This window comes from Phodopus roborovskii, unplaced genomic scaffold (genome assembly GCF_943737965.1).
Source record: "Phodopus roborovskii unplaced genomic scaffold, PHOROB, whole genome shotgun sequence".
Taxonomy (NCBI): domain Eukaryota; kingdom Metazoa; phylum Chordata; class Mammalia; order Rodentia; family Cricetidae; genus Phodopus; species Phodopus roborovskii.
In genome coordinates, this window is record NW_026126416.1 from 7,360,510 (window position 1) to 7,432,598 (window position 72,089).

The following is a 72,089-nucleotide window of genomic DNA, read 5'->3' on the forward strand; positions in this document are numbered from 1 at the left end:
AAAAAAATGCTTGCTCTACAGATAACCTCCAGGGAAGAATCAAACTAAAGGAAGGGTGCCTTATTATAATTGGCTGGCATTACTCAAAAGCATCAAATTTGAGAAGATGAATCATGGGTGGGAGTTAACCAGAGTAAATGACACTGAAGATTCATGACAATTAAAATCCTATGCCCCATCTTTAATTGGATGCTGGACTAGGAAAATGACTCTGTAACATAGAACACTGTTGGAACCTACCAAAAATCCACATGTGGATTGTATGTTTGACAATGTCTGATTTCCTGACTCTCATAATGTAGCCTTGTTCCCTGTTACTTGAGGATGCCAATTAGAGGAGACAGGAATCGAATCTTTAGAACTGCCTTTATTCAAAGGTCCGGACGTCTGAGAAGACAGTGGATTGACATCTTAAGAGTATGGCTTAACTGCTTCTCCAATCAGATTACACATAGAAAGTGGTAAACAACACCAGTCATTCAGGAGCACAGTCCCTTTCATCAGGCAGTCCATCATCTTTCTGAAACTTGTGATATCTGTTCTTTTTTGATCGCCTCTTTCTCTCCTGCCTCATCCTGTGGGGCATCTGGGCTCAGGAATTTCTTGAACCATTGAGTCAAGTTACTTTATCCCAGTAACAATCTTATATTCCTTCAGGGACATCTTGTCTAAAAGGGAGGTTAGTCCAGAACAGATAAACCTTTAACTGTGTACACGCTATGCTAATAATATGCATGTTCTGACTCCTTGTTACAACAGGTAATACAGAATATGGTCATGCCCCATCAATAATGGCCCTATGATAATAAGAGAATGTTGCTGGTTTGTCAGATTTACCCTAAAGGACTCAGAGATAACATGGGTAATGAAGACATGCCATCAACTTATTCTCAAATATTTTAAAAATTATGTTTTTGTACATTTCACATAATTTATTTATATTGAATCATTGTAAAAATAAGACTGAGATGGTTATATTTTCTCCATCCCCATTCACCTTCTCTCAGCTACTAAAATATGCCTACCCTTAACCAACTCCATTGAGTACAGCCCTTTAATTGATTTTCCAACAGTTCATGAATTGCCCCCAGTTACTTCCTGTTTCCCACTGCAATTTCCCTCCTCAAGTCAGCACTGCCTATAGGACCAGTTTTAACCCAGTGCAGATTGCTGTGCTGATGTCATCTACTCTATCTCTTGCTCTTGAGTATGTTATGATTCATTTCCAGTAACCAGCATACATGTAATTACTTCAACAGGAGAACATGTTAGGAAGCAAGATCCATCCAAGAATCTACAAACACACACACACACACACACACACACACCATCATCATCATCATCATCATCATCATCATCACTCAAGTCCTGGCTCATCTCACTTTTGGAGAAATGAAACAAAAAGCAACAGAGCTGCAATAGTTTACCTGTGTTTTCCTGGACACTTATCAGGATAACCAAGTAGATCACCCTAATCCCTGCCCTCAGTGAAACACTCCACTCAGTTTGCTTTGCTTTTTTACACAAGGGCAATACATAAGATACGAGGTCAGGTGTTGTGAAGTCACAGAACAACAGAGTGCAAATTTTCATGACCAAAAAATCTGAAATATTGTAAAATATTACATACATAAAAATAAGTACATACAGTATTCACATAAAATTTTAAACAAAACAATTCACATTTATTGTGTATTAATGATATTCACATTAATACAGTTGTGCAGATGCTAAGATTTCTCAGTTAGAAATAGTGCTGAGGGCCATAGTAAGTAGGTCATTCATTGAGTCTCCACAGTTCTTCCATACAGGTATGCTAGGCAAGCCCCTGTGTAGTCCCAGAAGTAACAAAGTGTGGCTCACACTGTGAACCAATTCAAAATGGTCAGTTATTGCAGATTTTACTCATCTGATTCCTTCAGCTGCTCTGTAGTGGAGAGGAAGTGGTCTTCCAAAACAACCTGCTTTGCATAAGAAATGGCAGACACCACTCCCTACCCTAACCCACACATCATCTGAGCTGTATTCTCCTATTTCTGGCTTGAGGTATTTAGAAGCCTGGGGCTTTTCAGACCCTGTATGTTGGAAAGCCAGATGAAGGCATTGCCTGCTAATCTTTACACAAAAGTTTTCTTGATCCTTTTGAACTTTGCAGTGAGCCTTGTACCTCACTTGAAGTCAGCCCATGTTGGAGGCAAAATACTGTGTGCTGTCATGAGCAGGATAATTCCTACTCCATGATGGCTGTGCCTTGGCCACTTGCCCCCAGTATCAGTTTGCTATGTGGTAAGTGACAAAGTACCCCCATTTCCTTGGAGGCAGACTAGGCAAAGATAATAGGGAAATGACAGGCTGCCATGTAGGGTTGATGGTTTTCATTCACAGACTGGGAAAGGATGATGCTCTCACATGGCACTCTTTACCATTGCCTACTGCTCCCTAAGTTACAGTTACAATAAACAAACATTTATTGTTTCTTACATGATCCCACTGTGACTCTTGATCTTGGTGTTGCCTGTCTGATTCCTCTGCTTTTGATAATGACTAAGTGCAGGCATGGATATATATCCTTGAAGTTACATCTAGTGAGAGCCATCTTGCTGCATATCAAGGCAAAGAGAATAAGCACAGCAGACAGAATTTCTTTTATAGCAAAGCCATACTGATGTTAACCATTATTCTAGCAGCCCGCAGGCTAACCCATTCATGAGGGCAGACCTTCCATGACCAATCATCTCCCAAACATCCAACCTTTCAACTCTGCTTCACTGAAGACTCAGTTTCCAACACAAGAACTATGAAGATGCACCCCAAACACAGCAATGGATGACTTGCTTGGATCAGACAGGCTGTTGAGTGGAAGAACCTCAACAAGTGTGATTCAGCCCTATGCTTGAAAGTTTCTCATGCTTTTTTTTTTTTTAACCATGAAGTATTTCCCACCCTGAAGGCTGCACATGTGTGTATACATAATACACTGCACCCACACCTATTCTGCTTGTTAGCTTCAAGCTTGGCTTACCACTTGCTCCACTAAAACTAACATTACATTACTTTCAATCTTATAGAATGTATATCATAGAATTCTTAGCAACCTCTCTTTCAGTGATCTGGTAAGCAGTTTTGTGGCTATCCCAGGCTACATTTGATTTAAACAAGTGAAAATTCATCATGGTGATCACACCTTAGAGATAAAATGCACCTCATATATGCTGAACACAATTCATTTTTCTTTTCTGCCAAAAGATGTCGAGAAAGTTGAGGAACTTATCTAATACTGAACAACTAAGAATAGCTCAGCATTGCTCAGGGAGTGGGGGGTAACATTGCTTTTTTTTCTGCTCACATTCCACTATAGAACATTTTGGCAGCTATGAAGAAGAGTCAAGAAAGATGGAAGAATAGACAGTAGCTTTATCTAGGCCTTGATTTCCAAGTGAGCTAGCAAGATACAGTGTTCTTTCAAGTCCATTGGCATGGGATTAATTAGAAGAATTAACAATAACTGCAAATGCCCTAAAGGCCATGGATGAGTTAGAGAAAGGACACAGGAGCCTGAAATCAAAGCAGTCCTGACAAGATAAAGGCCAAACATGCACAGGCATGATCGTAGAGTATGACACTGGCCTAAGGCAGAAGACAGGAACAGATTTGAACAGCAGCAATAAATTATTAGAAGTTGCCAGTAAGAAATGGAGAAGTGGGTCAGTAGTTAAGAATGCTTACTGTTCTTGCCAAGGACCTGAGTTCAGTTCCCAACACCAATCACCTGCAATTCTAGTTCCAGGGGACCCTAAGCCCTCTTCTGACCTCCTACAGTACCAGGTATGCATATGGTTCACATGCATGCATGCAAATACTCATACATGTAAAATAAAAATAAATAAATGCATTAAAAAAGAAATTGAAAACAGATCAGTAGTAAATAGAGGTTAGAAATGATGAGGGCGATAGATAAGGGGATGTCAGATTTTATCAACTCACATTGTATGAATGTGTTGAAGTACCCCATGAATGTGCACAATTAAATATGTTCATCAAAAATAAAATTATTTCAAGTAAAGAATCCTCCACCTCACAATTCCTTTGATTTGGAGATCTTCCCTTCAACAGGCAGCCATGACTGCACCTAAACAGAGAGGCCATATTCTCTGAACTTATCCAATGTCCTAGGCACCCTTTCTAGGCCTCTCCTCTTTTGTGCTGGCATCACATGACTGTCCTGTTTCACATTTCACGGGAATGCCTGACACTGAGCCCCAGACTCAGTCTTCTTGAGTTCCTCTCACTGTGCTTGCCTCACCTGACCATCCTGGAGGTCACGAAAACACTCATGTTAAGTGCTGCTGTTCTGTCCTGCATTGAGCTGTCTCTAGGACTCTCCTGAACTTTTTACTTGATTTTCCTCTTTGTCAATTTTCCCCATTTCCATCCCTGATTGCAACTATCACCCAAAGACTGATGATCCTCATTTTGCTTTTGACCTAGAATCATATTCCATGCTTATCACTGAGCCCCTCTAACCGGAGATCCTGCTCTCAAATCATCTCACCCTTCACAGTGACTTCCACTCCTTATTCTCCACTCTAGTCTGTAGCCTGATGCACATCCCTGCCTCTGGTCTAGTCAACAAAGAGGAAGTGTAGGTCATTTTCCTACATACCTCCATCTCTTCACTTGATCATACTGATCCCATATCCTATCAGCTTACTACTGTAAAATTTCCTGTGCCTTCTCCCAGCTCAACTGTGACTGGTAAATCAACCTCCTATACTATCCTATGTCTCTTCCAGCTCTGCACCAATGAATCTTCCATTCACTTGCAGGCTCTGTCAAAAATGAGATGCCAACATCAGTCCCTTTCCACCAGAAAACAAAACAAACAAAACCCAGTAGCTTTGGCTTTCCAAAGACCTGAGAATTAGTTCAAATTCACATCTCTCATCTGTTTCCCAATGGTTTAATGGGCACTTTCACATACCTCATTTTACCCTTTCCTATTTGTTTTCTTTTCTGCTTTGCATTTATCTCTTTAACACCTCCCACCCCCCCTTAGGGGGGCAGATGAAGTCCTGAGTGAATGTGTGTTGTTGACATGCCAAGGACCTCAAGGTCTTTCCCCTGATCAAGCTCAGGGAAACAGCAAAGCCTTTCCTTGGTGCCCATGTTGACAGGGTGCAGAAAGCATCAGCCACAGCTTTATCCTGCTGGATGTTTATGGCCTGAGACTAGTCCCTTACAGAAACTTCTCACTGAAGCTAACTAACCCCTCCTCCTTGTGCACCCTTGAAAAATGTGCTGGGTTTCTGCGCTGGTTAGATGAACCCTCCAACAGAATAGGTAGTATACCTCATCTGATCCAAGCTCCTTTCTATGTGTGTCTGCTATTTCTTCAGTGTCTGTTGTATCTTCATTCCCACAGCACCAGTCAGGTTTCCAGAACCAAGCCATGCAGGATGCAGTAAGCTCCCCCCTTTCTCTTCCTCTCCATGTGTTCTCTCTTCCTCCCTCCCCTCCTTTCTGCCATCTGTTGTTATCTTTTCCTGCAATTTCATCTTTGTCTCTGTACCTCTTTTTTCTCTTTATCTCCTTCTGTCTTTCTTTCACTCCCTCCCTATCACCCCACCCCTTTGCACATTATTGTATTTGATGTTCACGTATAGTGGGTCTTCTCCTTGCCAACTTCAAGGCTGATATCTCTGTTAGGGCCTCGATAACAGAGCTTTAGCCTCCTAGACTAAATTGAATGCTGCTTTTTCGTGGTCCTGTGGACTCCTCTGCACTCCTACACTGGAATTATCTTCTCCCGGAGTCTCACCAAGGACAGATACCTTTTATTCTTACCTTTCTTCTCCTATCCTCTAGCCCAGCACTCAGCACACAGCTACATCTCCCAACTTGTTTGATGAAAAGCAAGCAAATAAGTGAATGACACGGGATAATCCTAGGCATGGTAGCCTGCAGTGGGCCAGTGCTCAGCACCAAGGACTGCCCCTTTCTTCCTTCTGCATGGTTTTGCTATGACTTGCTGAAGGCAGCCAAGGTCATGGCTGACCCAAACCTCTGCAGCATCTCAGCATCAGTGAGAACAGAGAGAAATGTTGACTTTGCTTTGACTATGGGAGACTTTACAAGTTCCAGAAAATTGATTTTTCCAGGCCTCCGTGGCTTGGCATGAAAGCCAGACAGGTCTTTATTGAATCTGGCCCTAGGTGGTTAGAATTTTGACCTTGACCATGTGGCCAATGGATCCAACCATGAATGTCTTTTGTTTTCTTACTTGCACTGCAGGGGCTCACTTTCCCAGATGGGTTAGTAGACTTGAACACCACTGCTATCCCTTGGGCTCTCTTTGCCCTTTTCCTGTGCTTCTACAATTGTGGATAAGCTGGGGAGCACTTCCTATGAGCAGTGCAATGACCAAGGCATGGGAGTCATTGTGTGCTCACTAGACTTTGGTTGCTGTTTATGTTTGCCAATGGTCCTTGTAACTAGGAGACTGTATTGCCTTAAAATTATGCAAAGGGTAATAAAAAGAAAATTAGGAAGAACATAGGAGTAGAACATCAGATCTAAACTACTAATATTTTGTAATTTCATACAAACACAATACAGATTTTCCCCTAAAAGGATCAACTCAACTGTAGTGAATACTATACAGAGAGAGTTTGGAAGTTCTATTTTAAAAACCAGGCACAAATAGCAAATCCTTTTGTCTTTGAACATGATATAGTCCACCATAAGCACCGATTCAATTAGGCACAGAGTCAAAACTGTTGTTTTTCTCCTGATGAAAAGCAATAATTGAGAATGCACCAGGAGCTGAAAATGAATATTTTCTAGGGAGGTCTGGATCCTGCCATATCTTTCTAGAATTTTCTTTCCATAGACAACCGTCAATCCAGAGCCTGCTAATTCAGACAGAACTCCTGTACCTACTCGAGAGATGAGGGAGGAGAAAAGTAGAGAGATAAGAGGGGGAAGGAGAAGAAGATGGGATGATGGAAGAGGAGGAGGGAGGGAGAGGGAAAAGGTGGAAGGAGAGAGGAAACTAAGGGAGGGTAAGAGAAGAAAAAAAGGATAGGAAGGGGGAAGAGGAGAGAGAGAAGAGAAAAAAGGAGAGTAGGTAAGAGAGGAGGGGAGAGGAAAAGAGAAAGGGGAGAAAGAAAGAGGAAAAGAGAGGCAGTGACATGGAAAGAAAAGGGATGGGAGGAAATGAAAGAAGTAGAGAGTAGCAGAAAGAAGGAACCAGGAGGAGATCCAAGAGGAGGTAGAGATGTGAGGGCAGAGACACATTCTCCAAGAACACGTACAAGATATAACTTTTTGGAATGAGAAATACACTAAATATTCACTTTAAAATGGAAGCTAAAAATTAAAGTTCTTATTAACAATCTAGTTTCTTCTATGCTCAACAAAATAATATTTAAAGGACTGCCCCCCCCTTTGAAAGGAAACAACTGCATATTATCCAGAATATATTCACGACATTAGCAGCATGTCAAAAGTATTGCACAGCAGCACTCCCATGACAGCTTATGTTATGAAATGTCTTGAGATACCCAGACATAGCAATAGGTACATTCCTAATGCAGACTTTTTGACAGAATCCTACTACTCTGTGCCTATACCCTTTTTACACATCCACATCCACACACCTGTGTCATGTTACAGGATGAATAGCACAACTATCAAACTATGGCATTCAAATGAAAACTAAGTATTGCTCTGCTTTGCCCATGACATTGGTCAAGCCTTTAGCCTGGAAAACATCCATTGTGCTAATAAGCTCCAGAAATATGTCTGCTGTTATTTGTATATTTGCTTTTATAGAAAATCCCTTGTTTATTATAATAGCAAACACTATGTTGATGTTTTGTATCTTTGGCTTTTTTTCTTCATAGTTCAATCTTTGATAGCAGTATCTAGAGCTCCCAGTAATTGCTGTGGTCCAGGCCTATCAGCTGCTTCCCCTGGCTCACTCTTCCATCTCCACCTAAGTGCAGTTGTGAGCCAGAAGAATAGAAAAGGGTTGCCCTCCCAGGACCCTAAGCTTTGCTTGTAATGTCCCTAAGTAAGTGTGTTGCCTGCTCATGGAACCAACTAGAGAACCCTGAGCTTCCTTAAGGAAATGGGCTGATTGAGGTACGCCCCTGACATGTTTTTGGCTTCTTTGGACTTAACGTGCTTAGCATCTGGAGAGGCTCAATATTCCCTCAGCAATGCTTTGGATACTTTAATGGATAGGAAGTGCCTTCTCGTTTTCTCTCCTTTGGGGAACCAATGCTTATGTACAGTGTTTCCTCTCCATTTGGAGTGAGAGGTCTGGAGTGTGAGCCAGTTTTTTTTTTTCTTTCTTTCTTTCTTTTATTCCTTCTCTGAAACATACCACTTGCCTGATGTCCAGGAACGTGCCTCTGGTTAAAATGGAGAATGACCTCAAGATCTTGGAGAATGACCTTAAGATCTGATGGAGGCAGAGCATCCTTAAGAGCATTCACCTTCTGCTCACAAAGCTCATTTACAGGTGACAGGGAAGATTCGTCATGCAACTCAACTTCCTGCTTAGTTGTAATTATTTTTAAATTTATAAATCTTCCCCTCCTGGTTTTGAAGGGGTGTTCTTAAAAGTATTTTTCTTGGCTACCAGCTAAGGTTTGTTGAAAGCTAAAGCCAGAGTTAGAGGAAAATTTAGAGGCTTGGGAAGCAAGGGCCTCCTGGGGCCAGTAACACTCATTTCCCGTTCTTGCATAGGCTGTGAAGGCATTTCACAGTTTTCTGTCTTCAGCCAGCAGGCAGGATCCCCAGTGCTGGCAGACATGCTGAAAGATCTCCCAGTGAATTCAACTGCTATCAAATGCCAAGGAGACATTCTTATGGGGAAACAACTGTCAGATAAAAATTAAGGTGAGTAGAGATAAAAATCAATATAAAGTCAAGTCTGTCACAACCACAGAATATTCTGAGGACGCCAGGACCCTCACAAGCCAGTGCCTACACTGTAGGCCCATAGCTATGACCCTGTTCCAGAAGAGCATCTGCCTTCATTTTTTCCTCTTTTTCTTTTGCAGAGCTGGGGATGGAAGGCAGGACCTTGCACATATGAGGTAAGTACTGTGTTACTGAGCAACACCCCAACCCATAGCTTCAACACACATTGTTTTGCAAATGCTCTGCCTCCAGTAGATGGAGCTTAGAAACTCATAGCAATTTACTGGGAACAGTGAGTTTAGCTTTCCCTCTTTTTTTTTTTTCCTAAGCATCAGTATTAGACATAAGAACCTGGGTTCTTCCAAACAGTGCCAGAGAAGCCACTCCCCCGTACAGCCCTCTCTACCAGCTGGCATGTGTAAAGTAAGGGAAATCCTCCCTCTGTAGAGTACTTAAAATACCAACTGGCTGGAGAGATGGCTCAGTGGATAAAGTGCCTGTTGAACAAGCATTAAGTTTTCATTTGAACTAAAACAGAGAAAAGAATGTAGAACAAAGAAACCCTGTCCAGGGACTGGGAAGAGGATCTAGGGTTTCCCAGTTACAAAGATACACTAAACTCAACCCTGTCTTGTACCCAGCTCATAGGTAAATGTAGATGTCTGATCTTAAAGCAATTTTTTAAACATCACAGGAACACATAGTTTTAGTGATGCCTTAGTACTAAAACAAAGGCATAAATATGCCAACTTCCAAAACAAAATAACAACAAATATCATGTTTGCAAAAATTCTAAAGAAAGCCTTTAATAACAAAATTTTCCTTTTTGAAGATGAAATACTTTCTTAGGTTAAGATACTGCTAGATTTTTAGTGTCTTCTTTAAATGGGACATTGCATGGTGCCGATACATAAAGAGTCATTATAAAGCCTCTATGTCTACACAGCATGTTAGTCAACTTTCTGTCACTATGACACAATACCTAACACATACACAGCTATTAAAAAGAAAGTGTCAAGTTTGATCCCCCAGAAGCTCAATTAAAAACAAGCAAACAAAAAATGAATCTGATCACAGGAGATGGCAAGTTCAGGCTATATATCCATTACTGTTAGTAGTCTTAGCTGGTGTCACCCTTGGAATCAGATTGGTGACTACCCCAATTATTGTCAGAGAGCCTTCAAACAGTAACTAATGGAAACAGATACAGAGAAAAACAACCAAACATTAAGCTAAACTCAGAATCCTGCTGGAGAGAAGGAGGAAGGATTATAGGAGCCAAAGGAGTTAAGGAAAGGACAGCTAATACTAATACTCCTCAAAGTGTTCCATACAATAGAAGCAGAAGAGTTATTACCAAACCCTTTTTACAAGACTACAATTACCCTGGTACCTAAGCCACACAAAGACACAATTAAGAAAGAAGATTACAGATCAATATCCCTTGTTGTGAACATTAATGCAAAAGTACTCAATAAAACACTAGCAAATAGAATCCAAGAAAACATCAGAGAAATCATCCACCATGGCCAACTAGGCTTCAGCACAGGGATGCAGGGATGGTTCAGCACACAAAAATCCATCAATGTAATCCACCATTTAAACAAACTGAAAAATAAACATCACATGATCATCTCACTAGATGATGAAAATAATAATCCGATTAAAAAGTGGGGTACAGAACTAAATAGAGAATTCTCAATGGAGGACTTTAAAATGGCTGAGATACTTAAGAAAGTGCTCAACATCCTTAGCCATCAGGGAAATGCAAATCAAAACAACTCTGAAATACCACCTTACTCCAACAGAGTAGCTAAAATTAAAAAAAAAAAAAAACAGAAAACAAAAAAAACAAAGACAAACAAACAAACAAATTCACCAATGACAGTTTATGCTGGAGAGGATGTGGAAAAAGGGGTACACTCCTCTACTGCTTGTGGGAGTACAAACTCATACAGCCACTTTGGAAATCAGTATGGCTGTTCCTCAGGAAAATGGGAATTACTCTACCTCAAGATCTAGTAATTAAACTCTTAGGCATATACCCAAAAGATGTACATTCATACAACAAGGACATCTGTTCAACTATGTTCATAGCAGAATTATTTGTAATAGCCAGAACCTGGAAGCAACCTAGATGCCCCTCAGCTGAAGAATAGATGGAAAAAGTGTGGTACATTTACACAATGGAGTACTGCTCAGCAGAAAAACACAATGGAAACCTACATTTGCAGGGAAATGGATGAAGGAAACCCAGTTACAAAAAGACAAACACAGTATTACTTACTCATATATGGATTTTATACAGACCGAAGGATTACCAGCCTACAATTCATACCACCAGAAAAGCTAGGAAAACAGGAGGACCCTCTGAGAAACATACATGGTCCCCTGGAGAAGGGGAAAGGGACAAGATCTCCAGAGCAAATTGTGATCATGGGGGAAAGGGAGAGAGAGGGAGTTAGGAGAAAGAGAAGGGGAGAAGAGGAGGGGAGAGGTGTGCATGTGGGAACAGGAAGATTGAGACAGGGAAAGAATAGAGGAGAACAAGAAAAGAGATACCATAATAGAGGGAGCCATTATAGGTTTAAGAAGAATTCGGGCACTAGGGAAATGTTCAGAGATCTACAAGGATGATCCCAACTAACAATCTAAGCAGTAGTGAAGAGGCTACCTTTAATGTCCTTCCAGGATAATGAGATTGATGACTACCTTATATGCCATCCTAGAGCCTTCATCCAGTAGCTGATGGAAGCAGAAACAGACACCCACAGCTAAAACAAAACCAAAACAAAACAAACAAAAAAACAAAAAATGAATCAAAGACATGAAGATAGATCATTAAGATCATACACTCTAAGTAACAGAAGGCTACCCCCTGAGGTAGCCTCACCCAGTAGAGGACAAGCACTAGGGTATGTAGAGTTCACTGAAATGCTCCAACCAGTCACTAAATGTAAATACAAGCTCAGGGCTGTAAGGACTAACACTCACAGTGGTTATACTACATAATTGAAATTGTCCAGCTTCCAGGGAAAAATACAAGGCAGATTAAGAAATCACATGCTTCACAGTAGATGAAGTGCCTATGAGAATACCCATAGGTCAAGTTTAAGAGCAAAGACTTCCAGTGGAGTCAAGAAAACACACAGAACCAACTAACCTAGGCTCATAGAGGCTCATAGAGACTGAACCTACAATCAGGGAGCCTGTGTGGAACCGACCTAGGCCCTCTGCATATATCTTTCAATTGTGTAACTTGGTGTTGTTGTGAGACTCCTAACAGTGAGAGCAGGGGTTGTCTCTGACTCCATTACCTGTTTTGAGGACCCTTTTCTCCTATCGGATTACCTTATCCAGTCTTTCCCAACCCCCTTTTTAATTTAAATTTGAAACTAGGTTGTTTTATATGTCAATCCCAGTTCCTTCACACTGCCATCCTCCTCTATCACCCCCACCAAACCCCATCCCATCCCCTTTCTGCTCCCCAGGGAGGGTGAGGCCTTCCATGGGGAGTCGTCAAAGTTTGTCATATCATTTGGGGCAGGACTGAGGCCCTTCCCAATGTGTCTAGGCTGAGAAAGTATCCCTCTAAGTGGGATGGGCTCCCAAAGTCCATTCGTATACTAGGGATAAATACTGATCCATTACTAGAGGCCCCATAGACTGCCCAGATCTCCCAACTAACACCACATTCAAGGGGTCTGGGTCAGTCCTATGCTGGTTTCCCAGATATCAGACTGGAGTCCATGAGCTCCCACTTGTTCTGGTCAGCTAATTCTGTGCGTTTCCCCAGGCTCATCCAGTCTTAATAGAAAAGAAGGTGTCTAGTTTCAGTGCAACTTGATATAACCATGGCTGGGTGATATCCACGGGAGGCCAGTGTCTGAAGAGAAACAGAGGAGGAAGAGAGGTTGGGGGCAAGAGGGAAGGTGTGGGGAACTTGGAGGAGAGAAGGGAGGGGGAATTTTGGTTGGAATGTAAAATGAAAAATAAATAAATAAATATGGAACAGAGCTAAGGCTTCAAAGTATCTATGGTAACTATGTTCAAAGAAAAATAACAAAGCATAATACAAGAAGGTAAGTGTACTATAGCATTAGATCAAACAAACACCCAATAAAAAGAATAAAGGGCTAATGAAAAGCATTGGGAATTCTAGAGTTAAAAATCCACTGAGGATATTCCAGGCAATTTGAGCTGACAGAGGGTACAGTAAGCATATTTAAAGATAAATTATCAATTAGATGAACTGAAGAGCAGAGGAAAAGAGGCGTAGAGAAAAATGATGACACCCTTCAAGGATCGTGGGGGTAATGTCAAATACAGAAACTATGTAGGAGAGAAATAGCAGGGTTTTCCCCATCTGACTTTTACCTGTAATTCTGATATTGATATGTTTCATGTCCATATAGTTCCTAGGCATAATGAATCAGACATCTAAGTCCATGAATATGTGAATACATGGATATCTGCATGCAGACAGAGTAAGAATATATAATGCAGGTATATTTTATACATGTGTGTTTTTAAATGACAAATTATTCCATATTGTAAATGTTACTCAACAAATATGAAAATATTAGAATTTATGTGAAATTCTAAACTATTTCTGGAAGCACGTATACAAAAGGAATAAATGAGAACAGACGGGGAAAAAGAAAATAGATGGTTGGCCCCAGAGGGAAATGGTGTTTTGTTATTTTAGAATTTGTAGTCATCATCTTCCTGTCTCAATCTGATGAATGCTTGGACTGCAGATGTAAGCCACCAAATCCAGTTCTTTAATATTCTTCATTCATGGTTAGATGAATCTTTGGATAAAGAAATGATAAATATGGAGAGATAAATGCAATAAAAGTCATTCAAGGGATTAACATAATACTACTAAACATGCAGAAAAAGGTAGTAGGGAGAAATATGAGATGACATGGGACACAGGAAATAGGAACTAAAATTGGGCTAGGCAGTAGTGGTGCATACCTTTAATCCCTGCACTCGGGAGGCAGAGGCTGGCAGATTTCCATAAGTTTGAGGCCAGCCTGATCTACAGAGCAAGTTCCAGGACAGTCTCTAAAGCTACACAGAAAAACCCTGTCTTGAAAAATCAAAACAAGTAAATAAATAAATAAACTAAATTGGACCAAAAGACACACACACACACACACACACACACACACACACACACACACACACACACATGAATAATTTTTAAAACTATAATGCCAAATGTAGGTCAACCAATATGGAGTTAAATTATTGAGTTGTTTGAACTAGATTTTTATCAAGCAAGATGAAATAATCTACCTATATGTTGTCAACAGGAAAATTATTTAAAATAAAGGGATGGAGAAATAAATGAAAAATATGTGGAAAAAGAAAAAAAATAACAACAAAAGAGAACCAAAAGCCAGTGTCTCTACTTGGGCAAGGATGACAGATGCATTACATGGCCGCAGACATCACAAAGTACCCACAAATGAACAAGTATGAGGGCACTGTCTGTTACAAGCCACTCTGAGCTCCATGTAGAAGCTGCATCAGATCAAGCCTACCAAATGCCTTTCTGTCTTTCTCTCCTGTCCCCAAGCACAGAGGACCTCAGGGAGAACCTCAGAGACCTGTGGGTTGTGGTGACATCAGCAATCCATACAGAAAGAGAGGGCTACCAAGCACAGAGTGTTTTCAAATACCTGGTGCAATCAGGAGAATATTGAAGTGAATTAAACAAATTAGTGTTCTCAGAATGCATGGTGAACCCAAATACTCAGATTGCAAAGCTCCATTGTCCAGTGGTGTAACACATGTATGGGGGTGTCTTTTGATTAATTTTTTTTTTCTTTGTGCTTCTAGAAACACAAATTTTCACATCATTTCAAAGTGTTCTAACTTTTATTGAGGAATATGTACAACACACACACACACACACCCACATACACACGTAAATACATACATTGGTTTTTTTTTTGAGACAGGGTTTCTCTGTATTGTTTTGGAGCCTGTCCTGGAACTTTCTCTGTAGACAAGACTGGCCTTCAACTCACAGAGATCCTCCTGCTTCTGTCTCCTGAGTGCTGGGATTAAAGGCGTGTGCTATCAACACCTGGCTAATATGTACAATATTAAGCAATGTATAACACTTTTTAGCATATATATATATATATATATATATATATATATATATATATATGCTGTCTATATTAGATATATTTACAAAGTAGAAGCACACAACACACATGTACATCTGTACATGGATTTATATGTCTGATTTTTTCCATTTAGAAACTAGACAGGTATCTAATGCAACACTGAAAGTTCCAGATAAAATTCACACTTGATGGGAAAGGTATACAATGTTTTTGTCTGTGGTTTACTTATTATGCCAATTATACTCTATAACATCTAAATAAATCCTTAGTTTAAACATTTATATTTTCATTTTTTTTCTCCGATTTTAGGGTTCAGATAGCATTATAACTGAAATTTTAAACACTTGGAGAATAACCTTTTGTACATTTCTCTTTATATTACATAAATCCAACTTTTAACATGGGTTACATAACAGCAATTAGTTCTTTCAGTTTATTAAATGCTTGACTAATTTTGTACTAATTATAACATCTTACATATCATTCTATTGTATTTTTCAGAAAAATAATCACATTTAATTCATCCTAGAAAAAAATAATATGACTACCCAGCAATCAAATTATATTATGGAATAAGCCTACATCATTAGTAGCTTCTAAAATGACCGCTCTTGGTAAACTTTCAACATTTTAAAAGAGATGTCCCATATACTTAAACAAAATCTCAACACATGAGCTGCATGTGCCTGCATTTATAGATGTTATTTTATTTACAGATTGATTTTGGAATTATTATTACAATACACATGTTTCATGATGACATTTGAGCGTGTAATCATACCGTACCACAAGAATATGCCACAGCTTGGAGAATCCTTCCCATTGGTGGCCTCCATTGTTCAAAGAGAAATTTCATGCCTTGAGTAAATATTTATTTACAAAAGGAAACCAACAGCAACAAAACTTCCTTCTTACTATTCCTTTTAAAAGTCAAGTTTACTTTAAGTGAAAACACAATAACTCTTTGGTAATAAGGAACAGAAGTGAAGTTGCTGAATAAAAACTGCTTAATACCAGATAACAAAACAGAGTCGTTCAAAGGGAAGATCATCTTGAACTATTTATAGCATAACCGTCCTCCTTTGTATGGAGGCTTTTATGTGCGATTTGGTTCTCCGGGTGATTCCTACCAACATATGTGTAAACCTTTTGTGCTATTTTGAAGGAACTATTCAACAAATGCATGTATATTTATGTTTATACATATATACAACAACAGTCAGATTCAGACACTAAATTTGAAATCTCACTTACTTACACAACTCTACCTGTATCAAAGTGGCTATAGGAAGCTTTAGCTGATATTTTGCAACCATTTCTTTCATAAGAAAGCATTAAGGCATGCCATGTAACACCTTACTGAACAAGATTAATGAGGACATGCCAGGCATTTTAAGCTGAAGTACGCACAAAGATAAGCTGCTTTAAATACAATTTTTATAAAACTTTGCCAATACCCAGACTGTGTTAGAAATCTAGCACTAGTCACTCCGACTTAGGCACAGAAATGGTACATAGAGGACAGGATGGAAAAGTTATGGGCTGGCGTATAATTCAGTGGTAGGGGACTTGTCTAGCATGCTCAGAACCCTGGTTTTAATCACTAGGAGAGGAAAATGAATAGAGGAAGGGAAGGAGGAGGAAGGGGGAGGAAAGGAAAGAATAAGGAGAAAGGGAAGGAGGAAAGAAGGAAGAACAAAAGGAATAAGTGGTTGCATTCCCCTGTAACCACATCGTTTCCTCTATGACAACTCTTGTCCCCAAATCCCCCTGGTCCTCTGCCATTCACTGAGAAAGCCTCTGGTTGAATGAAACTCTGGAAGGCCATCAAAAGAATTCTTCAATTTGTTAAACCAAATTTCAGCTTTTTGTCTCTCTTGCACTACTTTAAAAAATGCTCATGATTAATGTAGTTGGCTTTGCCTGAGGCCACAAATAAAAGTCTGAGTGGCAATGTCCTATGCGGAACCCCCTGACTAGAGCCCAAGAATCCATCTACCACAGGCATACCTGGGGGCGATGCTAAAGTGGAATGAATGTGGGGTTGTGAAAGGGTGGGGGCCTCCATTTTCTTAAAGACAATTGTCTATGAATACCCAGTTTCTATAATAGTCAGACTTTCTCTGAATCCTGAGAGAGTTCTCTGCTGAAAGATCCTGGTTTTCAAAACCAATATAAGAACATTGCTTCCCATGAATACCCTGAAATGCCCAATACCCTTCTAGACTAGCTTTGCCACACTCTGAGCTGCCCATACAGTCTGGACCATCTTAGGAGGAATTTGGATTGTTATTCCTTCTCTCTCTCTCTCTCTCTCTCTCTCTCTCTCTCTCTCTCTCTCTCTCTCTCTCTCTCAAAAATAAATTTTAGGCTACAATGGAATCAGAAAAGCAGACTGACCCTACAAATGCCTTGCCCATGCTCTGGGCAGCTGTATAGAAAAACAGCTACTTCAGTGAAATGGTTTGTGGAATAGCATCTTGAAAGTCTACATGGGTTGTTCCTGTTAAGCAGTGCTGTACATAAGACCTCTTAAAAGCAGATGACCACAGCTAAGCACTGAGCCATACTCCTGAAATCCAGTTGTAGAGAGGGAGGAGGGATGAGCAAAGGGTTTCTGGAGAAACCCACAGAAATAGCTGACCTGACCAAGTGAGAGCACAAGGACCCCAGTCATTGTGACAGGAACCAGCATTGGACCGAACAAAGCCCTCACATGGGTGCCAGTTAGAAGGCCTAGGCAGTCTATGGATCTACTGACAGTGGGACCAGTATTTTTACCTAGTGAATAAATAGACTTTGGGTACCCATTCCCCATGGAAGGATACTCTCTCAGCCCAGATACACATAGGAGGGCCTAGGCCCTCCCCCCAAATGATGTGACAGACTTTGATGATCCTCCATGGAAGGCCTTACCCTCCCTGGGGAGTGGATGGAGGGATGGGATGGGGGGTGGCCAATGGGGGCCATGGGAGGATGGGAGGGAGAAGGAACTGGGATTGATGTGTAAAATAAGATTGTTTGTAAATTAAATAAATATTTTTAAAGTGGGACACTAATAGAAAAAAGTAATTTATCAGCAAGTATAACTATCTTTTGATTAATTACAGTTTGTTGCATTGGTAGAAAAGTAGTCCTGCCACAGGGGACTGTAATCCTAGGTCTTGGAAAGCTGGGCCAGGAATACCAGTATGGTTTTGTGGTCAAATTGAGCTATGCTACAAGTTCCAGGCCAACCTGAGATACAGTGTAAGACTCTGACACAGAGGAAAGAATGGGAGAGAAGAATAACGGAGGGGTGGTGAAGGAGAAAGAGGAGGAAGAAGGGAAGAAGGGGAATGTGAGGGGGGAAAGAAGAGGAGGGAAAGAGGAAGAAGGGGAGAACAGGATGAAGGGAGAGAGAAGGTGTCTTATAAACACATCTCTGGACATCCCTAATCTAGTTTTTACTCCTTTGGACTTAACAGTAATTTCATAATTCCTCATCTAAATTCGCACAATGTTTTAGTTCAACTTGCATTTATGTGCATCGTTTGTTTGCAGGTGCCAAAAAGAGCACTGGATCCCTTAGAATTGTAGTTACAGGCAGCTGTGAGCCATCATGTAGGTGCTGAGGACTACCAAGTCCTCTTAACCACTGAGCCATCTCTCTAGCTCCAGGTTTTAATTTTCAAAAGATCTATCTATTTTGCATTTTTAACTTGTTGTAAACATAAATCATCTGAAGCATCAACATTTTGTCTAGTAGAAAGCAAGAGTTTTAGTTCTCAGACACACAGTCTCTTCTAGTACTAATAAGAAGGAGACAGGTTAAGTTTACATTGCTGTTGATTTCTTTTGACATAAATATGATGTCCAGACCATTAGTTCACTTGGTCACAGATGGTAACTCAATCCTCAGCGAAGGCACACTGAAATTCTTAGTCATGGAAACTGTGGAAATAACAAATGATGCTTTAAATTGCCAACTTCAGGTGACATTTTAGGAAGTCATATGCAGTAGCACATTAATAAGGGTATGATAGCTGAGTGGTGGTGGTGGACACCTTTAATCCCAGAACTCAGGAGGCAATGGCAAGCAGGTCTCTGTGAGTTCAAGGCCAGCCTCATTTACAAAATGAGTTCCAGCACAGCCAGGGCTGTTACACAGAGAAGCCCTATCATGAAACACCCCAATAATAATAATCATAATAATAATATTAAGAAGAAGACAAAGAAGAAGAAGTAAGGGTACAACATGAGTTGCATTCTCCTCTCTGACATAATGTTGGACAGGACATTTAAATTTTTTAAATATATGTAACTAAATGCCTAATTATAAACCTTATGGGAAACTGAGTCCTCATCAACTATAAACACAACGAGGCAATTAAAAGTAAAATGGAAAAGAATAATCACTCTTTAAACAATAAAAACAATGTAGGACACAGGCAGAACACTGGGGCTCACTGACTATCCAAGGTAACCAACTTGGTGACTTCCAGGCCAGGGAGAAACCCTGACTCAAAAAGCTAGGTGGACAGCTCCTGTGAGATGAGACACTGAAATTGTTCTCTGGCTTCTACACACACACACACACACACACACACACACACACACACACACACACGCACGCACGCACGCATGCACACACATGCACATGCACACACAAATACACATATACACAAAAAAAAATAGAAGATCATCAATGCCGACATTCAAAGGGGGAAACACATATAAAAGCCACAGTGAAATACTATTGCCCAAAACACTTAAAATAAGGGCAAAAATACAGAAAACTGACCATTTCAGGAATTGGCAAGGCTGTGAAACAAGGGCTGTTGTGCATGGTCAGCAGTGGTGTGAATGGCGTGTCATTTGGAAAACAGCCTGACAGCCCCTTAAAAAATTAAACATGTGTTTTTCATTAGCTGTCGTAAAAATGAATCCATATATTCGAATGAAACTTTGTGAGTGAATATTCTAACCACTTTATTTAGAGTTTCTAAAAACTAGAAACAAACAACTGGCCATCAACAGTACAGAATACAGTTCAGAAAATTACTTGGCAATGAAATGAAATGAAATAGTGATAACAAACAATGGTACAGGTAAATGGCAGAATAATTAGTGGGTTAAAAAATGACTACATCTGGAATGATTGTGTGTGTGTGTGTGTGTGTGTGTGTGTGTGTGTGTGTGTGTTCCCGTATCTATAGTGCCAAAAACAGTATCCGTAGCTGCATCTTGTTGAGTAACAGGAAACTTATAGTAAAGGACGAAGGAGAGGAGTATGGAGAATTTGGGGGACACTGATAGATGTGTTTGTTGTTTGATTTACGACTAGAGTTTCAAGTGTCAGACCTCATCAGTTGCATCTTAAAGGGGCTTAGTGTATGTCAATCATTCCCCAATGAAGTCCATAAAAAACCCTATCAGAAAGCAAAATGTCTGGTCTTACTTTTCAGATTTACTCCATTCCCACATTACTCTTGAGGTGAAACATATGCAGCACTTTTTATTTTAATTCCTCATTTTTATAATTTTGTGACTTTACTAATTGGTTCAGGTTGGGTAACAAACTCTACAGACTGGGTGGATTAATTTCTCCGGGGCTGTGGAGGGGAGAAACCCAAGACTAAGGTGGTACCAGGATTGAATTGCCAGCGGTGGCTTCTCACCATGTCTCAGGGCCTCTCTTCTCTGCACTCACAGAGTGGGTGGTCTCTGGTGTATTTTAATCTTAGTAGAATACAAGTTGTATTAGGGACCCACCCATGTGACATCATTTAATTTTAAGTCCTTAAAGGCACTATTTTGGAATTCAGTCATACTAAGGGTTAGGGCTTCAACATGTGAATTTGAGAGGGGCACAATTCAGCAAAAACAGTGATATTTGTTTTGATTTATAAGCTTTGATCCCAACATAACATCCAGCAACAATTAAGCATATGCAGGCCTCCTCTGAGGTGATCAGAACCAGGTCTAGTTGTTGTCAAGGCCAATATTCTTTGTAAATTAAAATATGTAAGGTTCAAAGCACTGCTAAAAAGCCTATTCCTAGGTCCCAGCCCAGAATGCTACATCAGACCAAGAGTAGTATTTAAAAATAAGTATCAGGGGCTGAGAGGACTGGATACATATGAGGACTTGAGTTCTAATCCCTAGCACCCACATGCCAGGCATGGCCATACATTAAGGCATGGCCACACATTGTTTGGAGAGAAATGATAGGCGGACTCCAGTTCTTTGGCCAGTCAACCTACATGAAATTGTAAGCTTTAGGTTCATTGAGAGTTCCTGTCTCAAAATAGTAAGGTAGAGAATGACATAGGAAGAAATTTGATGCCCTCCAATGGCCTCTACAAGTGTGTGTAGACCCCCCCCCAAACACACACACAGCATCACAGATTCTTGACAACATTAAACTTTCAGCATTTTTTTTTAACTGTGACTTCCTTCCCTACTTTGACTAAATATTAATACTCAGACCATATGATTAACAACACTTTTCTATCAAGGACTAGATTATGCTTTTGGCCTTGTGGCCATGCAGTCTCCCATAAGTTCTCTACTCCACCACAATAGTGGGAAGGAGATACATAAATACAAAAACAAATGGGGTAGTTGTATTTTAGTAAGTTATTATTAAAGCAAGCAGATAGGCTGAGGGTCATTTAGCCACAAGTGCAGTTTGTGGATTCCTGATCTCCTCAGTGGATTAATGTCACATACAAGAGCAGCAACGCTGAGCTTGGAAATGTTTTCTACAATAAGAGCTAAAACTCAATCTTCTGAAAGTTGGAATCAGAAAAGATAGTCAGGCAGCAAGCTCTCCTCTCAATTATGGAGTGCAGTTTTCAAGGGGCCTAGACTACAGGCCCCCCGAGACCCAGATACACAGAGTGTGAGGAGGAGGAGGACTAGGCATGGCTGATCTTGAAGTGGTGACTTTGTCTGCTCTTGTAGGTGAATCAGTACTGCCCCAGATCTGCAGCTGCTCCTCTGCCAAGCTGAGGCCACACCCATCACACCGTAGCAAAGGGAATTCTCGTGTCAACTTTGTGTCAGTCAAATACAAGGAAATAGGTTGGTCCATCAGAAGCTCAGACCCCAGCCTATGGGAAGTCAGAGGCAAACAGAGCCTCTTTAGTGAACCTCCATGACACCAGGAGCTAGATGTGTCATTCTGAATTCTTCACACCTACCTGCTCCTTCCATATTCACCTGACTTTTCCCAACTTGTGCACATCTCTGAAACCCAGATTTGGAGAACCGAGTGAGGAAGGGAAAGGAACTTGTGCTTTGGAGTCAGAGAAGCCAGAAATTCAGTTACCACTTTTAAGCCAGAGGATCTCAGTGAACACAGAAGAAACCATTCCAGCTGACATCCTTTCTCTATTTACTGTAAATAAGTACCTCTCAGAACTATTCTGAGCATTTGATAAAATGATGACAATGAAACCATACTCAGTTTATAGGGCTCTCATAATTATATGTCAACAGGTATGATTTTAAATATCCCTTAAATTTTAGACTTTTAGAAATATGGCAGAGACTAGTCCACCCACACTGGAGCCAGTGTCCTCCATTTAAAGCATCTAACACATAATGAATCTTTTGTTACCATTTAGAACTGATGTGGATACATCATTCTAAACTGATGTCAACACTTTTGAGTTGCCTGTGCTCCCCTCTAGTATCTTTTGTCTACTTCAAGATCTGATTGAAGAACTCACTTTGCATGTTGGCCACCTTGTATATCAAGTCTCTAGACTGACCATACCTCAGACTCTCTTCTGTTCTTATGACCAGCTTTAGGAATGAGAGCTAAGAATTTTGTCACCTAAGTGTCTGTCAGTTTGAGAGTTGGTTTTATGTATATCTCAAGGTCAGATTGGGATTTTGAGCAAGACCTTTGTCTAGCTTCTATAGTTGTCACCAATGGAGGTTATGTTTAAGACAATGAACTCCTGTTGATTTGCATAGTGACTCATACAAATTACTCAGAACAACAAAGCTAGATGGGCCAAAGTGGCCTATATTCACAAACTTAGAGCAGCAATAGGAAGGTGACTATGTGCTATCATTGCACATAGGATTCTCAAACAAAACATAGTACTTACTAAATACGTGTGCTTGCACCAAAAATTAATTTGGGAATTTTGTTCAATGGATGTCTGTGATCTACAGACCTTGCTAATACAGGCAATAAATATTAATAAAGAGTTCTAATTCATTGTCACCATTATGTTGCATAATTTGCAAGCAGTTTGCTTGTGTGTGTCATAAAAGTTAAGCAACAAGCTACTCCTTCAAGGTCAGTTAGAACAAATGTGAAAGATCTGACTCAGACCATCAATAAAATGGGACAAAATGAGATCCAGGTGGACAATCTGTACTGTTCAAAAGTCTGAAATGAAATATGATCACCAAATGATACAGAAAATTTCATCAACTAAAATCCAGCTAGATTCCTTAGAAAAAACTGCCTGCCCTGGGTACCATCTGCTGCAGACACCAGGGATGCCTTTGCTATTAAACTACACAAAAGCACTCTGTAAGTAAAAACACCACACTCTTTTCCCCCAGCTATTGTCAGAACCAAGGCATCTGCATATTCCTGGAGAGCGTGTGCTGCCCAGAAGTGTGTGCATGGCAGACTTTGATGAAGCTAAAGCCAACATCAAGAATAACTCAATAAGAAGATTCTGTTCTTGGCTCACCTCACTTACACACAGAGCTCCCATACGTGGGAGCTGGTGATTTCATGCGTGTATCAAAGGCTGAGTAGTTACTTGAGTTCCTGAAAGTAAAAAATAAGAGTTTCCTCATCTGTAAAATGAGCAAGCGGCACTAAATGATCTCCAGGGTCCCTTCCAGATTGAAAGTCCTAATGTCCTGTAATTCTATTATCCCAGCCTTTGATATGGAATACTCAATGAGAAATGAGCTCAAATCAGGCCTGACAGCCCAAATCAAATGTGCGGAATCAGCACTCCCCCTCCTAATGCACTAACTGAGTTAATGGGTCAGCAGTAAGACATGCCTTGCCCTGACAAATTCCATTGTGTATCTGGTATCAATACCCAGCCAGGGAGGGGAGCCCATCCTCAGTGAGAAGCTTGCAGAGTGCTAGAGAGGGGAGAGGCTTGCAGTCTGCCTAGACTCTTAAAGAAAAGTACATGTCAGGAGATTTTCCAGGAGATTAGCTGGATTTTTCCACATTTGAACTTCGGCAACTTGGAAGTCAGCCCAAGTGTTCATAACTTGCCAGCAAAGGGCTGGGATGGGATCTGGGGATCTGGGTGAGAGAAGAGTTGGGTTTACCTTTCTTCTCCTGTTGTAACATTTCCTCCATAATTAGAAGCTCCTCTTCCTTTAACAAATTACTAGCTCAAAAAATCAGTAAATACTGAAAACCTCCCAACATCTTGCAGTTGCCTCTGCCTTGCTTTATTCCCTAGAGTAAAATAATGCCACTCACTGGTCCCCCAACCCTTCATATTTAATGCATAGATGTCTAATCTTGCACAGCTATCAACTCCCTAGAGCTTTAGGCTCTGGGAGTCAGAGTGGACCGAGATATCTCATCCGTGACTCTGAGATTGACTAAGAGGGCCCCCTAGCATTCCTGCCCTTGCTACTGAACTCACAAGTACATAAGACCGTGTCAGTGCCACATGAGAAGCCTGAGGAACACAGATTCTAGGGCCTGGCCCAGGCAGAGCAACCGAATCAGAAGCTAATCACAAATGAGGACACAGGTGCTTTGGGTGTACATTGACTTTTGGAAAACATCACTTACCTTTCCTTTAATTTTTGAGATTAAAAAAAAATAGTATTCTTCTGCCACTTTAGTTAGTCCAGAAGTTGTGGAGGCTGGGGGACCTTAGCATGATGAAGAGTAACCTCCTAAGAAGACCTGAACCTTTCTCTGGATTCTCTCTGTGTAGGAGGGTTAATTTGCTATAGCTCCTGTCACTTCCTTCTTACTCATGGATTCAGTCATGAACATGTTGTATCACTGTTAAGAGATACCAAGACAATGCCATTTTGGTCTCCGGTATAACTGGTCTTCCATCCTGGACCTCATACACCAAGTACCACATTGCCATGAGAACAAATATGGGTCATTGGAAATCATCAAGGAGCTAGAATCTCAGGCTCACTTCATCACTACCATCATGACACCTAGCTGATCCTTGGCTTTGCATGGTGTGCTGGCTAGTTTTATATCAACTTAACACAAGCTAGGGTCATTTTGGAAGAAAGTGCCTCAATTAAGAAACTGTTCCCATAAGATTGGCCTGAGAGGAAGCCTGGAAGGGAAATTTCTTCATTGGTGATTGATGTGGGAGAGCCCATCCCCCTGTAGACTATGGTCCTAGGGGCTATGAGAAAGCAGGTTGAATAAGCCATAGGGTGAAAGCCAGTAAGAAGGCCTCCTCTGTGGCTTCTGCTTCAGTTCTTGCCTCCAGGGTTCTATACTGGAGTTCTTGCCCAGACTTCTCTGGGTGACAGAATACAAGCTGTAAGATGAAATAAACTGTAGCCTCCCAAAGTTTATTTTGGTCATAATGTTTTATCACAGCAATAGGAACCCTAAGATACACTGACAGAAGCATCTAGCCAACCCGACAGTCAGGTTCCACATTGAAGGTGGAAGCAAAAGCCTTCTTTGTTCTTGGAGGAGCTGTTCTATCATCCTCATCTAACTATCCTAACATGAGGCCACCAAATCTCCTGTTTCTTAGACAAAGGGGCCCTTGCTTCTACACTGTCCCTTCCGTATGGCCACCATATTCCAACCCTTGCTCTGCAGACTTCTCTTGAATAAAACAAGATTTTGCCACTTATGCAGAAACTCGAGCCCTTCCTAGATCTAAAGAAGCTGAAGAATTTCAAAAATTCACATCCAACTCATATGCACTGAAGCTCAGGAAGCATTGATATATACATATATATCTGCCACATGCCTTAGAGAGAAGAGGGAAGAGCCTTCATGCACCCTGAAATGCTCTATAGTTCAGAATGGTCCGGAAGATGCTCAGCACAGCTTGTGCCTGACTTTTGATTAGCTATTTCTCAAATTGCCTTTCCTCTGAAATTATTTTAAAGAATTAATTTTTTTTTGGGGGGGGAGGCTTTTTGAGTACAGGTTCACAAGTTAAGCAAATGTCCATCCTGGAGCCCACATTCAACTTAATTCCAGAAGAGTTTTCAGAGCATATTAGCCTAAGAAACCTACTAAACTTTCTTGTAACTTGATAAGTCTCTAGTTATATATCAAATTTGGCCCAAATCTGATTGTCCCTCTGAGAACTCTGAGGCTGAGAGCAAAATGTTCAAGAGATTTCAAACAGAAATCTCCCAGCTCTAGTTAGTGACACTACAATGCCTGATGGTCTCTGAAATCTGAAGACATATGCATGGATGTGCCTTAGCCTTACCAGCAGTTATAAGGTGGACAAAGCTCACTCAGAGCTGCCTTTCATCATTATAGATCTCTGTATGTGGGTGTCAGTCAGCCTTCCCAAAATGTGGCTTGAGTGGTCAATTGTTTGTCTTCCCAGGGCCCTGCAATGTCCAGTGTATAGCAAAGTAATGACTCCATTGTGAAGGACCCAGGACATGAGAAAAGTGGCAGAGGCCTTGCCTCTACAAGACCAGTTTAATTCTTCTAGAATGTAGTTTCCTTGGTAGCTGTTCTGTTTTCCAGAAAGGGTTAAGTTTAGAGGCAACTAAAAGGTTATATAGTTTACCATAAAGGCTCTTGGCTCCTACAGGAGTGGATGGATTCACTGCTGCCCAGTGTCTGCCCCGATGATAGGAGAGAGTCAGAGCCTGGCATTTTAATTAACAGTTCATCCATTATTGTTTAATAAGAGAAGCCAGATACTTCTAATACAGAAAAAAGAAGTTCTTCCACCTGTAGAAAAATCCTGATTTCCTCTTCCTCTTTTCCTTTAAATACCAACAATTGTCATATTTATTGGGTAGATTTTGAAAATTAACTTATAGCCAGTGCAAGGAAGTTAACGTCAAAGCAAAAACAAAAAGAGAAGGGCTTGAGGATGGAGATCAAGGACCATGCCTATGAAGCAAAGCATGGTCAAAGAATGTGACACAGAGAAAAGAGAAAAATTGGAGCCAGGATTAAAAAAGAGGAAGGGCTGCACTTAACAATTACCTAGATCAAAGCCCTCAAAGTATGGGTGGGTGAAAAGAAACCCACAGTGGTGAACTGCTTAAAAGCCAGAACTTCAGTGGCTCTCTAATTTCATATCCATAACCACCACCGTGTTCACAGTCTGATCCAAATACCAACAGCAGGTTAAATAGCAAGTATTACAAGAGGTTCATTAGAAATGCAGAGTCCCCACCCCATCAAATCTACTGGCTAAGAATTACTAACTAGCAGCCCTGGTAAGCTGTGTTTTTAGGACTCCACGTTTGCAGAGATAGTTTGAGTTTGAACCCTTCTGCATATACACCACATACTGTCCAAGAGCTGCTCAAAGAGAACAGACAAAGCTTGCTGCCCGAGGCTGTGTTGGTCAGAATATCAGGTGGAAAGAAACATTAAATTGTCAAGGGAAGTATGAGCCAATAAATAATAATGATGTAAAATAAGAGGAAACGAGAAAAGAATTCAATCTTTGATGGGATGGCCACTGGAACTGTGGCTGGGGTCTTGCTTGGATCCTGGCCATGAAATCAAGACTTTTCCCCAGGGACCAAAAAGGAGAAGACAGAGCAATGTAGGACACCTTCCTCCCACTTAATTTGTATCTTCAGATAGTTGGCCCCTTATGGGGATTTTACTCAGGTGTAACTCTCCAATGGGTATTCCAGTTTGCACAGTATATTTCTTAACTCTTCTACCTCTCCTTCTAGGCATGGGCCTCAATATTTCCTTCCATCACATGGTGGATAGTGTGGTAGAGTGTCACTCACCAGGCATACATCCTCACTGCTTATAGACATTATTAAGAGATATACCTATGTAAGATATTCATAGGATATGAGAGATGCTTGTCTATGAGCGATTAAAGCATAGAGTAGAATAGCCTTTCCACAACCTGACCATGTTCTGTGGACAAACAGAAGAGATGTTGTAATTGACCAGCTCTGCATCTCAAGGCTCTAAGCTAGGCTATTGAAATTAGAAATCCCTATCAGTGACTTGTGATTGATGACTGTCATGTTCCCTTTCATGGAATTGGTTCTATGGAGCCTTTCAGTCATTGGAAGGCCATGATCATGCATAGATAAAGAACTGGTTTTTGTTAAAGGGCATTCCACCATCTAAGAGCCTAGATGAGATGCAGAGAGCAGGGCAGGGAGTGGAGACTGTATTCCTTCACTTAGTTGTAATATAAAACAATGGTACCATAAACTCCAAAGACAGACATGGCTCATAAGTGGAAATCTCTAGCCAACTGTATTTGTATAACATCCTATTGTTGGGAGCTGTGACACAGCCATCAAATCTCAGGGTCATTCCTATTTTAACAAGGAGGAGGCTGACAACAGACAGCTTTACTGATACATAACATATAAGACAGGTAGAACCTAATACCATCCTCCCACACACTAGGTTTACTTCCTTTCACCCACATGGTCAGACTACTGAGTTGAGGCCACCCTAAATGTGCACAAGCACCTTGGTGGCCATAGGAAGAAGCAGAAGAAGACAGAACATAATAATGCATGTAATGAGAGACAAGACACAGATATTCCATACCTTAAATTTTCTTCATCCAAGAGAACAGCCTAGTTAAAGTTCAAGCATGATTTAGTTGGAAGTTGAGGGTCTAAAATATGGAACTCCTTTGGGTCTACTACTGTGTCTTATTTTATGTCAAATTCTTGACCGTGTTTTATGATTTTAGATCTGATTTATGATGACTTAGGAAATTGCATAGACTATCACTGCTAAGATATGTGACTATCTGAAAATGAAGGTGAGGAAAGAGTGGAATCTATTACAGACCTTCATTTAAAATCTAAGCAGGGTGGACAGGAAAAAAAAAAAAAAACATGGAGAGGACCAGCACCAAAGTCAAGCTCAGCAACCCAGGACCTGATTGGAAAACTAGGGAAGTGGAGAAGCTGCAAGCTGTGCACAGTTGGAGAATTCAGTGAGCACTCATTTCGGTGGCCAGTTTTTGAACATGTCAGTTTAATTATGATGTATCACAGTTGACAGCGATGCATGTGGAACCAATTACAATGCATGTTAAAATCAATTATTGCATATTTCAGCTCTCCTAAACACTGCAGCAAATGCTCTGTGCATTTATGCCGATTTCAACTACACTAATCATTTTTACTATCATGGATCAGTATGAAAAGAAATTCTCTCTCCCTCCCTCCCTCCCTCTTTCCTCTTTCTCTTTCTCTCGTGTACACACACACACACACACACACACACACACACACACACACACACACACACACTGAGAAGCACACATTAAACATACCAACTTCAAATGCAAAGGACAAAAACAGCAGCAATAGGTAAAAAAGTTTCAAATATTCTCTCAATAAAAAACCTGTCTATCACACCTATGTGAAAAGAAATAACAACTGAAATTCCTTAATAGTCCAAAACCCAGTTTTGCTCCATTTAATCCACTTTAGCCTCTTTACCAGCAGTGAGGTTGGATTCCAGATGCAAGATTATGGTTATTTTGGTCTAAAATGTTTGCTTAACTGTTTTTTTCTGATTCTGCGCCCTTTGTGTCCCACCCTTTCAGTTTTTGAGCTTAAAATTGTCCCTCCAAATTCTGCAGCTTATTCATTTTCTGTTTACTTTTGTATGCACCAGCAAATCACTGGTTTATTGAAAATTAAAAGGCAGAGAAAAAGGGTAGGGTAGGTAGAAGATGGTGAGGGAGAGGTGAGGGAACATGAGTGCAGATGACATTTGCTATCCTTGCGATGTATGTCCTTAGCAGTATTAACTCGGCTCCCTGCTTCTGTGCTTAGCTCACATTAAGTTTACTAGGGAGAAGGGTTGTGTTCTGCACACTTGGCTTTCTGCATCATGTCCACTGTGCGCTTCTTAAACTAGTTGCAGAAAAACCACTGTCTCTGGGCCATGTTGAAAGGTTGGAGACTCCCACTGGCCCCTCAAGGTGGGTATTTATCTACGTAAATCCTTCTGCCTTGGGATGAAGAGCCAGAGCTCTGAGGTACCTGGGAATTTCAGAAAAAGCCACATGTCTTAAGAAAGTTGGCCCTGGGGAACAAGTGGGTGTGTATCCTAGGAAAGAAATCAGTGGTGTCTGAGTCAAGAAGAGCCAAGTGGTCCAGGCAGGGGTAGAGGTAAACAGCTCATGTGGTTTGGTCAAGAGAGCAGTGGGTGGGTTGTCGGGAACCCCATCTTCTCTATTCAGCTGCTTGCTCAGCTGGGGTAAAATGTTCAATGCTTCCTTGTCTTCCAGGCTGTACCATGACACAGAGGAAGCATGTACAGGTAGGATCCTGCCCTCTGAATTTCTGGTAGCCCCAAAAGGTAGAAGCCTGTCTTTTAAAGTTCTGAGCATTAGGATGGAAAACATTTTCCACTTGCTTGTTCTGTAGCTGTACAATGACCCTCAACTCTCGCCAATTTTCTTTCATTTGTGTGTGTGTGTGTGTGTGTGTGTGTGTGTGTGTGTGTGTGTTCATTTATTCACTCATTTACCCACGAAGCATCTGTTTTGGTTTAGTCCTGGAGAGTCCATGCTTCCTATTAGGAACCAAATAGATTCCCAGTGAAGCAAGTCCATCAATAATCACATGATGTGAAGATAAGGAAAATAACCTTGTGCTCCCATGTGGTGCCCTCTGTGACCCAGTGTTGTGATGCACGAGCACCTGCTACTTGCCACCTTCCACAGAAATGGTGTAGTGAAGAAAAAAAATGGAGAATCCATTGAGCCTTCCTGAGAATTTGACTATTTCTATAGGAGCTGCCTTGTGAGTACCAGGTTCTCTGAGAAAGGCTGCCAGTGGCCACTTGTATATGGGAGACATGATTTTAGAGGACGGTTTTTCATTGGTCAAGGTCCCCCCAAAATTAAGAATTAACCTATGTGATTCCAATATTGACAAGGGAGCAAGGATGGATGGCTCCAAAGACATGGAAACCAGTACAGGCTGGAGAAGCCTAAGAGTTGTTGGTAGCTATTGTGATACCAGAGTCAAGCCCCTGCTCAGGACAGAAGGCAGCCACTGGTGAAGCTATGGCAACAAGTCCAAGGGGGAGGAAACAGGAGACTGTTACTCTCTCCTGCTTGCTGGCCTCATTCATGCAAGCCCGATTGTGTTATAATTCACACAGTAGGCCAGCTCCTTGGCAAATAGAAAGTAAGGTGTGTATGAAAGGAAGTGACCAGAATAAATGTTCTGCTGCCCCAATCTCATTTGGTTATTATGAGGGTTCAGGAATCATGGCCCCAGTCGATCGGTGCATCTGTAACCAGAACTTGACCCTCACATTGAGAATTTATGAAGTATATAATTCAGCAGAATTAAAGATGCAGAAATAAACACAGGAAGGGAAAGCAGAATCTACACCTCAGCCCGTGGTAGCTATTGAAGAACTGCAGGAGACAATCTTTCTGGACTCGGTGTAGGTGAGGGAGTGTTTGCAGGGGTTTGGTCTGGTGCAGTCTGCACTCCGGGGACACCGCTGCTCGTGGAAGCTACTGCCCAGAATAAAAGATTTTTGGTTTTCACAAGCCAATGATACCAAAGTATAGAGGGATGCTGTATCTGCAGAGCGAAGTCCTCCAGCTCTTGGTTCATGGACAGTAAATATTATGAAAAGGACTTCCAGAGCTGTTTAGGGTTGCACGAGACTCACTCAGGAGACATCTGCAATGCCTGTGTGATGCTTGTGAAAAGATGGAAGAAGTTGCCAGCAGGATCAAAAAAGAAACAAAACAAAAAACTGGAATCATGTGGTAGATGTGATGTAAGGGCAGGACCTAATCTACCTGGTCCTGGTAGATAAAACTCTGCCTGGAAACAGGATGAAAAGCAACCAGATCAGTAAACGCAGAAGGAATTTAAATGCCACAACTCTAATGCTCACAGCACCACCTCAAGTACCTCTCCAGCCCAGTCTCCCGCTACAGTAATCAGTCAGATGATGGCTCAGATACAGAGATGGCTTCCAGCTCTAATAGAACTACAGTTTCTTCCTTCTTAGATCTTACCTACTGGAAAAGACAGAAAATATGATGTGGGATCATCTACAAGGGCCGTTTTGGGGAAGTCCTCACATCTCTTTAAGCCTTGCTGCAGGAGTAAGAAAGCAGCTGCTGAGAAGCCTGAGGAGCAGGAACGGACGCCTCTGCCCATCTCTATTCAGGAGTGGTGACTGAGGTTTATGTAGGAGGGAACAAAAAGCGATTTAAACTTTGAAAAAACCACAAAGCAACAGACTGACTCTCCTATTTTTAACTTGAATACCCACTATTCTGCCAGAAGACATTTTTTAGAATAGTTTTTAATGGGTTACCATCCCCCCATCCAACAAACTCTGAAGCCATTTCTAGCATACTGCAAGAAAAGAGTGTACATACTATTTAATATGCTGGGTATTTCATAGGAAGTTTGAATGCTGCTGTAAACTTCTCCTTAAGTCTTTTTTTTTTTTTTAATTCCCTCTAATGAATGAGATTTGGCGGTTTTCAGGAGACAGAGATGGTATTTGTTGTGTGATAAACCATATGTAGTTTAGTCTTTCTGTGGAGAGACAGTGGCATTTAAAAATGACTGGCTACACTTGTTTTCCCTCATGATAATTTGTCATAACTCAGTAGCATGACCTGCCCCTAGAGGTAGTTAAAAATTTTTAAATGCTAAGATGTTGTCAAGGTTCTGATGATTCAGACCTGTACTGCTGATTATTAAGCAAGACAAACTGTGATTTCTGCAAATAGCTTGAAGAAGGAAACAATTTCTGAACACACAGAGAGCGCTGTGTTGCTTCCCTTTGTGGTAATATTTGATAAACATCATTATGTGAATCTTATAAAACAGGACTGGGGTTCCTTCTGGAGAAGACAAGCCTGTAGGATGGGCAAGGTCCTATAGATATAACACCAAAGCATCACCATACGGCAGAGAACGCATGGTTATAAACTACTTAACAGAATGTGTAAGTTCTGGGGATGCATGGGCCACAGTTGACGCTGCTTGGGGCACATTTGTTAGAGGTCTTGCAGTGTGCAAATAATTGACATTGGTGTTACACAACTGTCTTGGATTCACTGAAATCCACATGATTCAGTTCTAGCTCTGGATTACCTCGTTGACCTTTGTGGAGGTTTTATCTATAGAGTAGCTCTTTGCCTTGCCATAACTTTATTAGGGTTTTGTTGTTTTATTGTTTTTCTCCCACTATTTAAAGTTGATTAGAAGAAAAGAATTGTGTGTTGAGGCTGAGTTGGTTGGGTTGGTTTCTTGGAGTTGGGCTTCTGAACATCAAGATGGCTGAATGGAACACCTCACATTGAGATCTCAGTGAGGGCTTCTCAGTAGAGCCCCATGGAAGTTGTCTGATGGGCTCTTCTCAAATTTCAGGAAAAAAAATAGTGTCATTTCAGACCTCTCATAGAGGGAGGGGTAAATGGCTGCCTTAGTATCCTTCATTCATGATTATTTTAAAAACTGGATATTTAAAGTCTGTTAGTGTTTCACAACAGGGAGGGCCAAGTTTGTGGCACCCTATAGTTGTGTAGTTTTACATTTTGTGTCTCTTCCTTTTGGGGAAAACCTACCTAGTACAAGCCACCACATTCAACATTCACAGACTGACCAATGAGTGGGTTTGTTCTCCACAGCCTTGGTGTAGTACCGAGTCCAGCCATTACCATTCTTCTGCATTGCTTTGACATGTTTGTGTGTGTGTGTGTGTGTGTGTGTGTGTGTGTGTGTGTGTGTGTGTGTGTGCGCGCGCGCGCGTGTACCCACACATTTTGGCTACAGTATTGGTGGTAAAATATACTTTTTGATGGATCATCTCTACTTCTTTCTTTCTTTCTTTTTTTCTTTATTACTAGACCTCAACCATAGTCTTCTCCCCTTCTACTCTCTGCCCGTAGGATGAACTGTATATAGCCATGCACTTTGTATTAATATATTAGAAATCTGTAGATCTGTTTTGGGCTTTTATACTATTGGATACTTATAACCAAAACTTTTACTCTAGTGTATTGACTAAATTTAGCCTTATTAAAAAATAAAAAAAGTAATAAACACAGGAAAGAGGGCCATTCTAGGACAAAGAAAGCTTTGAGGAGGGGGTAGAATATATACAGGCTCTGTGGGGTTTGGAATATCCTAGAAAAATTCTATATCTAGGAACTGGGAAGAGAGGCCTGAGAACCTAGAAGATACTGACAAAAATCTTGGATAGTTATGAGTATTCAGAGTTTATAATTGATTCTGAAACAATGGCAAGAAAACAATGGCAGGCTTTAAATGGAAGGGGGTTTTCATCTCTCTGGTCAGAAACCCACAAGAGTCTTTAGCTTAATAGACTGAGTAGCAAATGAAAGCTAGTAGCTTTTACCAGTCGCCTCTCACCAGGAAGGAAGCAGCATGCTCATGAGGTAGTCAGCATAGGTCTCATGTGTGAGTGCCTGTGCTCTTGATCTAGTGTGACCTTGAGCACATAGCAGGTCATGTCTTAGTTTTCGTCTCTATAACACTGTGAGAAAAATGGCACTTGCTGAACCTGGCATTTGGACTCATGTCCCTAAACCCATAACTCAGAGGTTAAAGCACAAAGGTCTTGTGCTTGAGGCACAGTCTCCAAAATAAAAGCAATAGAAACTCACTATGTTTACTAGATTGATTTGAAGGAAAAAATAAACCAGTGAGATGATGTTTGATCTTATCTCCACTTATAATAATTGCAAGGAATGTTACTGCAACACCTGCCACTGCCTTTAAACACTAAGAAGAGCACCCTAAAGATTAGCCACGTAAACGCTTTCAGCTATTATAAAGGACTCAAGGCACCATTTCTGACCCTTGGCTACAGGCTCATCAAAGTTGTCCCAGCTTTAGAAATGGGGATACAGTTCAGTGACTAAAGTGATTGACAAGCAAGACTAAGGCCCTGAGTTCAGACCCTTAACATCCATGTAAATGGCAGGTGGGCATGATGGCCTGATAGTAATGCCAACACTCCAGAATGCAGACACAGGAGGTCCACAGAACAAGCTAGCTAGCCAAACTAGCCTTATGTTCAAACTCCTGGTTCAACTGAGAGATCCTGTCTCAATGAATAAGATGGCAAGCTACAAAAAACAAACAAACAAAACAACAACAGCAACAAGACAACTCTTGATGTGAAAGCTACAGCCTTTCACAGTTAGAGTATGTATACATGCACATTTGCACACACCTGCAAACATGAATACATACATCATAAATGCAAATGCAAACAGAGCCCCATATGGTATCCTAGGGCAAAACAAAAACCTGAGGGATTTTCATGGGCACTCTTATATAAGAGGTCACATTGATCTGACAGAGAAAATGCACAGACTGGAAGTATTTGCAGCCCTTCACAGACCCTGGTGGCATGTGGCAGCACTGGAGAGGCACGTTTTCAATGTCATATCAGTGTAAGACAGCTCAGACCCAGGAGGGGCCAATGCTGAGATCTGCTCCTGGGTTATCTGCTGTAACTCCCACTGCCATGAGACACCAGCAGTTTCTGTCACAGTGTCACTGACATACATCCACAGCAACAGGTACAATTACCATCCGGTCTGACTCACTTCGCTTAAACAGCAAGCACAACTGCAACACATGGTCCATGCCAGTGTTTTCATGATCCTCTGTAAGAGGTTGAATTTACGTTCATTTCTCCTTCTCTTCCATTCTCCTAGTGCTATCCACAGCATCACAACACCATAGCATCCCAGGAGACTTGTGGCCTTCTCTGAAACAACTAGAGGGCAGGGTGCCAAAGAGAGCACCAGTGTGAGATAGGGCATTCTGCAGCTTGTCTAACTGAGTACCGATTACATGTTAATTTTTAGTACTTCCTCAGCCAACTATAAAGACCACATATTTCTCTGTTAAGCCTTGCCACTCTCCACAGGTGGTAAAGTTGAGGAGGGCACTTTGAGGTTTCTGAACAGAGAATATATACCAAGTTTGTAGAATACACATTGAGCTCCTTGGTCAATGTATCTGAAGGATTTTCACTTAATGGCTCTGCTGCCAACTTGCTCTGAGAAGAGGAAACTGTGGTCATATCATATTTACTGAGCCACCCAAGCCAACTATGGATTTGGTCCTTGCTTTTTCTCTCTACTCTTGGAATAGTACCTTTCCTCCATATAATACACAAAATCCAATGGTGCAAAGAGTTGGTACTACAAGGTACCACGGCTTACCAGAAAAGTCTCCATGGCACCAACACCACAAAAAAGGATGAAGACTGTGTTAGAGCAAGAGTGTTCTTGAAGAACATGTGAACTTGCTTTCAGAAATCTGCTTGATATTTGGATTCTCAGTCCCACCTCTGACATGTTGACATCAGAACTCCTGGGGTAAGGACCAGCTGTTTGTACATTGCCAAGCCCACCTATTGATGCTGATGCCCACTCCCTGTGGAATCATCATTCTAGGATACAGAAGCTGAAAGCTCATCACAAGAGACAAGTGCAAAGCTACACAAATCAAACTGTAGTGTAGAACCCTTCAGAACATAAGTCACAGATACTGCTCAAGTTACTAGAGACAGAACTGGGAGACACAATGGCGGCAGAAGGGTAATATCATGGCAGAACATAGACTCAAGTCCTGTCATCACATGGACAGAGAGAAAAGAAGACAATAACTACTTCAGAGTCTCCTAAATCCAAAATGTATGTCCTAGCCTATGACTCAACACAGTCATTTAATGATCACAAAGTGGTTCCTTTGGGATCCCAGAATGAATGATGAGATAGAAAGATATATTCATCTTAAAGAGAGAAAAGAGCCAGTGTGACAGGTTGTATGAAGACAGATTGAGAATAGTTTTGGGGTTCCTGAACAGCAGGTCTGGGATCCCCCATCTCTGAAATGTTGGTACTCTCTTAGCAGCCACATAACAAATAGGGAGGATAGTGACAGATATAACTGGCTAATTATTGAAGTTCCATCTTTGAGCAGGAGGTAGTATTGAGCCAACATCTTATTGTAAAAATTGTCCCAAGTCAGAGTAGTATGATGTTTAGCATTTTGCCTGCGGAAGTATCTATTGTGTAAGCAATAACCTAGCCTGTCTTCCTGTTTTTACAGCATGTAGACAAGGCTAAGACCATCCACAGTTTGGGAGTTGTATGTAAATGAATGATTGCATAACCTACTGTTTCATTGAAATTCTGAAGATGAATATGTCAGAGAATAAAAGGGTTTGATTTTACTGAAAAGAGTTATAATAACATCAGCACAGAAACACAGTCTTCCATCCCAGTACAGAAGCAACTGTACCTGAGCCGCAGAGGCAGTTCAAGGCTAGCTTGCATAACCTAGTGGCACTTTGTCTCATTTCTTTTTCTTAAATAGAGACAGGTTTTAGTACAGTGGTCCCCAGTCTTCCTAAAGCTGTGACTCTTCATTATAGTTCCTCGTGTCGTGGTGACCCCCAACAATAAAATTATTTTTGGTGCTACTTTAAAACTGTAATTTTGCTACTGTTATGAATCGTAACATAAATATCTGAATGAGCAAGATGGTCTCAGGCAATCCCTGTCCTTTGACTCCCCCAGAGGGGTTGTGACCCACAAGTAGAGAATTCCTGTTCTAAAGCTACAGTTCAGTGACAGAATCCATAACTAGCATGTATATGAGCCCACGCTCAACCTTCAGTGCCACTAAATGAGTAAGTAAGTAGATACATTAATAAATACATTTATAAATAAGCTACAGATACTGTGAATTGAAAAATGTCAGTGTGGTATCTTTTGTCTATCTTTGGAGGTCCAGCACCCTCCTTCAATTTATCCCCACATGAATTCTCTGCTCAGCCAGCTGAGCCACCCTTGTTGCCATGTTCCCCAAAGATTGGCATGTTTCCTGTCTCTAAGCCATGGGGAGTGGTGGGTCCAGGCACAGTGCCTCTTCTTAGTCCCTCCCCCTTGACCCCAGCTTTCCTCCATCTTCACAGCTCTGTCTACCTGCTGTATACTTTTCCTGTTTTGTGGATGTTCATTGTCACCTTGTGTTCTCCACTTGGACCTGTAAAGGCAATAAAACTCTCACAGTCTCTAAGTACTCAATGCTTCATTTTCTGAATTTTATCAAACTAAATAGCTGGAATAAAGGAAATACCTTCTTATGATGATGCTAGGAAATTTTGTTCCTTCATATATCTGCTAGATAAGAAACTCACATCAGAGTTTCAGGACAACTGAGGGAGAGCAGGTATGCTAAGACCCCAGCAGTTTGGGTCACTAATGGAGACTGAAAAAATGAGACGGCAGCACCTTGCAAGATGGGGGGTGGGGAAGTCCTGTGCAGAATGAGGAACAGAAGGGCTGCAGTGTGCTGTGCCTGTCTTTCCATCTATTTAACTACATATTACAAAGTTATGCTATTACAGTACATTATGAAATTGTACTGAGATCATGCAGATTGTTCTGAACTTGTATGGTTCAACTTAACAATAGTAAAAAAAAAAAAAGCCATATACATTTAGTAGACATTTAGTAGAAATCCTATTTCAAATATTGAATTTTTTCCCTAATTATCAACATGTGGTTCTTACTCTCTGATACTGGACAGTTACAAAGTGCAGGCACTCTATAGGTGTCACATTGCTAGACTTGGATGTGTGGTAAATATATTCAATGCATTTGAGGCTTGTACTCCTTTCAACACACAATAAGCTTATGAGAACATAGTTCTTTTGTAGGACAGGGAGCATCTATGTACTATTAACTAGGATACTGGTTAGCCATAACAACACCCAACCTTTACAACTGGTGACTTACAAGGGATGAAAGACAATCTTCTATTGTCTCCTGGCTAGGGCACAGGTAATCCTGGGTGGGTCCTGGGAGCCAAACAGCATTCTTAAGTTGGGAGCCAGGTTATCTTTCTCCACCATTTGTAGAGTACAAGGAACAGAGTGAAAGATGGTGATGAACAACAGGAGAAGAAGCCATCTGTAGAGCTACAATCCCTATTCTCATATTTTGACATGTAGAAATCCTAAAGTTTGAAAGAACTTTGACCATATTCACAAAATTCCCCTTTCTAACAGCTGTTTATCATATATTGACTTTTGTTGTTTGGGATTTGTTTGAGCGTTTTTGTTTTCCACTTTGCATTCTTTGCCATGCCAAACTTGATATTCCCTATCTGTCACTTTACATATGGATATAAGCCATACAAAACAAACTAAAATTCATGTTTTTAAGCTACTTTATTTGGTGGCTTTGTTAAAAATCTGGTGCAAGATCCCAGTAAATAAATTTAAATATTCTAATAAGCTAAGAGAAAGGGAAGATAGTAAGAAGGAAGAACAAAAATTTGGGGACTTCACCCCACAGCAGTGGTGACTCATATATTTAATAATATAATTTTATTCATGTCCACTTTTTAAAAAAGAACAAAAATCACACTCAAAAAATTGCTTTCTAAGTCAGCCATCCCTTCCATACAGAATAGAAAAAAAAATAGATTTGGTTTAGTTGAAACATAATATTTGTGCAGCAACTTTGCTAATATTTATTCAAATATATCACTTTAGTGGGCTTTTAAAAGTGGATCCATTGTTGGAGATACGAATTTTGCTATGGAAAACAATCAGTCTTGTCTCTATCCCTGACCACTTATGCACATAATGGAGTGCTGGGATAGAAACAGAGACCTAAAGAAATGCAGGAAACAGGTTGTCGGTCTTTGCTTGGATTTGGGGCATGGTGATTTTGATTATCTTGGCAGCCAGTGTGGTAACATGGGCCTAGCAGCCTGGACTCCCATCACTAATCGACTTGGTCATGTTTGCAAACTTGGTTTTATGGGGGCTGGAAAAACAGAGGGTTCATTCCTTTCCAGGAGAAGGATTCTAGAATGTATTCTATTTCCAGCATTCACCCTATGTGAAGATGATCAAAAATATGTGAATTGAAAAAAGAAGAGAGAAAAAGAGATTGCACTGATGTCCCGAACAAGACTGCCTGCCCCACCGAGGCCGATGTTTTCCCTTCTCCTATAATCAAGCTTCAAAGGCTCTAACAGACAATGGCTAAGTCATCCCAGATGGTGGCCCAGACGCAGGAGAAAGGAAGAGCTACACATGACCCAGCTACAGTGAGGAGGATGAGTTTCCCGTGTCCACCAGGACGGTGAAGTCGGCTGGCCAGACAGGAAATGCAGACTCCCAGAAGGTGCTGGAAGCTGCACAGTGAGCCAATTGAAAGGGCTTATTTGGGTGCCAGTTGTGAACAGGGCACTGCCAAGGCTTTGCTCCTCCGCAGCTGCAACTCGTATTCATTAGCCTGCCGGGCCCGGTGTTACCAAGGCACAATGTGAAATGCATTAGACCAACGCGGCCCCCGCTTTCCAAGAATTTATGTTTTCTTTTTAATTTTTTTTCTTCGTGCCACGTTGGGCCCCCAGAAGGTTTGCACCAGACTCCCCTTTCCCTGCTCTAGCCTCAGGCTGCATCTTAACCAGGTAACCCTCAATCAGAGGGAAGGTCTCATCCTCTTGGATCGGCTAAGGAGCCACTAGGAATATGTTTTGCTTAAAAGCAAATCTTGCGATGTAAGATGTAAGCAAAGGGTGATTTTTTTTGTTTTGTTTTGTTTTTATTCTCTAAAAAGTCTAACCGCTATAGAAGAATTTCTCAGAGAATTGGGTCTTTCTAAGCAAAAGGCGATTTACACAACGCCTATTCATACTCTTTTTTTTTTCTGAGAATTCATCTATTGTGTAAAAATTAAGTATAACCACATTGTCAACATAATTATATCAGTTATTTCATATAATAAAAACCACAAGTTTCATTGTGTCTTTTGGTTGACAAAGCACTTTCCTAAATGATTCTGCAAGTCTCCACTCAAGTAGTTAAATGTTCTCCATCCAACATACACTAAAGAAGAAAGTTAAAGCTTAGAGAAATTAAATAAGTAGCTTATTAAGGATGCATAGCTGCCAGGTGACAAAAGTGGGGCCCAAATCCTTTTCTCTGACTTTCCTCCCCTGACCATGTGTCCCAGTTTGCCTAGGAATGTCCCTAAGCAACCCTTTTCCTCAGAATAAATCTGTTAAGGGCATTTTCTTTTATTCCCCAAACTGACCCTGCTTGGCTGCTAAAAGGCATCCCAAGTGTTTGATGCCCTGCATCTCTCAGACTCTTAAGATCTATCTGGTGCCACAGGAGGGCTAGAAAGGCAAAGGGTAAAAGGGACCAAACAGGCACAGGAGCACTTATTTAATTGCTCTTTTGCCCAGTCTGAGCTGCTATCTGCATCCAGATCTCTGTTCTGTTTTGAAACAAAATGGAAAATGGATGTGACTATTCTAAAAGGTTGGAAAACCTTTTATCTATAAATATAGCAGGAGCTACTGTAGGGGTGAGGCAGACCAACTACTCAACCTACTGCTGAGTATGGAGAATAATGGATTCTAATGCCAACATTAAGAGACATAAGCACTCCACAAAGCCTAACAAAGCTCAGCTGTCCCACCATTCTGAACTCTTGCTGTTGCTGTGAGGTAAAAATCCCACTCAAATTGGTGTAAAGGAAAATCCAGTGAATGGGGCAGGGTAAAAGATAACAAACATTGCCCTGACTGACTGGAAGTGGGGCAGGCCCTGGTGCCCCCAGCTGTTGTGAGTGTAAGGTTCTCCCTCCACCAGATTACTGCCTGGCTACTCTTGGGGATGTTGGGCGGCTCTCCCCATCTGTATCAGCACCTCACAGTGCAAAGATTGGATTGGACCAGCAGTTGCCATAAGAGATATATAGATGACCCTGGTTTTGGTTTGTCGTTGACTCCATTCTAAACATGCTCAGATTGGCCACCTGAGCTGTGCAGGAAGATGGAAAGGGATGATCTTCCCAGAGGAAGTCTGTGTCTCAGGGCAGAAAGCAGAGATGAAATCTTTTAGTCAATGCAGCATCATCCCATTCTACTACTTGAAGGGTCAGAGCTATTTCCAGAGTCTGAAGTCCTCAGCCTAGAACTTTCTCTCTGTTCATCTCCAGGGTGAAATCTGTGTATTTTTGATTTTTGTTTTGGTGGTTTTTCTAGAAGTCCATCAATTTACTAGAATTTTTAGAAGAACCAACTTTTGTTTTCATTAATTTTCTCCATTGATTTTTTCCCCTCAATTTCACTAAATTCTGGTCTTAAACTCTCTTTTCCCCCCTGCCTTTTGGTTTGAGAGAATTGTTTTTTTCTTCTTTGAGAATGCTATAAGTTTCACTCTAAAAACTGATTGCCCTTTTCCTCCAAAATGTGCTAAGCTTTATTCTAGTTTTGTTCAATTCAAGGTTATATTTATGTTTCTTCTGAAACTTCATCTTTCACACATTGATAACCAATATGTTGTTTGATTTCCAAGGCGCAGATTACTTCCTCCTATGTTCATGTTTACTTCCATTTATGGTCACAGAACATTACTTTGTACAATTAAATATGTCTGGATTTACTGAGACATGTTTTCTGATTCAAGATGTGATCTAGCTTGGTGACCAGCCACTGCACATTTGAGCAGTGTATGTATTCTGCTAATTTCCATTGGTGCTGTCTACACATGTCACCTTGATTGAGTTGTTTAATAGTGTTGTTCCAGTCTATATTATTCTTAGCATACACTAATTGTGCAAAATGAAGGATATCATTGAGATAGTTTTTATATGTGTATATAATGTATTATCATTGTATTACTCCAATTCCCCCTTTTAAATTCCATGCATACCCTCTTCTTTTCAATAGCCTTCTAATAGTCCCCCTTCTTTCTTTCATGCCACACATATGCACATGTGTGTGTGTGTGTGTGTGTTTGTGTGTATGTGCATATCATATAGCTATCTAGATTCTACTTGAGAGAGAGAATAGGATAGGTGATAAGTTTCAACTTTCTGAGTGTAAACATAAGACTTTCTGAGTCTGGCTTATTTCACTTGACATGATGATGCCTAGTTATGTCTGTTTTCCTGCAACAGTATGATCAGTGTGATTTTTGTCCTTTATTAGTGAATAAAACACCATTGGAAATATAGATATAGATATTACATTTTCATTATGAATTCATCCATTCTATAGCTTGGCTAATAAGATAAGTATTGATTTTTTTCTGTGTTATATAAGTTATTGAGAACAGGAAAGGAAATCTCTGACAAGGATTTGTCTAGTTCTTCAATTTTATTAGTTATATTGGTTTTTCTTCACATCTTCTGAAGCTTTGCATTGTGAAGTTACTGCTTTATTTTTATATAATGTTCTATCATTGGCAATTCAGTGTTAAACACACATTTTCAGATATTATAGCCATTTCATATTCCTTTAGTTAGCATTTGATGGATTGTCTACTTTAATCCACACTTGACTTCTTACTGTTCTTTCATTCCTGGAGGACAGTTTTACTAGGTGTAGAATTTTTTTCTAGCATCTTTCTGATTTTCAAGGCTTGATTCATTGCTCCTTGCTCCTACAGTTTCTCAATTAATACAGATTCCAGAGTTAAAAATAGTTACAGTAAAGACACTGGTGGTGGCCAAGGGTTGGAAATTCAGAAAGGGATAAAACTGGAGCACATGGGATTGGTAGGGAGCGGTTGGGGTGGAATTGTTCTCTATGGTGGGTACAACTCGTTAGACATCTGTCAAAATTCATAGAATGTACAGCACAAGAATCTAATGTGAGCTACAGACCTCAGTTAATAACTGCACCATCACAGCCTTATCAGGTTTATCCTAATTATCACATTAAAGAAGAATGTTAATGATAGGTAAACAGGGAGAAGTGTTATGTGCTACCCCTCTGTGTTCTGATGAAGTTTCCAAAGGCATCTGTAAGATGCCTTCTATTATCTTTCTAGAATGTAAAGAAATAACCTCAGTTAGCAGTTCCCTTTGGCTATCTCCCAGATCTGTTCCTAGCAGCTGACCCAGGCCTGGGCAGACACCTGTCTGCTACTCCACTCTCAGTGTCTTCTGAGCATTTTGTATTAGCCCATATCTGCCATCCACCACTTTCTGGGGAAGAGCTCTACTCTAGGATTCTCCTAGATGTTCTGGATTTCTGGAGTTCCCTGTATATCTTCTCATGTCACAGCAAGGACCTTGGTTTTCAGTCTGACATGTGTTTCTGCAGCTGGACCTATAGACCCAGCAAAAGAGTAGACATCAGGAAGAAACAACATAGGTAGATTCTCTACAAGCTTGGGAGCAATGTAAATTGTGGGCTGCCCTCTGATTTCTTGGAGGCCACAGAGCTTCTCTGGGCTGCACATGCAGGCCTCATAGCCAGAGAAGTGGAGGGAGGTGAGAGAAGCAACCTCTATCATACATCTTCTATCAACCTGGCCAGAACTTCTACAAACTCTACAGAACTCCTCACAACTCACAAACTCTACAGAATTTCTCAAAATTTGATGATCACATGACTAGAGACAAGGGAGTGAATCTCCCTGAAGTGAAGGGGCATACACACCTCAGAAATGCCAAGGACAAGTCAGACCAAAAGCATCAAGGAAGGACAAAATCGAAGCACATAACAATAAAGGATATTACTTGGGAAACTGACAAATTTTAAAGAAGGCCTATGGGTTGACTATAATATTGTTTATCTATGGTAAATTTGCTGGGTTTGTAACTATATTGTGCTTACGTGAAGGAATATTCTTGAAGAGCTTGAGCTAGATAACATTGAATTCAACTTACACTTTCTGGTCAAGTTACTTCATCCCCAGTTTCCCTTTCCCTGGGATGAACCTATCCCATAGAGTTGATTACTAAGAAGACATGATGGTGTATGGAAATTCCCTGCACTCAGGCCCCTGTAAACACTGAATCTAAGGATACAATCATAATGGCACCATGTTTGGATTTGACACCACACAAGTCTCACTCATCATATGGAGAAATGCAAAGTAAACATGGTCCATAGAGGAAACCTTCAGCATTGACCCAGAGAGAACTTTTAAGTAAAAAATACCATGTGGTGGGGACAGGACCACTGACTCCTCAAGCTTTTCTACAGTGTTCTGGTTCTGCAACAGCATCTTTTAACAGAGATACAACTTAGGCCATGGAGGCTACATCAGTATTCCAGTGGCCACATTAGAAATAAAAGAAAGCAGGTGAAATTAATTCATAGTAAATGATATATAGCCTAGCATACCCAATCTCTTATCCTTTCCATATGTGATCAACTTTCAGAATTATCAATGACACATGTTAAAAATCTCGCATGCTTTTTTTTCACACCAAGTCTCTAAAACCTACTGACTTCCACAGCTACAGCATTTCTCAATTAAGATAACAACATATTATCAGAAATCAACTTTACATGGATTTCATAAAACTTATATTTGCCCAGGTCCCTCCCACATCTAACCTGTTCAAAGTGCCCTCATAAGTCTTCACTGACTGAATTCAGTGCTTAGATTAAAATTTAAGAATGAGTAAAGTCAAATCACTATGGAGTAAGTGCCTCAGTTGCAAGTTGTTCTCCCGGTGCTCAGCATCACGTGGCCAAGAATCTGGTGAATAAATGCTGCTAACATAGATACTTTCAGGTGCCTCAAGACCTTGTATGTGAATTCCATGAACCTTCACAGGAGTCTGTGAGAGTCCAAATGTGATAAATGGAAAGTACAATTTCACCTTAATTTCCCAGTGATGGGAGTAGAACCATGAAAAACAAACAAAAAAGCAAAGCAAAACAAAACAAAACAACAACAAAAACCCCACTCCTTACCTAAAACAAAGTCATTTTACCATTCACTTACATGGTCCATTATACCAATGACTCCATGATTTATTACTCATTCATGTAATGATTTCTGCAAGCTACCCTATGCACAACATGGTATAGATAGGCCATCTGGAATGTCTTACTAACTTACCAACCCTGCTCTGGAGAACAGTAGGACTGAAACAGGAACTGTAATAGTAAGTGTCTGCAGCATCCACAGCATCATCCTTTAGAACAGTGGTTCTCAACCTGTGGGTCATGAACACTTTTGCAAATCCCATTACAATTCATAACAGTAGCAAAATTATAGTTAAGAAGTAGCAACAAGAATAATTTTATGGTTGGGGACCACAACATGAGGAACTGATACAGGGTCACAGCATTAGGAGGGTTGAAATCCACTGTTTTAGGAGGTCCTTCCAACTAAGAACATCTCAGAGAGGAAGCCCCTAACTGCAGACACTTTCAGATCCTCACCGAGTCCTGTCCTGAACCTTCAGTGGATGGCCAATAGGAAAGTAAGATAGGCGGGACTAGGAGACAAGGAGGATTCTAGGAAGTAGGAGGAGTCAAGATGGAGAGACCAGGAAGAGCAGATGCCGGCCCCACTCCCAGATAAGATGAGACCACGTGGAAATACTTAGATTAATAGAAATGGGTTAATACTTAACACAGAGCTAGCCAATAAGAAACAAGTACCTGGCCAACAATATTATATCAAATATAGAGTCTCTGTGTGTTATTTGGGGCTGGTGTGGCAGTGGGACAAGACTGGCTACAGGAGAAAACCTACTTGTTACATTCAGCCAATGGCACCCAGTCAGCATTCAATTTCCCACCAGAGGCAAGAAACAACAGTGGCCATAGGACTAGGACTCAGGGTACGGGGAAGGCTGGCCAGCTGCCTGGGTTCTTTTTTTTTTTTTTTTTTTTTTTTTCGTGGAACTTCACAACTCCCTCCCTCCCTCTCTCTCCCTCTCTCTCCCTGACCCCCCTCTCTCACACACACACAAACACATACACACTACTCTGTTTTTACAAAGGAGCTTCAATCTGTGTAACAAGGTAGAAGACAGTAGGGAAGCCTGAGGGTGAACTCAGCAAAATTGGGCAGTTATCCCATAAGGGTTGTATATCAGATATTTACATTATGATTCATACCAGTAACAAAATTACAGTCATGAAGTATCAACAAAAATAATATTATGGCTGGGGGTCACCACAACATGAAGAACTGTAGTAAAGGGTCATGGCATTAGGAAGGCTGAGAATCATTGCACTAGAGGATGAGTGTTTATTTTCTACCCGGCTAGCTAGAAAACAGAAATATCAGAGAATCAGTGTCTCTATAAACCAAGTTCAAAATCTCCTCCATAATATAATTACTAGGAAATACCCCCCAGTGGATATTCCTTGTATCCAAACTACTCACAGTACAACATTTGTCCAAAGTATATAATACAGTCCACTCTGCAGATAAGGGTATCTGAGGCCCAGAGGGACTGGGTTCCTTGCTTAAGTTTACACAGGTAGTGTAGAACCAGGACTAGAAACTAAGGCTAATTGTCCCTCAAATTTGGTGTGTGTGTGTGTGTGTGTGTGTATCTGCGTCCATGTGTGACTATGTCTATGGATAGAACCTAGGAAGTTAAGGATTTCAGATAAGTAATCTATTGTAAGTTACATCCCTAGTCTTTCACACCTGTCTTCTTAACCACAGCCAGTATCATAACCTGCTGACTTATTTGAACCTTGCACACAAACTTGTCCATCTGGCTGGAGGAATGGAGGCAGAGAATAAAATCACAGCCCAAAGTTTAAGACTTGTTCCTTTTGACTTCACTGGAGTCAACTCAGAATGCTAAACACAGTGGGGAGTGATTTAACATTATATTGAAGACTGAATTTTTCTAAACCACCATAAAAGCTTGTATTAGCAATCCTAAAGAAGTTAACTGTTCAAAAGGACCTAACTGAGATGGCAGAGTAGTGTATAAACATTTCAAAAATATGTCCATTAGCATACTGAAGTGATTCAATCTTTACTCCTCCCTGATGATACACTGTAAATGAAGCCCTTTTGTAGGCAATTGAGAACAAGATTGAACTGACTTTAAATTCTAACTCTGTTGTTCACATGTTTCACAAATTTGAGGAAGTTGCCTCACATCACTGAACCTCAGTTGTCATTTCCAGAGTGGCCTTCATCACGTAGCTTCAGAGTCTTGTTGTGTCACTGGAAGATAAACTATGTTTAGAGTACACAGTTCCAGCAAGGTCTTTGCCACATAGCAAGATGAAAAATGAAACTTAAGAGACAAAACCAAAAAAGGATGACTTGGTCTGGAGAAGATGCTCCAACATGGAAATATGTGAGCATGTATACCACACAAACAAATAACCTTATGCTTGTGGGTTGGAAAGAAGGATAAAGTGTTTGGTGCATATGTAGAGACCCTAATTCAGATTCCCCATAACATACATAAGATGTGAGTGCAGCTGTACATACCTGCATCCCCACAGATGGGAGGGATGAGCACTGAGATGGGCATATCACAGGGCTTCCTGGGAAGAAGACAGTCTAGTCAAAATGTAAACTTCATGTTCAGTTAAGAGATCCTATCTCTAAAATATTACATGAAGAAGAGACCAAGGAAAGGCATCTTAACATCAACCTCCTGCACAGACTAGTATATGCACACACAAAACAACACACTACACACATGCACACACACACACACACACACACATACACTCTTTAGGCAAGATATATATCTTGGTATTGGAACACAGATTACACAATTGTACACAATGCTTGCTTCACAATAGATTCATCAGGAAGTTGAATTTGAAGGCTAAGGCAGAATACCATTTAGAGAAACAGAAGAGAAACCATGCTCAGAACCAACTACCAAAGCTGGATAATGGAAAACAAAATAACTCAGAAAGGAGCAGAAAACAGGTGTGAACTTACCCTAGGAACCACCATGGTGTACAGACAGACATAAGAGCCAGTGGGCTATACAGAACCACTCAGCAAACATTTCCACAAAGGATCAAAAAGGCAAATACTTTTAGGTCTGTGGGAGCCATTCTTGTGAATGCAGAAAGGGGACCATAGTTATCACTGGTGCTGAGTCAACACCATAAAAACAAGTATGGTAATATCTAAAAGGAGATGAGATGTGAAGATGTCAATTTGGAGTTGAAGAAGTGGTATTAAGAGAAGATTTGATTTGGACACCATCCATCCACAGGCAGAAATTAAGAGCTCCCAGCATGATACTTCTAAGACAAGATAATCTCAAAGAGCCTGAGTTCCCTAAATTGAAGGGATTGGGGAGGGTGAGAGTTGGTGGGAATAGGACAAAGGTGGCCTACACTCATAGCAGTATTCTTCAAGAAGAACAAAGACCCCACAGGGCTTCTTGCCTTTGCTGCATGAAGGATTCATTAGTTGGTGCCTTTAAACACATCATATTGTACCATCCATCTTAGAAATAAATTTTCAGCCTGGGTACTCTTACAAATCGGAACCTGTACACTTCCATAAGAAATACGGCAGGCATCCACAGATCTCAATAGGAACCCTGTGTTTGTGGCTACAGGATCCAATGGAGGATCAAATCCACATTTTCTGAAACATACTTGGGGAGCTGATCATGAAGAGGCCTAAAATGACATTCCCAATTTTAATAAGGTAATCACATCTAAATAAAACAAAGATATATTACCTTCAATCAATTCTTCAGAAGCAGATGTACACATACAGAGATTCAGAAATTATTCTGATTGTAATGACCACCAGAGCATGTTCCAAAAATATAAACGTATGATCATACACTCATTCCTTTATAATGTTAAATAAGAAGCTGGCCATATGTTTATGATTAAGTTTGAATTTGGAATTAAGGCATTTTTGAGACTGAATTAAGTAGCAAATCATTAACACAGAATTACTTCTGAAAACCATCATATAATGTCATGAAACATGATATTAGCCCAACCACATGCTTCCCCAAATGGTGTATTGATGAAGGTGAGATGTAATCCACATTTATTGAGTACCTGCAAAGCTCCAGGCTAAAGGCTTCTTCTCTTCACAGATACTCCCAAGGCTAACTTTGTTTCTTCATTTCCCAAAGTGTATATTGGTATGATCACTTCCAATTATAATTATTGCTTATAAAAGAAAATCAAAGTCACATGGAAAGAGAGGGAATTGCAATTCCAAACTCTTGTACACTTTAACATAGCAGAGGCAGTGCCTGGAAACATGGCTTAGTATTAAGAGCACTTCTGCTTTTGTAGAGGACCAGGTTCAGTTGCCACCACCACATGGCACCTCCAGCTGTCTGTAACTCCACTTCCTGGGGATCTAACACCTCTCCTAGCTTGCAAGGGTATTGAACACATGTGGTACATATAAATGAATGCATATAAAATACTCATGAACATTTTTTTAAAGCAAGCAAGTAAGCAGGACCAAGTAAGGATGCAAAGATATTTTTGTGCATAAATTCACTCTAAAACTTTAAGATCAGGTTTTCTTCACATATATTTATGTGGTAATTGCCACAGATCTTCATTGGATATACTCTTTCAAATTCACAATGTATATTAATATGCTAAAACTCTCATCTTCACAAATTTCCAGAGATCATTAAATCTTACTGTCATTAGATATGTAAGTGACTCTTCCCATGTTCTACTCAGAAGAGCATTAGGGGTTAATGGACAAAGGCTCAGACTGTGATTTCTGGGTTGTTGTTAGTTTTTATGAGTAGACAGCTAGTTCTCCAGGCAACCCAGTGTGTGTATGTTCAAGGTCTGATCCTCTACCCAATGTCAGCTTTCCTCAACTAGACAACTAGGCTTGTCCTAGAATCTAATATCAAAAATGTTTACTGTTTACATGGCCATCCGTATCGACTTGAGAGTTTGCCTGTACACAAGTCTAGTACAAAACCAATGGTGTACATCTTTAAAAGAATGTTCTTCAGACCATTAACTCAGGGGAATAAGCTAGCACTTGTAAGAATTCGAATTTCATTCATGGCTGCTGAAGAAAGCTGTTCATAAATGATGGTCATTTTACAAATCTCAACTGGCATTATGTGACCTGTGATAGGAACCTGGTTGTTACATAAGGAATCAGACAAAACTGTGATCTTGATTTCTTTCGCAAAAGTCTACAACTTAGTTCCTGATACATGTTTTTAAAAACAGGGCTAGGCCCTAGGAATAACACACTACCACTAGTCTGCAAAAGGGACATAGTATTAAAGCAATTATTAATGACTTATCCTTATATACATACATTAGTGTATCTATCTCTAAAATTTCATATGAGGAAAGAGACTTTTTGCAGAAGATATAAGTTTACACAGAGACCCACTAATGGTCAGAGAGCAGAGAATCAATGACTGAAGTACTCAGCCCTAAATGGAACATCTATACCACGCCCTGACCCCCCCCCAAGTCTCAGGATCTTTATAGAAGAGGGGGTGGAAAGATCATGAGATCCAGGGGTGGTAGATAACACCAACAAAAAATGTTTTATAGACACAACAGGCCTGGTACACATACTAACTCACAGTAGTTGTGAAAGTATGCCTAAGACCCATGCAAGCTCAAGCCAAACAAAATCCAAGTATAGAAGGTGGACATGGGTATGAAGTTCCACTGGTAACTGAGAACCTATTAGTAACTGATACTTACTTGGAAAGGTAGAGTCAATTTTCTTTAAGGATGTGGCCCCTGGTAGATTCTCCATGTTCCAATGGACACCCACATGTGGAAGAGTATATGAACCACATAAATTCGACTTGATAGAGGAAATAAACAAAAAACAAGGACTCAAAGTTTAGTGACTATGGAAGCAGGTATGTGGTTTTGGGTGGGATTGGGGAGGGGTAGTATGGTCAAAATACAATGTATGGGATTCCTAAATAATCCAAAGGAAAAAAATCAAAAGATAAGGTCTTACTATATAACATCATTGAATAACTCCAAGGACTAGCCCCTACCCTTATTTGAAACTACGGCAGGAGGTGCTGCCCAGTGGCTGGCCTGATATAGGCAATAGCAAATGGTCATTAGCCTCATTGTTATTGTTCGGCAGCATCCATCTCTTGTCCCATGTGGAAGTGGTTCCCACAGGGAAGTTCAACCAATTCTTTTCCCCCTTTCGGTTATAAATCAAACACTGGAGCAAGGCTTTATTCCTTTGCTTTCAAAGCTGAAGCAACATTTCCCACCACACTGACCTCAAAGCTACAAATATATTTCAACTTTGAGTCTTCTAGTAATTGTCATGTTTTAGAAACACAAACATTGAAAAAAGCCACTTTTCTTCATTTTTCAATCTAATATTCTATCTAATAAAAATTCCTTTCTTTTTGAATCCTCAAATTCTATGTAAAATTATAACTAATTCCATCCACTGTGTTTCTTTATAAATTATTTTGATTATGTAAAAATGCCCACTTCCTCTTTTTCCTTCCCAGGTTTTCTTTTGCTTAGCAGGCCTTAGCAGCTTTAGGGGGCTTGGGTTTTGTTTCTGTTTTGTTTGTTTGTTTATGGACTCTATTATCTTCCCCAATGATCCTGACCCTTAGTGTCAATACCTTCACATAAATACTTGGGATCTATATATCCGTGTGTGTGTGTGTGTGTGTGTGTGTGTGTGTGTGTGTGTGTTAGTATTTGTTTATTTACATTAGCTAAACATAAGGAAATCTAGGATCTGCTTCATTCTATACTGAGTATTACAGTCCACTTGGAATCCCCTTGTTACACTGATAGAGAGCAGGAGGGAGAAAAATCAGAGACAAGTGGCAAACCCTCCATCATTAATGTATTAATGTATAACACAGCAAAATGCACAAACCATTGAGCCAAATCCAGGGCGGAAGGGTCCTATTTTAGAACCATACTGTTTTGTCCAAACTCTATTAGGGGCCAAACACAACTTCTTAACCTAATGTCATTTTATTTAAGTTTTCATAAATCTTGCTACAATAATTTATCGTATTTTCTGCATAAAAAATTGAAACAGTTCTTTCAAAATAACATTTTGATGAGTTGAGTGTAAATGAATTAGAAACACACGGATTAAATTTCCCTCAAAATACACATGGGTTTCAAAATTAAGGGGAATTAACTTCTCCAAATGTTTTCAATTTTGCCTAACCTCAGAAGTTTGATGCATGGTTTGAGACAGTTGGCCTCATGCCAATTTTGTGCATCCTTGCCAGGGCTTTACCTGGAAAAACACTTTATTTGCATTTATCCTTAGTCATGATACCTTAACAATATGACTAATCAGATAAGTAGAGGACCTGAATTGTGCCATAAATATTATTCAAAGTGACTTCAGTGCCTAGACAATGGCTTTCTGACTTTACTCTGTACTGAGTAAAGCAAGAGTCCAAAGCAAATTATGATGTCATGAAACCTCTGAAGATGCTTGGCAGTTTCTATCTTTGATAAATGACCACCATCCTCATGGAAGGATATTAGAAAGAACAGAAACTTCATTTGAGGTGAAATTTTTGACAAATTAAAACTGAAATTTTCTAATCACATTTCCATTCCATTTCTTTTAGCTTTGCTTGTTTTTATTTGTACTGTGTTTGCTAAATGGATATAAACTCCTTTCCAGCTTCAACATAGGAATATGTAAGCCTAAGTAAGATACCCAAGAAGTCTTTGAGATGGTGAACTACTGTGACTGTATTAGTCACTTTTCTCATCTCTGCAATACTGTAAGAATCTTAGTCTAGTGCCCCCCTAATCCCAATTTGCTTTTGCTTAATACACTGCAGAGACAGTAATTTATCATATGATCCTGTATGTCAGGTTGACTTTCTTTTTTCTCTTTTTTCTTCATTTTTTAACCTATTTAATATTTTTTTCTTATTTTATGTATCAATCCCAGTTCCCTCCTCCCCAGTACCCCCATCCCATTCCCCATCCACTCCCCAGAGAGGGTGAGGCCTGCCATGAGAGATCATCAAAATCTGTCAAGTCATTTGGGGTAAGGCCTAGGCCATTCCCATGTCACTAGGCAAAAGGAGTATCCCTCCATGGGGAATGGGCTCCCAAAGTCATGCACTAGGGATACATCCTGGTTCCATTGCCAGAGGTCCCATAAACTGCCCAGTCCTCCTAGCTGACATCCATATTCAGGGGCCTGGTTTGGTCCTATGTTGGTTCCTCAGCTGTCAGACTGGGGTCCATGAGTTCCCACTTGCTCAGGTCAGCTGTTTCTGTGGGTTTTCACAGTGTGGGCTTAGTCCCTTTGTTCATCACTCCTCCCTCTCTAAAACTGGATTCTAGTAGTTTGGTTCAGTGCTTAGCTGTGGATCTCTGCTTCTGCTTCCATCAGCTACTGGATGAAGGCTCTAGGATGACATTTAAGGTAGTCAGGATTCTCATTATAGGGGAAGGGCGTTTAAGGTAGCCTCTCCACTATTGCTTAGATTCTTAGTTGGGTCATTCTTGTGGATCTCTGTAAAATTCCCTAGTATGAGGTTTCTCTTTAAACCTGTAATGGCTCCCTCTATTGAAATGTCTCTTTTCATGCTCTCCTCTATTCATTTCCCCCATTCAATCTTCCTGATCCCTCATGTTCTCCTCCCCCTTGTCTTCTCCGCTCCCTTCTTCCCTCCTTCCCTCCCTCTCTCCTCCCCCCATGCTTCCAATTTGTTCAGGGACTCTTGTGCTTTTCCCCTTCACCAGGGGACCATGTATGTCTCTCTTACAGTCCTCCTTATTTCCTAGCTTCTCTGGAGGTGTGGATTGTATTCTGACTTTTGAAGATGTGACTAATCACCCTTCAGCATGTCGCAGCTTAGCTCAGAGTCCTAGATTAGATGCTTCATTGGAAAACCCCATGTGTCTCAAGGCAGCATCTTACACATCCCATGTTCTTGACTCTTGTGGAAATTTGGAGTCTGTTTCTATAGCTGATTACTGCAGAGTAAGATTTATTCAGCACATGGGCTGCAAAGCCACACCCGAGAAAAACCTTCTTGCTTGTGTGGTCTCTTAGGAGAGACCTGAGAAGGCACAGGACATCATTTAAGGAAAGGGGTATAAAATAGGAGAAAACTGTCCTGTATATACCTACACTGAAGAAAATGCTTTAATCCATGAAAATATTAATACATTTTTGAGAGCAGAGCCCTTGTGAGCCTCTTAAAGATCCTACCTGCTCCTACCTTTTACTATCTCACAATGAGAACTAAATCCCAAAAGTGGTTTATCTGGAGACATACTGTACTGTGAGAAGCTTTTCCTGGGGAGACCTACACATACATGCACTTGCTCCAGACAGATTACCCACACCAGATTAAAGTAAAAAAGTATAGCGAAGTTCAACTTGATGAATCAGTTAATTTGTTGAAGTGGTTTACAGGAGTACAGGTGAGGAGTTACCAGCAGAAACAGAGAAGATGAAAATGTTTCAATTCAGAAGAAATTGCTATACAATAGGGTATCATGAAGCAAAAAGAATAAATCCAGTGGGCCTGGGTTCCCACAGCAAAACATTTTATTGAGTAGACAAGGAAAGAAGCAGGGTGTCTGAATGTTTCCCATCTCTGAGTAATAAGTCAGTCTCCTGTCTATTAATCCATGAAAATGGGTATGATCTATAAATTCCCACAATGACCAGGTCTCCCATGGTCTCTCAGTTTGACTGTGTAGGCTCACATATACCAAGATGGTTTTGTAAATTGAAACTAAAGTTAATAGCTGCAGAAGCTTGAGAAAGCCTGTTTCTCTGTCAGCTTCAGAGGCTTGACAACTAAAGAAGAAGCCTTGAACTATCAGTGACAATTGTACAAAGATGGCATCCTTGGCTGCTAATTTGTTAATTCTTTAGGGCGGTGGGGTCTCTACAGTTGACCCAGAACCAACTTCTTATCCCATAAATAGATAATGTGAAATGTGTGTTACTGAGCCTCAACCCATACCTACCAAGCCAGAAACTATAGAGCCCAGACACCTGTTTCTTTACAAGTTCCCAAGGCAATTCTGAAATTGCTAAGGCTTTTGAATTACTGCTCTAATGAAAACAAAGGAATAGTAAAACAAAATCATAATTATCTATTGTAACTACCTATATAAATACTCAGCAAATACCCAACAAGTGAAGTTCATCTATAGGTACCTCTATATCAATCCCTTCATTTCAAAAGATCTGAGTAACATTCAGCTAACATAAGCCAGATGTGGCCTAATCCAGATGGACTGAATGAATCACTTGGAAGCTTGGGCAGGGTTATCTGTGTGGGGTCTTTCCAGTTTCCTCTTCCCCTATATCATGCCATCACTGGGCCTGGATAACAGTGTTCTCCAGTTCAGGATTACATAGAGTGTCCTCTTATATTTTGGAGTAGAAATCTAACTCCCAAAGAGGACTTGCTCCATGACTGAATGTGATTTGACCACAAGACAATATTAATTTGCATGAGGATAAATACCTATTTCATTGAAAGTTTCTAAGAAAACATACATTATTTGTTTCTCAAAACTTAATTTGCATCTTGTTACAAGTTAATCAATAATTTCTGCCATTATGAACTCTCTTGTGAATTACAGCCTTTGGTAAATATTATGTCAATGTCAGTTCATATTTTGAAACTAGTGTGTAGCCCTGGTGGAGATGGTGAACACAGGGAGGCTGCATGGGAGTGGTATCAGAGGGTATGTGGGGAATATCTGTTCTTTCCTTTCAATTTTGTTTCAAATCTAAAATTACACTTAGATGTCCTTTAAATTTAAATTGCTCTTTAAAAGGGACATTGCATATGAATCTCCTGGGTGTGCTGTGCAAATGCACAAGCTCTCTTTGTGGGTGAAGGCTAATCCTCAAGTTCTGCATTTATCAGGAGTCCCTAGAGATGCCATACCGCTGGTCCACAGACTACACTCTTAGAACAAAGGATCTAGAAGCGTCCAGGTAACACGAATTTGAGCCTTCATTCTTAAAAACAAATTTAATAAGTAGGTGACTGAGAGGCTCAAAAATGAAAATATATCTGGGTACATAAAGTTCACTAAGGAAGCTTGGGAATTTTTAATGTGTTGAGGTAGATTAAGAGGGGGAAAAAGGGTCTGGAGGGATGGCTCATGGCTAAAATCCCTGGTTGTTCTTCCAGAGGACACAGGTTTGGTTTCCACCACTCAAAGCAGGCAGCTCACAACCATCTGTAACTTCAGTTCCAGCAATCTTCGGGCCTCTGTGGACCTTCATGCATGTGGTGCATGTATATGCAGGCTAAAGACTCATACACACAAAATACATAAATCTAATTTTTTTTGGAAATGGGTCATTCTTCAATTATCTTTTGTGTAAACTAATAATGAAATATTAAATTCTATCTCATATTTTTCTTGCTTTCATTAGTTTGAAAACAGTATGTTTATATAATATTAAGATTCGAAAAATTTCAATACATAAAATATTTTATGATTTTATTTGGGAAGATGAGAAAATTAATTTTGTAAAATCTATTGTTTGATGGTTTCATAATGCATGTAATTTTTTTTAATCAAATCTAACCCCCAACTGCCTCTCTGGAACAAACACTACCTGGTTTGTTACAATTAAAGAATTTAAGAAACATAAAAGATATTTTTTCTTATAATGAAATTAATCAAAATGTATCCTTAGACTATTCCATGTTCTTTAGTTTTCCAGAATAATTCTCTGGCTTTTTTCTTTTTTCTCAAGCCTCAGTTTGCTGATAAGCTTTCCTGCACTCTCCTGAAAATTTCTGGGTCCTCCTGCATCCTCATCCTCTGTTTTCCTGGATCCTAGCAACTAGTGATTTATGTCTCTTTTCCTTTAAAACCTCTATTTACAAAATTTACTGCCAGTACCCTGCCTCATAACCTCAGAATTAACCTAGTTTTTAATTCTGGTTGTTTCTTTTCTACTAATTCAGCCAGGTAGCCTTGCTCAGCCTTTTTTGCAGGTGTCATCATCATGACCTAGACCTCTGATTAATTTAAACCCTTCTAAGCAGTTCTCAGAACATCTAAATGACTCACCAAGTAGCAAGCAGACAGACTTTCTGGTATTGGAAAACCTAAAGAGGTAAAGTTGAGGATAGGCAGGAGCTTTACAAATAACTTCAACTGTCACCTCAGCAGTAGCATCTGCCACTGCTTTTCTGTTGCCATCTTGAAGACAGAATGGAATGCTGTTTGGTGGGGGAATAGACATCTTACCTGATTAAAGAAACAAACATTTTCCCCAAACTCACTCTATACTATCAATTTTTGTTGCTGGTGTTTTAAATGTTCTCACTGCTACTCAAATACACGAGACAGAAACATGGCTCCCTTCATCCCTTTAGCAAGATCTTCAACAAAAGTGTTTGACAAGCACAGACTTCATAAGCAACAACAAAAGTTTCCCTCATCCAAGTTCAGGATTTCTAACACTTGGTTCTCTGAGTGTGCTGCAGCATTATGCAGAGACATGGGAGATTGCTTATCTGATATGAGTCAGCAAAGTCCTGCTCTCCTATTTGCTATAGGTTGCCAGAGTCTCTCATATCTCCTTGCCCTTTTGTTTCCTTTCCATTTATCTTCCGAGTCTCTTGCTGCCCTTCAGTAGATAGTCAGATGTGTATAGAAAAAAGAGAGCTGAGGTGATATGCATATGAATTGTGTGTGTGTGTGTGTGTGTGTGTGTGTGTGTTTGTGTGTGTGTGTGTGTGTCCTAAAATAACTGCTATGATGATAAACATTTCACCTGTGTTATTTAGAAACCACGAGAAGATACTACTGGGACTCTGCTGGGACTCAATGGGACCGCAACTCCCCTACAAACTATTGCCCAACACAAAATATCTTTGTCTTTAATTTGTACTTACACTACCACAATGTCTTGTAATAGTCCAACAGTGAACTTTATAACAATCACTTTAATCATGTTTTATTTTTACATGTTCTTCCCTGTAAATACAACAAGAACACAACCATCCCCCCCCCCCCAAATCCATAACCATGCATTTCCAACACATGGCCTACAGTAAGATGTTGACCTCTTACTTGAAGGCCATCATTTGGGGATAAACTTTAAGACAACAAGGAAACTGGGGGATCATCAGCCTTTCCAGATGATCCAAGCACAAGTCTGGCAATGGACTAGAGCTGGGGAGCACAGATGATTCTGTCACTTGCCCAATGCACTGGAAACAGAAGGGTGTTTCACACAAAGGCCAAGAAGGCTTGGGCGTCCTGGGGATGCTAGAGTTACACAGATAGCTCATGAGTGGAGAGAATAAGAGTACCAGAGCTCTTGGCTGGAGAAATAGTTATTTGATCTGTAGAATCCTTCACATGGAAAGATCCGTTCTCTTGTTTCTTTTGGTTCCAATCACAGGCTTCAAAGGTGTAGAAGAATTAATACAGACTTCCTTCATATGTTGACCAAGGAGAATTTTACAATACTAAAAAATTAATAATAATAAATTAAGATTCTAAAAGCTGTACATCAAAAAAGTACTGCTAACTAGGCATGTGTTCAATGCTATAATCATGACTAGTTATATTTCATTTAAAGCTTTCAAAGAATTTGACTGAATTTTACAAAATTAAATTTTAAATGTCAGTTTTATTTAAACAATTTAAAGATGTGAATAGGGCAAATCTATGATAATGGTGCTGACATGGTTAGTAAAGAAAAAGATGTAAGACTGTAAATTTGGCTGAAAACCAGAAGCATTCTTTGTGCCATGCGGGGCACATGTTTTAAATTTGTTACTATGAGACATAGCCCCAGCTGGGCCAATAGCAATGGCAGTCCTTGGGATGACTCAAAATTGTATGTGACATTTTCTGGACTTACACCAAAATGGAACATCTTGATCAAACACTATCATTTTTTACTATAGGGACTCCCTTGGTCACATGATGTATGCTGCCAGAATGCTGATAAAGAAATCATATTTAATTCAAACAAGACACAAATACAAAAGAATAGTTAAGTGAACAGGGAAGATGCTCAAATGAAAAGGAAATCATAGTCTTTGAAATAAAAATGAACTTTGAGTTTGCACTAGCCAGAGTCATTTGGCAGAAACTGAGGTTACTACTGGATTAACAATAGTTTATAAAAACTGATGCAGTTTTGGCCACTGTATTTTGAAAGGGACACCCCCTGATTATGGGTCTCAGCTAGAAGGACTGAGCAATCTAAGGGACCTCAGACAGTGGAACCAGGATGTATTACTGGTGCACAAAAGGACCTTGTGAGCACATCCCCCATGGAGGGATACTGCCTTGACCTAGAGACAGGACAGAAGTCCTAGTCTCTACTTCAAATGACTTGACAGATTTACATGACCCCACCTGGATGGCATTGCCCTACATGTGGAATGGGGGTGGGAGGATGGAAGGGGAGGGTGGTCAGGGTGCATGTGAGGGGGGAGAGAGGCTAAGAGGGAAGGAAGGAGGGAAGGAGAGAGGGAAAGGGAACTGGGATCAACATGTAAAATAAAAATAATTTTAAAAATTATAGATAAAAAATGTGGGCTTTCTTCCTAATTTAAAAGTGTATGTGAACTGCGGAATAAACCAACCTCTTGGAGAAAAAGAAAAGAATAAATTACAATAAGGAAACAAACCATTTACAATTCTAAAAGGGAACAATCAATTACAAATAAACTCAAAATAACTCTACAGAGAATAGTTCATGGATGCTCTTAGGGAACTGGGGAGACAGACATCACAGTGGCTAAAGCTAGAGGACTGAAGTTCAGGTATCCAGAACTCAGGTCAATGCAAGGTGGGCATGGTATCTCACCTATAAGTCTAGCCTTGGAAGGAAGAAGGAATTCCCAAAGCAAGCGGGTAAGCCAAATTAGCTGTATTGCAAAACCTGGTTTGATTGAAAGATCTGCCTCAAAAAAAAAAAAAAAAAAAAAAAAAAAAAAAAAAAACCAAAAATAATGTGACAGACTGATCAAGAAAGATTCTCTATATCAAGCCTATGGATCCACATGTGAATATACACATGTGTAGGTATATTTACACATATGTGCTTTCAAACACATGACCACACACCTTACATATACATACACATGAGAAGAAGAAAAAGAAAGAGGTGGTTTAAACTGAATAGTAGGTGGATGGGAGTACTTTTAAATATTCTAGCCCTGAAAATTCAAAATGAAGATTACAGGGACAAATTCATGGATTTGTTTTGTTTTGATTTGGTACTGGGGATAGAACCAAGAGCTCTGTGGATACTAAAACACATACTTTATCACTAAGTTCCTTTCTAGTCCCTGGTCTATCAGTTCAGGTAGTACTTTAAAAGAAGTGACAGATTTCAAATGTGACAACAATTTTTACATTAAAATGAAAATTTATAAGAAGTTTTTGCCTGTCATGTATTGTGGTATCACTTGAATTATGTTATATATATGGTGGTAGCACTTGGATTATGTTAAAAATCCATTTGTGTAGCCTTAGCAGGGGTCTGTCTCTCAGAACTGACTTTAGTAGTCTACTGAAGAACAACAATAACTGAAGAATGTTCACCCACTTAACATTGTTTTCTGTAAATATAAGTAACATGAAAATTGGCAAGGAAAATTTAAGGCTAAAACATTGTAATTCTTGAGTTCACACTTAATAATTCATTTAAATATCACTGGTATATCCACAGAAACAACTAAGTGCCATCATCTTTGATACTTTACTGGCTTTCTGTCACATTAAAAACCACAGTTTGATTTACCATTATGAAGCCCTCCTTGTCAATGTAGAATAGTATCTCTTTTACTGGACAGCTCACCAGTTTCATTCACTGCTTGAAAACACCGTGTGTATGGGGAATCCTCCCTGCTTAGTTTCCAATTACTTGCTAGATTTCAGTGATTACCCATTCTCCAGATCCCCTAAACCCCATACCCATATCTCCTAGGAACCTTGGCTCTCTGGGTGTGTTACATGGTCCTCCATGGGTGAGACATGTTTGTTTTCTATACTACCTACCAAGATCACCATCCCTGACCATCTTAATTCTGACACCTCTCTTCTTTCAGAACCAAGGAGGGAGATAAGGCATGGAGGAAAGTCACTTCAAGATGTTGCTTCTCAAAACATGTGCAACTCTCTGAAATAGCTCTTTGAGATAGGGGGGTTTACCTGGTCCTCAGGTCTTTGGGTGCCTTTCCACTGGAAAGTGGAGATAAACGAGCAAAACCACCAAGCAAGCACAGACCTTGCACACTGGAGCTAACATCTGGTGTGCATTTGGGGAGCAAGGAGATAAAGTGGAGGAGTAGTGAGGGAGAAATGGTCCCTTCTGAAAAGTCAAGAATTCTGGTGGTCCCATGTTATCAGATATTCTGCTGTTGTTTTTCCCAGAAACCAATGTCCTTTCATCAGAATTTTTTGGAAACACTCAGATCAGCCCAAAGTTGGCACTGGGCAAGGTTTTGATTTGGTTCAAAACTTCAAACCTATGAAGTTGGACCGAGTTCTGTCCCTCACAAAATGTACATTCCTTCAGAGGTCACTTGACTTCATCACCAAATACTCTTGAGATGGAGCCCAGAGTTCCTGGTAATTGTTCTGCATCAAAGACCATGGAACTCCAATTTTGGGGAATCAGGCACACAACTTCATTTCATGTTCTCTTATTTCACTGCTTAGGCCATTATGGAGACATGAAGATTTCCCTTTTTATGATATCCCAGCCTCACTTTCTCCACCTTCTTCTCAGCTGCCATCCTACAGTTGAGGGGATTCAGTTGTGTAATCTACTGGCCCTGTGCTTCCAAAGTGGGAACCTGGTTCTAATTAGCAGCCCCAAATCACTGGCAAACACCAGTGTAACTGTAATAAAAATTGACTTAAAATGATTATTAAGACAAGCAACCATTTTTGTTAGTAAGGCTGTAGCCAAATGATCATGATTTCCCCCAATAAGAAACTAGTACCTGGCCAACATCATTATATCAAATACAGAGTCTCGGTGTGTTATTTGGGGTTGGCACGGCGGTGGAACCAGACCAGCAGCGGGAGGAAAAACCTTAATCCTTACATTTCCCTGTGTTTTGAGTTGAACCCCAAAGATAAAGGCACCAGAACACTGTAGAATTGTCTAAGCTCATGCAACTGCCTTGAGTGCTAATGGTAACAGATTTAGGACAGATTGCTCAGATGTGACCTCTGTAGAGCATTGAGTAAATTGTTAGAGCTGAAAATGCTCCTATTCAAAGAAACTGTATCATAAGCATTCATACAAACCAATCAGCCAGTGAGTTCCCCAGGAAGACTTCTGAACATGGGTTTGGGCTGTATTTCCTTTTACTTTGGTACACTTTTTTTTTTTTTTAGTGTATAGAAGCAATAATTCTTAGATAACACCGTATATTCTGTGAAAGGGAAATACATCAAAATCCTGCACGCTCCGGTGGGGTTGAACTCTTGTGTCCCAATGTCCGTAGGCATTATCAGAGGCACTGTCACTCTGTGGTAATTGTGAGACTGGGGTTAGCTTTGAAATGGTCACCAGCACACTGAGAAGTTCTTTCTTCACACAAAATCTGGAAGACATGAATTCTCTGAAAATTTTAAATAAGTTCTTTCTTGTATTGTATGTTCCAAAGCTAACATTCTGCCTGAGGTCAGACTGAGGAGAGGGAATGGGAGGGTCCTCCTATGTCTAGTGGCTAGGAGTTTGCTGCGAAACAGTGCTAGAGCCAGGCAAAGGCAAGAGGCAAGTTGGGAAATGAGAAGGAGGCAGAATATGAAAACCCCGTGCTTAGGAGCTTGGAGGGAGGGGGGATCACTGATGGAGATCCATGTTGCTTGTAAATCCTGGAAGCAGATGCTGTGAACTCTGCACTGACACTGAGAAGATTGCATTTCCTTCCCTTAAAACTAGTCTTTAGATTTTGTTCACAACAATGTGCAGGTGTGTTTGGAGATCAGCATAGCTGAAGGCAGCTTTTACTATTTTAGGCCCAGAACAACTTTCTTCTGGGACTTGAGCTAATCTTTCGCCTACATGCTGCCCAGATCCTTCAAACTATTCTACATCCAGATGCCTATGGCCAGGCCACTCTTCACAGGAAAGGAAAAATGTAAAGAAATTATGCTGAGGGTCCTGCCTTCCCTTCTTGGCTTTCCATTCCTCTCAGGGTACCACACACACCACAGGGTTAGGAGGTGTTGGGTTTCTCGAGACTCTGGAAAAGTTCCCTGAGCCTCTCACCTTCCAAAGCAAAGTAGCTTTTTCCCATTCCAATTCCTAGATCCAGAAATTTATTCCCTATTTTCTGGGCAAATTGCCTGTTGAGAATATGTCTGCAAATGGGATGTTCTCTCTGATATTAAATAGGGAGCTGGCGGTGACATCAGCGGGTTCATGTTGCCAGGAGAACCTCCGTGACTCCTGGCCAACAAAAATCACATTTCCAGTTTCTCTCCTCATCAGCTAGTGAATCAGCTGATCTGCAGGGGCTTGTGGAAGGGCACTGCAGTGACCAGGAGAGAGGCCTCCAAGTGGAAGATGCGGGTTCAAATCCAGATGCTGGCATGTCTTTGTTATAAGCAGCATGAGAAAGTCAGCCAGCCACTATGTACTGGATTTCCTCAGCCACAAAATAAAGGTTCTATTATGTAAAATACTGTACGGAGGGAAATTAATTAAAACACAGAATATTCAGACCAGAACCCAGCACTCATAAGTGCTCAATAAATTATTAGCAGTTACTATCACCATCTGTCTTTGCTGCAGACTAATATGTTCCAGTGACTCAGGGTATGATTCTCCAAGAATAAAGCAGTTGTTACTATGATAACTAGAAGAGTTCATGGTGTGTCAAGACACAAAGTGTGTCACCTCTAGGATGACTCAGTCGTCATATCACATGATCAGAGCCCAACTCAGGAAATGACTGCTTTGATTTCTAGCATGGATCTGTACTGTTGTCATTTCAAAATGTCTTTTAAAAGTGATTAACTAAGGTGATTATCATATGACACACCTGTAATCCCAGCACTTGGAGGGCTAGGACAGGAAGATCCCAAGTTTCAGGGTCCCAAATTTAAGACAGGGTTTGACCTGTTTTAAAAGACAAAGAGAAGAGAAACTCTACAAGAAGCGGACTAAAAATGTTTTTGGGGTGCCAAACACTCAAAGCCCTGCTTTTTTATGGGTGAGTGTTTTGCCTACGTATGTATGTATGTATACATGTATGTATGTACGTATATATACCTGGTGCCAACAGAGGCCATAAAGGAAGCTCAGCTCTCCTGTAAATGGAGTTACAGACAATTGTGAACTGGCGTGTGAGTGCTGGGAACTGAACCCAGGTCTTCTGCAAGAGCAGCAAGTTAACTACTGAGCATCTCTCCAGCCCTTAGAACACTGTTTTATACAATATTTTTCTTGGCTTTTGAAAATTTCATACATGTACATAATATATCTTGATAATATATACCCCTACCTTTCTTCCTATAACTTGCCCAGGCCCCTCCCCCAACACAGCTCCCCACTTCATGTCTCTTCTTTTTATTTCTAATTAAAAAAAAAAAATACCAAGTCCAATTAGTGCTGTCTATATATACATGGGTGTGGAGCCATCCACTGAGACATGGACAATCAGTTAAAGGCTCCAACGCCAAAGAAAGGTGATTTGTCCTCTTCCAGCAGATATCAAATGCCAATAGCTCCTCAGCCAGGGACAAGGCCTCAATAGTACTTCCCTTCTGAGCTCTTAACCCTTCTGAACTCATAGCTACTGTGAATTTATGTGTGCAACAGCCATTCCATGTCTCTAGATAACATTTTACAACAGTTCACCCCAACCTCTGACTTTTGTTTGCGGTTGTACCAGAATTTTTCCAAGATTTGAGTTAGTTAGTTGCTACTAATATCTGTGCAATTAGGAATCTCATGTCAAAAGAATTTTTGGGCAAATTTTTCCTTTGTATATTTGGATTTCTTGTTTAAAAATCAGCCTTATCTAGAACTGAGTAAGTGCTCATTCCATTACATTGTAAAGGTATTTATTTTACAGGTTACCAACTCTCTGCCACAATCTAGTGAGTTCTGAGAAACCAGTAGAAGTCACTGGGCTTATAATCTTCAATTTACATGCTTTTTGACACTTAGATATTTAATACTAAGTATCACCATTTTTTAAGCCACCATGATCCCAGATAATCTTCCTTGCAAAACTCTTCCAAATGACACATTTCTCCTTCATATTCAGTATGCCTTTTAAGTCCTCAGCTCCATTTGTCATGGACCTTGCCTGGAGATTTATGAAGATCATGTCTTTAGGTTCTTTAAAGAATTCTTCCAGTGTTTTCTAACTAGTATCAAATCCATTTGTGGGGCTTTACTTGGCCTTTTCCATTTCTAGAAAACAACTAGATTTTTTTGTTGTCGTTTTCATGAGTAATGACTTAAACTACTGTGACACTCCTCCACACTCATCTTGCCTGCCAGAGCACACTACAGTCCAGGCCTCCTGGCAGCACTGCTGCAGGCTGTGCCATAAGATTCAATTGGGACATCCCCTAGCTTCTCCCATTAAGAGCATCCAAAGGACAGCCCTGGCTGTACCATAGTGACAGCTTACCAAAGTGACAGGGCTACTCTGGGTTCATGCCTTTCAATTTGAAATTCATACAGATGAGAAATAAATGGATATCCTTGACAGTCCATAGAAGAAAATGTTATGAAAGCTGTTTATAAAATGTTAGCAAACACCCCTGACCATACTGCCAACAGAAATGGTCACTTACCTTGATCACTCAAAACCAGTGTTGAGTCTGTGACCCAGCTCGCCCTGCTTGGCAGGGAAGAGATGCTGAATGTGTTGGAGACAAGGAGTTTTGCTGTTCATTAGAAAATTGGTGAAACCAGTTCTACCAACCCACCCATGCAAAGGACAGGGTTGTGGGAAAACCCACTGCTGTGATAAGGACCTGCTCTCTCTGCAAGTAGAGCAAGGCATGTAGGCAATGGAAGCTAAAGAAAACATGCTAGAATTATCACACAAATTCAGTTGTAGCCTAGATGCAATAATATCCCTGCTCTGATAAAGTCTTCCCATGAGCCAAACACTCGGATGAAATAAGTAAATAGTATGTGTTTGGGGAACTCATGCTGGTTTTTCAGCCAAGAGGTCATTTACTCTTATAGTTATATTACATATACACTAAAAAATGTGACAGCAATCATCATTCAATGTGATCATATGTGATGGCTATAATAGCTGCTCACAGAGATATGCACACATTTATCCCTTTATTGTTGACACTGGAATATATGGAAATTTTTTGTGTCTAAGTTATTTTCATCTCCAAAAAATACAATCTAGGACTTACATTTTAAAGGAAACATTTTGAGAGAATTGCAGGGCTTTACATGAGCAAGAATGAAAGCAGGACTTTTGTTCTCATGTAATATAAATGTATAAATGTTCATACACTGAGACTACGATATAATGTTCTGTTATTTAAAGTGACAATTGCCTGGTGATCTTTTCTCTTTTTGTGTGATTTAAAGATACATTTTACCTGATGTTTCTATAGCAGTGACTGTGAGTGCAAAGGCATGGAGCCTGAGTTTGATGGCAGACAATATGCCACTTCAATCCCAGGACATCTTCCATTCTGGGGAACAAAAGAAGTAAATATCAATACATTATATTATATATGAAAATACATTATATATGAGAAGGCTCAGCTGCTTTATGTTACCTTTAATCTTATTTGTCAAATTTCTGTCAGTGGGTGGTATTGGAAGTCTTTTTCTCTTTGTTTGTTTTGCAACCCAGAAGTTAACTGGAAGGATCTGGAAGGGTGACTTGTTATTTTTCCCTCTGTTGTTTTGTTATTTATTATTAATTTATCTTGTTGTTTTCTCCTCACAAATGGCATGGGAAAGCTAGAAGCACTATTTGTCAGTCCTGTGTGCTAATGTCACTTTGCCAGCTTCCTTTCATTTGCTTTTTAAATGTCACAGTACTAGCAATGCCATTGGTCTTAGTATCACAATGGCCATCCATAACACCGCCCTGTTGAACACCTACTTGCTAGATACCTGGTTCTTCTGCAGACTTTTTCAGAGATATAGAAGACAAAATGGAAGCATCAGAAGTGAGAAGAAATCCTCTCTGGGTGTCTATTACACATGAATATGGTAGCAATTTAGGCAAGAAGCAAGCCATGGTGTTTGAAGACTATAGGAATCTGTGTGTGCAAAGAGTGACTCATAGAGGTACTTAACTTAGAGAATTGCAACTAGAACATGAAAAAGACAGAGGTGGAATCTTCGGGTAAGAATGGAAATTTGCAACTGTGAACTGTGCCAAATGGAACTTGGTGCATGAGATGCCTGAATCACCAAGCAGTGCAGGACCTGCAAATCACATGCAGCAAGCAAAACACACACTTCAAGACATGCAAACAGGATACATGTTTCAAAGTGTTATATCTGTTCAGAGCCATGGTTCAGAGTGAAGGATAATTCTAGCAATTTAGCATCTACAGATTATTTGAAAGATACCAGGTTTTATGAAGCACTTTGTACCAGATGTGTCAGATTGCCTTCAGTGCAAATATAAGTACTTCCTATTATGAATGATTCTTATAAGCTTTGGGACCTAAATAAAAAAAAAAGGACAAATCTTGCACTTTCAGAGAAAAGAGGGCTGTGGCATGCCCAAAGATGCCAGTGGAGCCAACTGTGATGGTGCAGGGTAGCAGGGAATGCTGAAGAGGCAGAAGCAAGGGGATCATCAGTTTCAAGCCAGCCTAGTCTACACCATTCACACCATTCACAGGTGATAGGAAGAGGCAAAGAGAGAGGTTTAAGTGAAGAGAGGGATGTGTCAGGGATGGATAGTAACATTAAGGATATTTGAAAAAGTCATATGGAAACCTACTGTTTTATAAGATTGTAAATGGGATAATGGAATACTCATGGGATAATGCTCTTCCCAGAAACCGTAAGTTGCCAACTCAACAACTAAAAGCCCAGTGCCAGCAAATATGGGATATTTCTCGAGTTGTTGGCCAGAAGAACCCTAGAGACAAATCTCATAAACAATACAAGCTATTGCTCTTCATTGCCCAGCAGAACTTGAGGGTAAGATCCTATTGCTGAAAACACCACACACTTTGGTCACAGGATATGTAGAAATCAAGTTGGTGCTGACCGAAAAGTTTCCTCTTGGCTGGGTATCTTTCATTGTATTAGAAAGAACTATGTAGAGGGCTGGGTGGGTGGAGGAAGAGAGTCATCGCCTTACCCCTGTGAACTATAATAATAGCTGGTGTGGGTTGATATAACAAGGAGTGTATAACACGAAAAATAAAAGACCTAGAGATTGATATTAGGATTCAAACTTCAAATTGAATATCAGAAAAGCAAAGCAGTCAGCCATTAGCTCTCACCTATAGCTCAGCCTGAAAGGGCTGATCCACTTAGGAGCTCTTCACCAAGTCTCAAACTGCTGCCCATTTTAGTGCAGCTGAACGAATGCCTCTCTGAGACTTTGCTTCTGTCTTAAATACTTCCCTAATGTTGGGATTAAAGGTGTGAGCTATAGTTTTCTTTTAGACTGGTTAACTCTTGTGTAGCTCTTGGTGGCCTTGAACTCTTAATCTGGAGTCCTAGGATTAAAGGTGTGTACTACAGCCTACTAGCTTTTGGCTGCTGGGATCAAAGGTGTGCACCTGGCTTCTAAGGCTTGTAGCTGATTTTGCTTTTCTGAATCCCCACTCATGCCTTAATAAATCATAAATAATATATCACTACAAAGGTGTAATAGTAGCAAAAATGTTATAGGAATAACCAACCACTTTCTAATTAGATTTAAGCCGAGCTCCCCTGGAGGGGACACATGCCCAGTACTACAAATTTTGCTAAAATCCTTTTATTAAGGATCCAAGGGGCCCCAAGAGTGAATTTACTACTGCTATTTTACTAAATGGACACAAGCTGTATCCTACATTTGTATATTTCCACCCATAAATTAGCAAAACTCTCAGACCTCATCAGAGACATTTCTTTGCGCAATGGATAGTCATTAACAAAGAAACTGTCAACTGATCAAAATGCAGAGAATAGGTATCATCAGAGTGCTCAGACATAAAGGAGACATCTGTATCATATGTATCATATTCTGTCCTCACCAATGGTCAGGGACCACTGATGTGAAAAGATTGCAAGAATCATAGGCCTGGAGGTCTAGAGTGATACATCATTGTTGGTATGTCACAGTACTACTGCCCTCATGAACTTACAGCAACTGTGGTTGTCTGCAGAAAATCAAGTTAGTCAAAGTTCTAGAACAGAGGAGGGAAAGTCTCTATAGCTCCTGCCCCTAACTGAGGAGCTAATGGCAGTTGATGGCCCCTGGGAATAAGAAAGTCATTTTCTTTAAGGTTGTTGCCACTGGTGGGTTGAACACACTCCAATGGATGGCTCTATACCCATAAGTATATGGGCAGTACAAAGTAGATCCAGTGGGTCATTTTTTTTTGTTTGTTTCTTTGTTTTGTTTGAGATACATGAAGTTGGGTGTGCTGGGAAGGTGGGAGGTGGATCTTGAAGGAGTTCGGGGAGGAGTTGAGAACAAATAAAATTACATGAAATTCTCCAAGAATATACATATGTATACGTAGGGGTATTTTACTGAAGTTAAGATCAACCCATCATTTGGTATTGGACTGGAACAAAGACTTTTATAGTCTGTAACTCTAAGAAGTCTATGTACCCACATAGTTGCTTATGTTATAGTACCCTTGGACCTTAAACAAAGAATGCCATTGGTCAAGAACAACTTCAAGATTATGACCTACCATGACATCATTTTACAGCTCCTGAGAAGAGAGATGTCTGCAGATACTGTAAACCATACTAGATAAGCAAGGATGAATCCCAAAATGACCAAATGTTCAAAATCACAGACAACAGAATTAAGTTATATTAATAGGACCAAATTAAGCTTATGAATTTAGTTATGGGAAAAAATCAACAAACTAAATAGACAAACTTAGAGTGAGAAAATATTGGTAAATTGTATTTGACATCATAATATATACTGAATTCACATAGTTCCATAACAAAATAATAATACTTTATCAATATTATTAATATATATAATAATAAACCAGATGTTATCATTAATGCTAATACTTGATATCTTATTGATTTAATCATAATCTTATTCTATTTATTTGTTTTTATGAAACACAGTTGAGGTTTATTAAATATATTTTAATATAGGCTTAAGTGTGGGAATTAAGAGAAAGAGACACTTTCAGTGGGAAAGACAAAACATTCCACAGGGCATGAATCTGTGGGCTACTCAAAAAAGAGTCACAGGAACACACACACACGCGCGCACACACACACACACACACACACACTCACACACACACACACACACACATGTGCGCGCACACACACACTCACAAACACACACACACTCACACACACACACACACACACACACACCAAGGTTGGCTTGGGCTACTAAAGGGAAAGTTACATGAATCTGATTTTAAAATGGGAAAAATTACTAATAGATGTTTCTCAGAAAATATCAAATATCCAAAAGATAAAGACCATTCAACATGATATCATTAGAGAAATGAAAATCGCAACAACAATGAAAGATCACCCTACTACAGTTATATAGTATCATAAGATGAAAAAGAGCAAGTGTGAGTGAGGACATGGAGATAAGAGAAAACTTGTACACTGTTGACAGAGCATAAGTGAGCCCAGACATTGTTGGAAACTGTACAAAGGAGCCTCCAAAACTGAAAGTACAATTATCTTGTGATGCACAAATCCTACCACTGAGCTTATACTCAATATAAAATAAAATCGGCATACCAAAGAGAAATCAGCAACCCTATATTCATTACAGCTCTATTCATAATAATTAGATAGGATATCAGTCAAAGGTGTCCATCAATGGGTAAAAGATAAATAAAAAATTACTGAATGTGTTTTTGAGAGCTGGGAGAGGGTGGGAGAAATGGTGGAGAGAGGGAGGGAGG

The 72,089-nt window shown here is 40.2% G+C and overlaps 1 pseudogene; it reads left to right on the forward strand.

The window, feature by feature from the left end:
• The first annotated feature begins 21,988 nt into the window (after positions 1-21,988).
• Positions 21,989-32,439, forward strand: LOC127221249 (SIN3-HDAC complex-associated factor-like; annotated as a pseudogene).
• The last annotated feature ends 39,650 nt before the right edge of the window (positions 32,440-72,089 follow it).